At 41.2% G+C, this 69,973-nt stretch overlaps 1 protein-coding gene across 2 annotated transcripts; it reads left to right on the forward strand.

The window, feature by feature from the left end:
* The first annotated feature begins 29,295 nt into the window (after positions 1 to 29,295).
* LOC124776669 (microsomal glutathione S-transferase 3-like) lies at positions 29,296 to 47,625 on the forward strand. Of its 2 annotated transcripts, none has more exons than XM_047251771.1 (5): positions 29,296 to 29,446; positions 30,123 to 30,240; positions 32,319 to 32,416; positions 43,375 to 43,505; positions 47,386 to 47,625. In XM_047251771.1, the coding sequence occupies exons 1-5, from the start codon at positions 29,439 to 29,441 to the stop codon at positions 47,484 to 47,486; spliced, it is 456 nt and encodes a 151-aa protein (XP_047107727.1). In that variant the 5' UTR covers positions 29,296 to 29,438; the 3' UTR covers positions 47,487 to 47,625. The 2 variants fall into 2 exon arrangements, with proteins under 2 accessions (XP_047107727.1, XP_047107728.1); XM_047251772.1 differs by having other exon boundaries at positions 29,364 to 29,520.
* Positions 47,626 to 69,973: the final 22,348 nt, after the last annotated feature.

The following is a 69,973-nucleotide window of genomic DNA, read 5'->3' on the forward strand; positions in this document are numbered from 1 at the left end:
AAAATAGAACGGGTCAGCAATTTAATAACCCACAAAAATAATAAAACAGCAAGGAATTTACACCGAAGAATATTTTCACGGTTGAGCTACATAGGGTGTTTCAGCAGGAATGTTTCACTTACAAAGATTGAAGAACCAGTATTTAATGAAGAGGCTACCTCACAGCTGTCACGGCAGGTGTACTCAGAGATTAAAAAATTACGTCAGCATCCGGCCTTTCGTTGTCTTAAAAATATCATGACTATGCGCATAACATGTGGTCACTACTGAGATTATCAAATGCACAAGAGATAAGTCTTGTTTACGCCCACTACTCGCATGATATTGAGTTATATCTTGACGATATCAGAGCTGAGTTGCTCATTACGCAAGAGGCATTAACGTAGTCACTGTCCGGAATCAGCGCACTTTACTGAACATCATGAGGGAGAAAGTTGTACATATATTAGTGGAGGAGAAAAGAACTTGCCGACTCCCGTATACGAACAGAAGAGAAATACCAACCATTACTAGCTAGATAGCCGTAAGATGTTAAACTCGAAAGATCGTAATGGAGACGCAGGGAAACCTTGTAGTCTGACAGTGGTATTCGAGACCTGACCAACTGTACAGAAAGCCAACTGACACATGCCAAAGCAGTGTGTAGCGAGATTTCCGTTACACGAAGACAATGTAGCGATGAGTGTGGAAGACATAATGTTTTTGAATGACCGCTATATTTGTTGACAGGCTTTATTGTTGCCCGTCACCCCACACTAAGATTGTAAAACAGCCTGTGCTACTGCTATACATGTTGTTTCAGGAGAAATATTATATATTTCATGAGATGGAAATACAGAGCGAATTAAAAACATTTCATATCGCTAGCTCGTGTTCCATTTGTAGCAAAGATAGAGACACCGCTCCTGTAGAACGTAACCCACACAAATACTCGCAGAAGGTATTAACCAAAGGCAAATGATTAAGTGCTAAGTCAATTTTCATCAGTTCCATCTCCGACTTCCATAAAATTTCAAACTCTATTGACAACACGGCGTGTGTTTCTTCTGAGGTCGCCATGGTGTTCTTTGATGAGGTCAGTACTATTCATAAACCGAAAGATCAATTCGTCTCTTGTGTTTACGTTGTAGATTACGTCTTTCAACCAGCCCCACAGGCAAAAATTTAAAGGGACAAGGTCGGAGGATCTTCGTGGACAAGATACATCCCGACCGTTTCTGTCGATCCATCTTCCGGGGAATATTTAGGTTTCGAAGATGATGTTCCACCTGACGATTGCAACGTGCACTGCTCCCATCATGTAGGAAGAACATACCTGTGCTTGTAGCCAAATGAACCTCTTCCAATAATGCTGGAGGCTCATTTTCAAGGTAGATAACGGGGACATGTAAGACGATACGGTAACGCAACAGGTACAAGCAACTGATTTTCTATCAAATCACACCACATATTTACAAAAAAGTGTCCTTTACAACGTGTGTGCATAAAGGCATGTGGGCTTTGGTCGGACCACCGATGTAAGCTACGACCGTTATTGTTATGCCGTCAGGAGTGAAAGTAGCTTCGTCAATAAACATTATTACTAGGGTTACCAGGCGATTTGTGACTAGCGAAAGGCAAAATTCCAGTCGGCTACCCACATCTTCCTCTCCAAGGTTCTGAAACCGATGTAACTGGTAGCCGGCATAAACGAAAATAGTAAACAAAATGTAATTTTCAAGTGAAGTTATATGACTAGTACTGAAAAATATACATGGCCTTTCATGTTAAAACTAATGATGTGTGTATATCCTGTTACTGACTCGTTCCACGTCATTATAATAACAAATTGTTCAAGTGATCAGTGGCATATGTAACAAACCTAGAAAATTTGTTTCAGCTGTGGGCCCCATTGCAGCCAAATAATTTCCTTAAGTAGTGTCTAAGTCGAATTTGACGTTAATACCTTGCCTGCTAGGATGGTGCTACAGCTTTGGCGTGTGTTTGAAGCTTGGAACGCACAGAGACGGGGACGGGTAGAAAATCTGACTAGCTGTGACGAGATCTTACAGCGTGCCGTCCCCGACAACCAGGATCCGTGTTCAAGCCCCAGCGTGGGACGCACCATTAATCCGTGAGAAATGCTTTTTGCTCGATGTTCGCTTCATACACACCTCACGTATCAGGCAGTTTGATTTAAAAGCATTTAGTTCCAAGAAATGCAAAGTGTATTGCCTCCACAAAGTTTTGTTTCTTTTAAACTGTTTGTGAAGGTCTGCGACTGAAATACAATAATTCAGGCAGGTAAAAAACGATACTCCTACACCCAATATTATAACTGTTTTGTTTATTCGCATGACCTGCTTCGAAATTTTGAAGCACAATATCAAATGTTACGTGGATCGTTATGTATGATACCCAGCAGCAGTATATAACTTTTTTCTAACTTTTGACTTTCCGGCATAATTATGGTTCAAATGGCTCAAATGGGTCTGAGCACTATGGAACTTAACTTCTGAGGTCATTAGTCCCCTAGAACTTAGTACTACTTAAACCTAACTAACCTAAGGACATCACACACATTCATGGCCGAGGCAGGATTCGAACCTGCGACCGTAGCGGTCGAGTGGTTCCAGACTGTAGCGCCTAGAACCGCTCGGCCACTCCGGCCGGCCATAACTATGATCGTAAAAATTGACTGAGATTAAAAACCACATTACCATTCAACTACATACACAAAAAGTAGCTGTGGAAGTAACTTTAAGTTTCTTTCTGTGTTACCTAAGTCACAAATAAAACATTATCTTAGAGGGTAGCCTGGAGTAACATCGTCGCTGTGTGTGTGACAGAGTACTTAGGATCAGTTCATCAGAATGACGTCAAAACTTGCTGGCACTACTTATCGTAGGTATAACGAACCTGCTTTATTATTATGCATTTAAAATTGTTAACGTTGCCGTTGTTGTGTTCTTCAGTCCGAAGACTCGTTGATACAACCCTCCAAGCTAGTCGTCTATTCTCTGCAAGTCTCTTTCGTCATCTGTAGGTATGGAAATCTATAGGGCGTGGACAAAAATATAGAAACACCAAAAACACAACACATTACCATGCCTAATACGGTGTAGGAAAAAAGGTTTGAGTTGAAAACAGCTTCCAGCCGCCTGGGAATGGATAAATACAGGTCCTGTATGCCTTTCAAGGGAGTCCAGTGTTCCTGCGAAACAGCGGCAGGTTCAGGTAACAATGTTGGAGGTGGACAGCGATCACGCACCCTTCTCTCCAAAGTAGACGTCAAACGCTCAATGATACTTAGACCTGGTGACGTGGCCAGGGGAGATGCGACGATTCATCCTCGTACTCACGACAGATCTGGACGATGCGAGCTGCGACAACAGGGACCCTGTCATCTTGGAGCATGGCTAGTTAATTAGTTAGTTAGTTACGTGTTCCATTGATCAATAGCACGGAAAACCTTTATGATGTGGAACGTGTAAAATGCACAAGAAATGCGCACAGGAAACAAGTTTTTTGTTTTTCTTTTTTCTTTTTTTGTTTACATTATAGTGTTATACCTAAATATTTCTATTATCTATCCCATTCTCTTAAATGGCACAAAATACATATATTATATCTCCAGATTTATTTGCTCATATTCAAGAATTCATCTATGGTATAGAAGGAGTTGTCAAGGGGGTATGATTTCAATTTGTTTTTGAAACTATTACTGCTGTCTGTCAGACATTTTATTTCATCTGGTAATTTATCAAAAAGTTTTATAGCAGCATATTTTACCCCTTTCTGTGCCAAAGATAGGTTAAGTAAAGGATAGTGTAGGTCTTTCTTTCTTTCTTTTTTTTTTTTATTGTAATCATGAATGTCGCTGTTGATTTTAAACTGGTCCATGTTGTTGAGAAAAAATTTCATTACTGAGTAAATGTACTGTGAAGCAGTTGTTAAGAATTCCTAACCTTTTAAACAGATGCCTACAAGATGTGCGACTATGAACCCCACACATTATTCTAACTACTTTCTTTTGAGCAGTGAATACCTTTTGCCTAAGTGTTGAGTTGCCCCAGAATATTATTCCTTATGACATCAGAGAGTGGAAGTATGCAAAGTATGTTAGCCTACTAATTTCTACATCCACAAAATTGGCATTTATTCTGATTGCAAAAGTTGCTGAACCTAGTCGCTTTAGGAGATCCAAAATATGAATTTTCCTATTAAGATTCTCATCTATATGTACACCCAAAAACTTAGTAGGCTCTACCCTGGCTACTAACTTCTTTTGATGTGTTATGTTTATTGAAGGAATTATACTTTTTGCAGCAGAAAATTGGATGTACTGTGTTTTTTCAAAGTTCAGAGCAAGCCCATTCGCAGAAAACCAACTAATAATTTTTCCGAAGACCTTATTTGTATAATTTTCTATCGGACTTTCTTTTACTGAATTAATAATTATGCTTGTATCATCAGCAAACAGTGTCAGTCCAGCATCTTGTTTCACATAAGAAAGGAAGTCATTTACATATATCAAGAACAGGAGGGGACCCATGATCGAACCTTGTGGAACACCTAATGTAATTTCACCCCAGTTAGATGAAGTGGCAAACTCCTTTTAATCACTTGAAGCATATAAAGAGACTTTTTGCTTCCTGTTCTGTACATATGACTTAAACCACTCATATGCATCACCATTGTGGAACAAACATTATACCACGGGGTGAATCTGGTCAGCCAAAATGGTCATATGATTCTTGTCAGTAATGTGACCTTGCAGGGTAACCATGAGGCCCATACAATAGCATGATACGACTGCACACATCAACACCGTATACTCGTCATGTTTTACTCCTGGCAGAAAGCAGTCTGCACAGTAGGCTTAGTAAGGCGTACGCCAGATGTAAACTCGGCCGGAAGTTGGAAAACAGTGTGAAGCAAGACTCGTCCGCCCAAGTGACCTTCTCCCACTTTCTCATAGTCAGGTTCAATGGCTTCGACACCACGTTTTCCTGTTATGGGCATTTGCATCACTTGTGAGTGGTTTTGGAATTCCTGCTTGCCCTGCAGTTCCCTGCTTATGGAGCTCCCTTCGTGTTGTTTTGGTGATGACAGGGTACGACATTCAGTTCTGCAGTGAATTTTGCATCTGTCGGCCATTTGTTTCCCGTCACAGTCCTTTTTAACGACCGTCTGTCAAGATCACTCAACACACGCTTTCGTACGCGTTGCGAGTTAGTAGATAATGTTTTTCCGCTTTCCCTATACGCAGTGACATTTTCCATAGGGAATTTCCCATAAAATGAGAATCTGGATAGCGATCATGATGTACACAAATTTTATTTAAAACGCTTGACAGAACTTTTAATAGAATTACCGGTTTTCTGCTATGCAAGAGCCGTCTTCAGAAACTACATTAAAAGTAAAAGAAAATACATTATTAGCTACTATATTAAGACATTAAAACCAAAAGGCAGAACTTATAACAAAAACGAGATATACCTCTCATTCTGCTGCACTCCAACGAATCATAACATGTAAAAACGACACGAGCCAAAGCTGCCATGCATGTTTCAACCAGTTACACAGGGTGATTTTTTCAACCGTGTACAATCTCTAGGGATTGATCGATGAGAGGATACGGAACGAAAATTACGGTCTAATGAATTTACGTCCGGAAATGCATGGTTTCCACTCTACAGACAATTTATTCAATCATACATTGCTACAGAGACTGCGGTCTAAGACGCGCTGTACCATGCAGCCAGAATTACAGTAAGCGTTGAAAATGGTTTCCATGTGCCTCAAGGCATGCGTGTACGTGCCGTAGCATGTTCTGCCTCACACGTTCACATCTGCCACGCAGCATCCGAACGGTGTCAAAGGCAGGATGAATACGCTGCTTCAGTGTCTCCATATCTGCAATGGACTCTGCACCTCTACTTTTGAGATGGCCCCATAACCAGAAATCGCACGGGTTGAGATCCGGTGAACAAGCAGGCCATGCTATTGAATCCCCGGAGGCAAAGTCACACGCAAGAAGCACTGGTATTTCCGGCCTGTTAGGCAAAGTGGAAGGAAGACTGGTTCCAAAATGCTGTCGCCAGTTATCCCGGCCCACACATTCCGGCTGCGCCGATGCTGATGTTTCGCTGTCAGCTGTCGCTGTCAGCATACCATGGGGGTTTAGCATACTATTCCACAGATTAGTTATGCTTCCACTCCGCATAAAGGTGGCCTCCTCTGTGAACAGGATGGATGACACAAATCCCGGAATCGTGGTTGCCTGGTGAAGGAAGCTGTGACAAAACTGCTCCCGATGTGGAAAGTCTGACGCTAGTAAACCCCGTACACGCTGTAAGTGATAAGCGTAGCAACGATTATCGTGGAGAGTGTTCCGTATGGTCGCCTGGCTTACGCTGTTCTGGCGGGCCAACTACCTGGTACTGACACGGTGGTCGCCTTCCACAGCTTTAATCACATTTTTCTCCAAGTCTGACGTCCGAACATTTCGGGTACGTCCTTTATGATTTCCTACTTCTTGACACGACCCTGTCCCAGACAAACGGCGGAATACTGTTGCAAACATTAAATGCTGTGGTTGTTGTCGGCGGGAATAGGTCTTGTGATACAACCTTGTTGCCCGCCGCCCGTTGATATTTGCGTTTCCGTGAGTAAACATCATGTCGGCAAGCTCTCGATCCGAATATGGAACCATTGTGTACAACGCTGTATCACATCCTCTACAAGGTGAGTCAGCAAGAGAAGTGAATGGGACACAACATTACAAATTACTATGGTAGGAGAGGGCATGACGTATGAGGAACAGTACCATCCTCTAGGAGGAAACCATGCATACTATAACTGCGGTTACATGGTTCAGCGCGTATTAGACCACAGTCTCTGTAACGAAGTATGACTGAATAAATGGTCTCTAGCATGTAAATCACGCATTTTCGGACATAAGTTCATTTTAGACCTTTTCTGTTCCGTATCCTCTCATCGACCAATCTCTAGAGTTTGTGTACGGCGGAAAAAATCACCCTGTTTATATGATGTCCTAATGTAGTAGTTAGTAACGTATTTTCTCTTATTTCTGCTGTTGTTTCTACTGATGGTTATTGCACAGCTAAAATTAATTTTCTTCAAAAATTTTGCTATCAAAACAGTTAAATGAAAATAATTAGCGATTTCCCAACGTTCGAATTCACTTGCTCCGTCATTTGCAACGTAGTGTTCTGACACTTGCAACGTATTGCAGGGAGCAGGAGGGGGGGGGGGTGGTTTGTGAATTCTGCCACCCTTAGTTCATTTGCCAGTGAGGTTGTCGCATCCTAGGTTCTAACACACGGTTCTTGTAAACACAGGCATGTGTATCTGCCCTGTGCGGAAAGTCAGCGTTCTAGCTCGAGTGCGCTCGGCGGTGACGGGTCGCGGCACTCACGCGACGACTCGTTCGGCGGGCGCTGGAGACTGCGGACGGAGCGCACAGGCACGTAGCACACGAGGCAGCAGAAGAAGCCGGCGCGCACGCACCTCCACACGCTGACGATCGGACATGGCCGGACGCAGGAAGGGCAGCAAGATTGCGGCCGCGCTGGAACTCCTGGTCGATGCTATCGGCAACGACCGCGGACGCAGACGGCGCCACAAGAGGAAACAGCGCACTGAGCAGCAATGCTTCAAGTGCCAAAGGATGGGGCACATTGCAAAAGTGTGCAGGGGCACATTAGCGTGTCTGAAGTGTGCTGAGGCACACGACACAAGCAACTGCACCAAGCCCCGCGACGCGGCTGCCAAGTGCGTGAATTGCGGCGGTGCCCACGCCGCAAACTCACGCAGCTGCGCCTACGTGCGGGGCTACAGAAGCAAGATGGCCGCCCCACGCCCTGCAGAGGTACGTGGCGTCGAGACGGACGCCCCCCCCCCCCCCGTTCCCGCGGGGGTGGTGGGTCGTGCCATCGCGAAGCCGCCACGGACGACGCACTGGCCGCCTTCCACACCGCCCTCGCGGCCGAGAGGGCCGCCATGAGGGAGGAACTCGTGGCTGTTCACCGCCAGCTGCAACAGCTGCGTGAGGAGCTGCAGGTCCTGAGGAAGACGGCTACCCCCACCGCCAGCTCCACTGCGAGTCGGCCAGCGGGGGTTGACGCCTCCACCCAGACGGAGCCACCAGCGCCGCCAGTCGACGTGACGGGCGGAGCGGAGGCACCCATGGACATTGAAGTGGAGCAGCCTGCTCTCCCTCCCGACGGGGAGGTCGAGCCGCGGGCACACGACGAGGAGACGCACACTGAGACACCCCCACTTGCTGCGGCGGAGACTGAATGCCTGCCGCTCCCTACGGAGCACAGCGTTCAGCCTGTGCTGCAGAAGGTCGCCGCGTCTCTTCGTGACGGGACATACACGCACCTGGACAACCCCTACCCATTTACTCCACCCGACAGGATGAAACCGGCCCTTCCTCACCAGCCTTACGGACCAGTGAGGAACAACAAGGCTCTTAGAGGACTGGTATCGAGGAAGGACCTGACCATCATCAAACAACACCCTGTCTTCACGCCCGCGGACTGGGAACACATCTTTGAGGTCTCAGCCCGGGGCGCGGCAGCTGGGGAAGTGCGTCCGAAAATCCAACAGCATCCAGCATACCAGCAATTCCTGGAGCTCGGGAAGAACAACACCGAGGAGGGAATGAACCGATTCATTGAACAAAATCCAGACTTCATACGCATATTATGCCGTCAAGACAATCCGTAAAATTCCAACGGATACGATGATGCCAGAAGACCTACCAGCAATCGAATACTTCGCCAGTCTAAAACTAGCGAAGTAGCCAGAGGCCCATCCCAACGAGAGGCCACACTGACGACAACAGAGCTGTCAAAGGAGGAACAGCAGCACCGCTGCTTAGCCTCCACCATCTCCGGACAGAGGAAGTCCGTGATTTAGACGACTGCGACTGGGTCGCTAACTCTGAACTAACCTTCCGAGGTAAGCGAGATATTTCTGGCAACGGCATAAGTCACTAAACAGTGAATTCACTAGTGGTTGGGGCCACAAAGATCACAGTCATCACTCAGCTTTCGTCGCAGGAGGCGAATGCTGGCATCGTACTACAGGGTTCGACACTTAATCGATCAGTGAGTGCTACGAATTGCGTTTATTATTATTGTTTGGGCTTTGAGAGCGCGACAACGCTGGCATCGAATGTTGGCGATATTGTTGCCACCATGGCTCTCATATTTTCTGTGGCATTCCGCTTATTGCATGAAGCGAACTGACCAATTTGAGCTCAACAGGCCACTTTCACGTACTAGCAAGTATATGAGCAAGCTTGAACGTCAGAATGGTCTCATGCTATTAGCTCTATTGAAGCCAACCAGTGGATATATGAGTCACGCCAAACATCCAACACAGTAAAAACTTTCGCACTTAATGGCAACTGGTTCCTAGGGAAAAGTTGTGCTCACCTTCGTGCGGAAGGTGCAATTTTTTTTTAGAGTTTGGGTACGAATGAAGGAAAAACGTCATAACAACAAAAGTGGGTTTGTGAGAAAAAAGGCTATGCAAGACATGGAGATGGTGCAAACTATTTTTAAGCAATTTATACAGCGTGTTTCCGTAAGAGCGCGCAAAAATTTAATAGGACATAGAAGATATTCCACTGAACAATTTGAGGTATGGAACCTGGGGTCAGAGAAGCCAGCTTAAGGAGATAGTAGAAATAAAATCAAATTAACGTGTAATTTTTATTTGTATGGTATGGAACTGGGGACCTAGAACCGACGGAGAGGCTTCGTCCCCGCCATAGCCCTCAGTGGTTCACAACCCCACATCAGGTTACAGCAGTCCACTCACCCCACCGCCGCCCCACACCGAACCCAGGGTTATTGTGCGGTTCGGCGCCTAGTGGACCCCCCGGGAATGTCTTACACTAGACGAGAGTAACCTCGAATGTTTGCGTGGTAGAGTAATAATGGTGTACGCGTACGTGGAGATAGTGTTTGCATAGCAATCGCCAACATAGTGTAACTGCGGCAGAATACTGGGAACCAGACTGCATTCGCCGAGGCAGATGGAAAACCGCCTTAAAAACCATCCATAGACTGGCCGGCACACCGGACCTCGACACAAATCCGCCGGGCGGATTCGTGCCAGGGACCGGCACCCCTTCCTGTCCGGAGTGCGTTAGACCCCACGGCTAACCGGGCGGGCATAATTTTTATTTACTTTAGTTACAGTTAACTGCAAATACTATCACTGGCACAATGATCGAGAGAAATTAACTCTTATTGTGGCGAATGGTGCCAGTTAGGAAACCGTTCCCTGTACAGCCTTTCAGCAGCGAGAATGTTACAACGTACTCCCCCATACAAAAGTTGCATGTCAGTGAGTTCTGCGAAACTGTACCGGTACTACTCCATCGTATTGTGCTATACGTCCCTGAATAGCACTGAGTACTGAATGGGTCTGTCGTTGGTTCATAGCACGTTATGTCATGGGACTATGTAAATGCTATACAACAGAGCCATCTTATGGACAAGTAAAATAAACAAAATCTGCATCATGACTTCCTAGTAATCAGGAAATAAAGAATGTACACTTAAATAAACAGCACAGTGTAAACTTGCACGCATGATGGCTGTTAATAAGCTGGAAAACAGTAATGCTAGACAAATCAGTAGACAAGTTTACTTCCATATCTCCTTAAGCTGGCTTCTCTGGCCTCAGGTTCCGTATCTTAAATTGTTCAGTGGAGTATTCTCTATGTCCTGTTATATTTTTGCACGCTCTTACGCACAACCTGTGTGTAAGGGTAAGCCAAATGAAAACGAGTCCGATGGAAAACAAGGAAATAAACTGTTTGTTATTTCAAAAGTAATCACCATAACTTTTAATACACTTATTCTATTGTGAGACAAGACGGCCAGTGCCTTCACGGAGAGATGTTTGCTGTGGTCTACCAAACCGTACTCGGGCGTGAACCTCTTCGTCCGATGCAGATCGACGGGCACGAATGTCTTTCATCAGTCGTCCAAACATATGAAAACCGCACAGGGAGAGATCGGGGCTGTAAGGGGAATGTCTACTAGCGCTTCCCAGCGAACTTTTGCAGTGCAGTCGAAACAACCGTGGCATCATATCGGCGGGAATTATCCAGCAAGAGCATGATGCCGTCCCTCAACCCACTGCTCACTGACTTTCTGGAACACAACGCCACAATTAACGCACAGCGGTACGTGGACGTTATACAAAAATTCAAGCGCGCCATCAGGTCCAAACGCCGACGAATGTTGGCGGACGGCATCATTCTACGGCAGGATAATGCCCGCACAGACATTGCCAAGGTTGTTTCGACTAAGCTGCACAAGTTTTACTGGGAAGCCAGCACACATCCACCATACAGTCCCGATCTCTCCCCATGCGATTTCCATATTTTTTGAGCCCAGAAGAAAGACATTCGTTGCCGTCGGTTCGCTTCGGACGACTAGGTGCACTCCTGTCATGGTTCCGTAGGCCACTACAAAAAAATTTTCCATGAAGGCATTGACCATCTTGCCTCGCAATGGGATAGGTACCGGGTGATCAAAAAGTCAGTATAAATTTGAAAATCACGGAATAATGTAGATAGAGAGGTACAAATTGACACACATGCTTGGAATGACATGGGGTTTTATTAGAACCAAAAAATACGAAAGTTCAAAAAATGTCCGACAGATGGCGCTTCATCTGATTAGAATAGCAATAATCAGCATAACAAAGTAAGACAAAGCAAAGATGATATTCTCTAGAGGAAATGCTCAATATGTCCATCATCATTCCTTAACAATAGCTGTAGTCCAGGAATAATGTTGTGAACAGCACTGTAAAGCGTGTCCGGAGTTATGGTGAGGCATTGGCATCGGATGTTGTCTTTCAGCATTCCTAGAGATGTCGGTCGATCACGATACACTTGCGACTTCAGGTAACCCCAATGCCAATAATCGCGCGGACTGAGGTCTGGGGACCTGGGAGGCCAAGCGTGACGAAAATTGGCGGCTGAGCACACGACCATCACCAAACGACGCGCGCACGAGATCTTTCACGCGTCTAGCAATATGGGGTGGTTCTAATAAAACCCCATGTCATTCCAAGGATGTGTGCCAATTTTTACTTCTCTACCTTGGTTTATTAAGTTTTCAAGTTTATACTGACTTTTTGATCACCCGGTATATCAACTGTTATGGCAATTGCTTTTGCAATAATCAACAGTTTACATACCTTTTTTCCTATCTGCTTCGTTTTCACGCCTTTTTTTGGTATCAGTTAACGCGCATGCGTGATCTGATATATCACATATCAACAAACGTCCAGCGTGGTCTACTACAAGCTGTTCCGTCTATAGATTAGTTGCCCCATTCCCCATCCCCCCCTCCCCCCCCCCCCAACCCTGTGTGAACTGCAGGCCCAGAGGCATCGAGGTGGCTCACCACTGCACGTAATCTCTCTCTCGGTGGCATTCCGCGCATGCGCTATTGGATTCAGGCCTGCAAGTATGCAGATTATTCGCCTCGCTCGATATCTTCACTTTCCAGTGTCTCAACAACACGGGATGTTCTCTACTTGGCCCGTGGCAAGGCCGTAAAGTCGAATATACATGGTGACCCCAAAGTCCATTAATGTTTGCAAATTCAATACTTCTCAGAACAATGTAGTAAGAGCGATAAAAACATAGTTAGCACTAATGCCACCACATAGTTTCTTTTAAATATAATGAATTTCACAATCGATAGTGTGGTAAGGAAATTACACTTCAAAGATAATAAAAAGCCATTATTATTGATGTAAAACTAGTGCAAAGTAGTTAAAAAGAAAGAATATTGTCACATTTAAAACAATTTAACATTTCTCACAAATCTTTCACGCATAGAACTAACCCTATACAGTCAATCATGTTGGCTTATTTTCATATTTTGCACTGGAGTGGATATTTTCACAAACCTTTCTGAGACTCAAATTAGGAAGCCTATACATGATTTGGAATTCCTTAGAGTTATGATTTGCATTGACGCATCTGCCTGAAGCAGTTTTGTCTCTGTTGTCAAGAATTTCTTGGGTAACCACAACGCATATGATTATGAGGAACTAGTGCAAAACATGCTCAGAAACTTCAAAAGCTTGGGAGCTAATAAGAGCATTAAGATTCACTACCTCCACAGCCATCTTGATAGATATCCGGACAATCTTGGTGACTACAGCTAGGAGCAAGGTGAAAGATTCCATTAAGATTTTGAGGTGATGGAAGTACGATATCAAGGTAGATGGGACAAGCACATGATGGCAGACTACTGCTGGAATCTTCTGCGTGACCGTCCTGACGATCAAGACAATAGAAAATCACACAAGTGGAGTTTTTCCATATGATAATTGTAATGTTTTTAAAAGACTGTCCGTTTTTCCTTTTTCCTTCTATTACATGCTGAATCAACAATTAAACTGCATTTTTGCGATCCTTCTCATATGTTTTTCTCATTTTCATTTGATTGGGTACACAACGTATCTCAATTAATATTTGGAATATTTATTTGTTTGTTTATCTACAAATTGTATGTTACCACAGTAAATAGAGCCAATCAAGCAAAACGATTGACACATTCGAATTCAGGACCATAAAGTTACCCTAGATTCACTGTCAGTTAATGGGCAACAACATCAGTGTTGACCAGTGTAGTTTAATATTCCAAAGAGAGCAGGTGCCGACAGGTGTGAATATTATCGAAGTTTAATAAGTCATGGGTGCAAAATACTATCACCAATTCTTTACAGAAGAATAGAAAAACTGGTGGAAGCCGACCTCGGAGAAGACCAGTTTGGATTACGGAGAAATGCAGGAACACGTGAGACAATACTGATCATACGACTTCTTTTGGATCATGGGTTAATGACAGGAAAACCTACGTTTATAGCATTTGTAGACTTAGAGAAAGCGTTTGACAATTTTGGCTGGAATACTCTTTTAGAAATTCTGAGAGAAGCAAGCGGTAAAATGCAGGGAGTGAAAGTCTTTTTACAACTTGTATAGAAACCAGACGACAGCCGTAAGGGTCGATGGGCATGAAAGGGAAGCAGTGGTTGGGAAGGGAGTTAAGCAGGGTTATTCCCTATGTTACTGAATCTGTACATTGGGCAAACAATGAAGGTAACAAAAGAAAAACTTGAAGCAGGAATTAAAGTCCAGGGAGACGAAATAAAAACTTCATGGTTTGCAGATGATATTTTAATTCTGTCAGAGACGGCAAAGGACTTGGAAGAGCAGTTGAATGGGGTGGACATTGTCTTGAAAGGAGGATGTAAGATGAACATCAACGAAAGCAAAACGAAAATAATGGAATGTAGTAAAATTAGCTTTTTTGAAAGTATTTTTATGGAGTGTAGTCATGTGTGGAAGTGAAAAATGGATGATAAACAGTTTAGACAAAATGAGACTAGAAGCTTTGAAATGTGATGCTACAGAAGAATGCTGAATATTAGGTGAGTACATTACGTAAATAATGAGGGAGTACTGAACAGAATTGGGGAGCAAAGAATTTGTAGCACAACCTGATTAGAAGAAGAGATGTGTTGGTAGGATACATTCTGAGACATGTAAGGATTACCAGTGTAGTATTGATTGGAGGATTTCAGTGTGTGTGTGTGGAGGGGGGGAGGGGGAGGCGTATAAATCGTATAGGGAGACCAAGAGATGAATACAATAAACACATCCAGAAGGATGTAGGTGGAAGTAATTACTTGGAAACGAAGAGCTTGCACAGGATTGAGTAACATGGAGAGCTGATCAAACCAGTCTTCGGACTGAAGACCACAAGAACAAGAACTTCAGTTTAACATTGTGAGGAACAAAATAAAATTAAAAAAGTTTTCGTTTCCGCAGAAATCAAACCCAGATCCACACATTACTTGTCTGTGCTTCACACCACTCGCCCACAGGGCTATCATGCCAACGGGTCTCCAAACGGACCCCACACTCTACGCTTGCACAATGCACTATACACAATTTCAAAGAAACGTTTTGACCTAATACTGTGAGAAACGTAGTGCCAGAAGGGATGACGTTACATCAGAGCATGCGCAGTTGAAAACAAAGCTGCGTCGCTTCCCTAAGTTGATCGTAACACGACATTCGTTTCTAGTCATCGTGGAGACAGCGCTACAAAACATGGTTTCGTCCATTTTATTCGCATACCAGCATGCGATCGAAGAGAACTGGCGTAATTTTAGTGTGATTTCAAGCTCACATGCCAAGCAAAATGGCACATTTTTAGAGCGATATTTACAGTTTGGTATGGCACATTAGCACATGATAACCGGCTGCCAATGACAATATCTTTGCCACTTGCTCATGTGCTACAGCCTCTGGATATCTTTGTGTTCCCTGTTCATTGTTGTTTTTCTGTTGAAAATGTTTTCAAAATAAAACGGCAGGCCGTTCTTGTTACAGTGCATCGAAACGTATAAACCATTAGCTGTACTTTTGGATGTTAGGTATATGATTACAAACACAAAAATGCTAAGAATCAACTATATGACTTGTTACTCAGAAAATACAGGAAAAAATATCCTACAGCCACAAAGAAAGATGCTTTAAAAACTGATTGATTGCACAGATATATATGTGTATACACATCGCTTAACGAAATATAATCCTCAAAGTTTGTCGAAAGTTACCATATTTGATATACATGTAAATGAGTTGATCAGTTTTCTGATATACCGTGCCAGAAGAACTAAATTTTATAGGTGACACAAAAACTTATTATATTCCAGATAAGTGATGGTTAGCATTCAGTATTTGTTTCAGGTAGATAACTTTGTTACCTAAAGCCAGCTAACGAACGTAAGCAAGAGCTACTCAGCCTCGCGGCTGCTCTAGCGCCTGACGGCAGGCAAGCCCCACCTAAGGCGTACCGAAGAGGTTGCCTATGTCGCAGGTGCTAGAACAGCCGCATGGCTGAACTAATTCGGAGTTTCCGACAGGCATATTTTTAATGTGCTCAACAAAGGTGCTTGGGTGGCACTGTGGGTGTTACCGAATAGGGAGGTCTCAAAGGAACCCTTTGCCGTCGTTCTATTAATGTTGCAACCCCCCCCCCCCTTCCTCTTCCCGCATCTCCCGTGATAACACCACAGGAGGGCGGAAAAAGCATGAACACTCTTTGCTGATTCGGATCAAGTTCAAATTTGGTCGAATACTTCTGAACAGTCCCTAGTGGTTCCACCTTGTACACACAGTGGGCGTACTGCATTCCAAAGGGACCAGATCACGCTCAATGGGGCTGCAGACCCACGTCGTCCTTAGACTATGTCTGAAACGCCCAGGAAGGGCAGCAGTGTCGAACGTCGTCAAGAACGTCGTGCTGTTGCTCATCGCACTGCCGACTGTCGTTTTCGACCGTGTAACGTGTAGGAATCGACGCCCAAACGGAAGGGATGGTTTCATTAACGCCCTTTACGCCACCCCCTAAGGCCGTGTCTTGATGAAATGTTCTCCTCGGCCACCCTTAAATAATCTCGTGACTCCAATGTGAGGCGTCAAAAGAAGAGGTGAAATATGGGTAAGAGGGGGTGTGACGACTTTCCCATCGTGTGAAACGTCCACAGCGGCGTTGGGCAGAACTGTGGTGAAATTTGGTGCCAATGTGACATCATTAACCCACTTCACATGCCACGTGAACATCCGAGCTGTGGCCTTTTTTCCACTTGTGTCGACATCTCACTGTTTGAAGTGTTGCCGAGCCCGAGGATGATGTCGCGGGCGCCACGCTTTTGGAGCATTACAGAGGAAAGTTGTAGGCACCTTTGAGTCAAATTTCAAACTTATGTGTCGCAATGGGACATAATTTCGGGTTTTCTTGTGCAGTGTTCATATTGCGCAACTTTAAACATTTGACATTATAGGTGTGCCTTCGTCCCTTTAATACTTTCGGGACGCGAGGCCTGTATACGTGGCCCGCTTGTCGAGTCAACACACCCAGCGCTGTATCTAGGGACTGGCTTGGAGTGTCGACACGGGACTGGGCGGATCCTGACAAAAGGGTAATTGTTCTGGCTAATTTCAGGTGGGGATCGTCGAAGCTTTCTTGCTATATGTCATCACAGCAAAGAAAAGAGGTGAGACACCAAAGAGTCATTTGCAGTTTCGGAAGAGTCTCGTCAAGGAGCTTGTGGGCGACGTCAGGGCTCAATTAACACATCGAGGAAGAGGCCACGCTCTGAGCATGGTGACCTACACAGCATGGAAGGCCTGTACCATGCTATCGCAAGAACAGACACCGGAAAACAGGGTGACTGAGTCGTTTGCAGTGATCGCTTCAAGCCAGGAGGGCGGAAACGGCCCCCTTTTTTTTTGTGGAACTTGTCCGTCCAACCCTTCTCTTCATGTGCCTGAGTGCTTCAACATGTGTCACAAAGTAGCAAAGTACCGAAAGGACTTGTAAAATATGTTTACCTACCGAAAAATCGATATGCCAAAGTTGTAAAGTTTGTTTTAAGTAAATTTTATGAAATTGTATAGTTTATTGACATCAATTAAATTTTTCATCCCTCAAAATTGACTTTTTATTTTTCTTCCCACGGACGTCCCATAAGAGATAAAATTGTATTTTATATGTCATTTTAAAGCTAAAACTTTAAAGAATAAGACACAACTAATTTTAATATGTCTAATTCAATGCTTTACCTCTCAACTAAAAAAAGTAACAAAAAATCAAATTTTTCATTTTTTTCTATTTTAACACCACCACTAGGTGTAAAAGTGCGCGATAAGGAATAATGAAAATAGCATGCCCGTAAAGAGTGTGTTTTAAGCTTCATTTACAAAAAAATTACACCGATAAGTCAAACACTGTAGATTTTATAAGCGATGTAAGAAAACTAAGGGATATGGAACCCGCACAGCGCCGCTGAATTGCTCCGCTTTGGGGAAACGCGCTCCGTCCCGAAAGGGTTAAACAACCTTAGCCACAACTGGTTTGCTCTCAAAAGATTATCTTCATTATGAAGGCTCAAGCTAAAAGCTTTTACACTTATCAGCCAAAACGTTATCACCACTGTTCACCGCGACGTTGCATATCGCCTGTGGCGTTGCAGGCACGTGACGCGGTAACTAAATTATGCAAGCGGATCAGACACTGGGGTGGGGGGGGGGGGGGAGGGGGGCGATTACCCTAGCTAAGATACAAGCTGCAAATGGGGAAATCCATTGAGATAAGCGACTTTGACAAAGGGCAGATTACTATTACGCAGAACCCGTGAACGAACTGGTCGAATGTGCACTTGCTACTGTCGTGAGCATCTACGGAAAGAGGTAGAAGGACAGTGAAACTATCACTACGGCTAAATGATTGAACGCCCACGACTCTTCACAGGACGTCGGTTCCGGAGGCTTGCCTGTGCTATAAAATGGGATAGATGGTGATCTGTGGCATCTCTGCCGAAAGAGCACAATGCTGGTGCACGCGCAAGTGTTCGGAGCGCACTGCTCATCGTACATTGTTGAACATGGAGCACCGCAGCAGACCACCCCTACGTGTTCAACACGTTGACCCAACGATGGCATCAATTACGATTGCGCTGGGCACGGGACTATGGGGGTTCGACCGCCGATTCGGCCCTTCGGGTGAATCACCTTTTTGCTGCACTAGGTCGATGGTCGTCTCCATGAACGCCGTCATCGAGGTGAACGGCGGCTCGAACATGCAGAGCGCATAATCGCCCGCGTCTCGGGAGCGAGAACCGTGCTATAGTGGCTAGAGGAGCATTATAGTGAACTCACGTTCGTATTTCAGCGACCAAATTCGCCTGATGTAAATACCATGGAACCCATCTGAGTTGCTATCGGGCGCCATCACCGCATATGCAAATCAGCGGCTCGTTATTTACGCGAGCTACATGACCTGTGGTTAGACATCTAATGCCACATACCTCCACAAACTGCAGAATCAGTGATGTATTTCGTCCCAAAGACGGACAAACAAGCAGGTGGTCCTAATGTTTTGGCTCATCAGTGTAAATTCACCTATTCGTCAATCAGATTCATGTCATCGATCTCGACATTAATCTCATTGAGGGATACAAGTGTTTGTTCAACATCACTCCACGCAGTACTTTCTGTGATGTTAGATAAAGTGATCCAGTCCAGTCCTCAAATGATTTTTCGCATTTTTTCTATACAGAACTGCGTTTCGTTGTGCAAATCCATACAGTGATTTTTGAACTCGGTTTTGATGTTTGACTCTGCTTGCTCAGAATAGTTTGCACCTTTACAGGCATATAGAGTTTTCATTTATTCTGTCTTCTAATTTTTTTCCAAAGAAGCCAATTTGTCTCTAGTTTCGGTAAGAGAGTTATATTTGTCCAGTTTTTCAAATGAGCCATGGGAAACGTGCATCAATGAGTAACTGAGAAAGAAATATGCTTCTGATAGTCTACTTAAGCTTTCAAAATAAGCCTTCAATGGCTTGTACAAATTTTAATGTTGTTCTATGGCGGAAAGAGGCTAAGCCAGCAGTAGTCAAACTGCGAATTTTTAGACAACATAGTTGTATGGAGATAAACAGCGATTAATTTATTTATAATCAATTACTCAAAATGACAGTCACAATCGCATTGTTTATTTTGCCGCCAACCGGTTTCAACCCGCGATGGGGTCATCTTCAGGGCAATTTACACCATTTGGTCGCTCGCTGGAGTCGTTACCTTGCTTGTGCACGGTTGATAACTATCGCCAACAGTGTTACCAACCGTGCACAAGCAGGGTGACGACTCCTAGAGAGCGACCAAATGGTGTAAATTGCCCTGAAGATGACCCCATCGCGGGTTGAAACCGGTTGGCGGGAAAATAAAGAATGCGATTATGACTGTCATTTTGAATGATTGAGTCAAACTGCGGCTCGGGCCGCGCATACGGCCCTAGTGAAGTGTTCATGCGGCTCTCAGCCGTATTTTATAATAACGTGCGTCTATGGTTGGAATCAGCAACGACGGTGGTCGAGTTCAGGCTTGTTCTGCGTATCTACGTCACGCATTCTCCGACAGCCAATGAGTTTTCAGTAGTGCTCTGAGCGCTCTGCTGTAAGTGCCGTAGCTAATGCGAGCGTTAAACTTGATAACAGCGAGTCGTTTAGTGAATTTCGATTCCATTTGTTGCGAGCTGTCATCGCTGATTGTGGTGGTAAGTGATAAATTCTGCATAAACAAGCGAGAGACATAATTTGCAGGGTATACACTTTCTTCAAGCAGAAAGCACGCATATGTGCGTACCGCAACTGTCGCTTGGAATCGTCAACAATGCAGTCTCCTTCCATACCTCTACGTGCGCGAACCGCCATCGTTCGTGGATCGGATTATAGCAACCAACAGCCGAATCCAAAACGTCGACTAACGTTAAGTGCTTCTTAAAACTCTCGTCTCCGTGCTTGATAGCAAACAAAAGTACTTAAAGAGGGAATAATGTTTTAAGATGTGATTAATTTTAATTGACGCTGGTGAATTTGGCCGTGAGCTAAGCAAAGTTGGCCGCTTACCTCAGAGGCAGAGGCTTAAATAGTGTGGTCATTGCGGTTTTAGAAAGACTGGGGGTAGGGGTGGATATTTTATTGTTTGCCTTCCAGTACTGACAACTCATGGGGTTGCAATTCGTACCGATCAGCTGGTATTGTATGAGTTTCGAACGCAAATAACATGGATTCCTGAATGCGCATTATAAACGCATCTGGTACATATTTGTAGCAAAGGATATGAAGCCAAATTCAGGATGTTACGATACATTGCAATGAGTAGAGGAAAAATTACATTCAAAACATTTAGTCAACATTCTCGTATCTCATAATATATTTAAAAATAAGTACAATTATTGTTTTTAATCAATTAATCATCGCTCACATAGACAACACAGCAAAACTTAGTCTGGTAATTAGTGTCATAACTTCAGGGTTGCCGAGGATGGCAGCAATCTAAAATGCAGAACAGACGACATGAAGTATTCCAAATTGTGCCGATTTTCAGCAATTAGTACTTGGGGGCCGGCGATCAACTTATCGTGCCCTTCTGTAACTTGTCCATTGGGGCCGTATACACACTGAAGTGCCAAAGAAACTAGTATAGAGATACATATTCAAATACAGAGATATTTAAACAGACAGAGTACGGTGCTGCGGTCGGCAGCGCCTATGGAAATGAAATGAGCGTATGGCATCGTTGACCAGGACGCCCCATCCGGGGAAGTTCGGCCGCTAAGCACATGTCTTATTTCAGTCGACACCACATTGAGCGACTTGCGCGCCGGTGATGAGGATGAAATGATGACGAGAGCAACACAACAACCAGTCCAACAGCGGAGAAAATCTCCAAACCGGCCGGGAATCGAACCCAAGAACGCTTGCATGGCACGCTAGCACGTTACCACCCAGATAAGCAGGCGGACGGCAACACCTATATAAGACAACGAGTGTCTGGCGTAGTTGCTAAATCGGTTACTGCTGCTGCAATGGCATGTTTGAACCTAGTGCTATAATCGGCGCACGAGCGATGGGACACAGCATCTCCGAACAGTGATGAAGTGGAAATTTTCCCGTTGACCATTTCACGAGTGTACCGTGAATGTCAGGAATCCGGTAAAATATCAGATCTCCAACATCGCTGCGGCCGGAAAAAGATCCTACAACAACGGGGACCAACGACGACTGAAGAGAATTGTTCAACGTGACAGAAGTGCAATCCTTCCGCAAATCGCTACAAATTTCAACGCTGGGCCATTAACAAGTGTCAGCGTGTGAACCCTTCAACGAAACATCATCGATATGGAGTTTCGGAACCGAAGGCCCACTCGCGTACCCTTGATGACTGAACGACACAAAGCTTTACGTCTCGCCTGGGCCCTTCAACACCGACATTGGACTGTTGATGACTGGGAACATGTTGCCTGGTCGGACGAGTCTCGTTTCAAATTGTATCTAGCAGATGACCGTGTACGGGTATGGAGACAACTTCATGAATTCATGGACCCTACGTGTCAGCAGAGGACTGTTCCAACTGGTGGAGGCTCTGTAATGGTGTGGGGCGTGTGCAGTTGAAGTGATGTAGGACCCCTGATACGTCTAGATACGACTGTGACAAGTGAACATGTACATAAGCATCCTGTCTGATCACCTCTACCCACTGTGCATTCCGACGGACTTGGACAAATCCAGCAGGACCTGCGACACCCCACACTTCCAGAATTGTTACAGGGTGGCTCCAGTAACATTCTTCTGAGTTTCGACACTTCCGCTAGCCACCAGACTCCCCAGACATGACCATTATTGAGCATATCTGGGATGCCCTGCAACGTACTGTTCAGAAGAGAGCTCCACCCCCTTGTACTTTTACGGATTTGTGGACAGCTCTGCATGATTCATGGAGTCAGTTCCCTCCAGCACTACTTCAGACGTTAGTCGCGTCCTTGCCACGTCGTGTTGTGGCACTTCTGCATGCTCGCGAGGTCCCTACACGATATTAAGCAAGTGTACCAGTTTCTTTGGCTCTTCAAGTATATAGCAAATGCAATGCATATCTAGGCTACTTATTAATAGTAAGTTCAATACATATGCAACCCGAGGTGACAGCCGGCCGCTGTGACCGTGCGGTTCTAGTCGCTTGAGTCCGGAACCGCGCTGCTGCTACGGTCGCATATTCGAATGCTGCCTCGGGCATGGATGTGTGTGATGTCCTTAGGTTAGTTAGGTTTGAGTAGTTCTAAGTCTAGGGGACTGATGACCTCAGATGTTAACTCCCATAGTGCTTAGAGCCATCTGAACCCGAGGTGCCACGTCACGGTGTCAGTACTGACGACCACTAGGCTAAGCCATCGTGTTTTTGGCTGAAATAATAGCTGTTTGTATTCTGTTTCAGCTGTGGCGCAGGGTTTGTGTGCGGACTGTGTAAATGAGAAAAAGTTGGAATATTTTCAACATCATAGACTCTACGTCGATAGGCAGTAGGTCACAGCCATGAAGCACAGCGTTATGAAGTATATGGGCGGAACCTCCAGCACCAATAATATTCGGATTAATTTCCCTTTTCAGGTTATGGACGACATTACTTGATACAGCTCTATTCTCCCACCAAAGTTTGTGTTCCAGTTCTCATTGGAAAAGTCTATTTACTTTGTCAGAAGATAACGCTTCCAAGTTGTTTTAGAATAATCTCAGTAAATACATCGGATGTCTCATTTTCAGTACCGGTACCGCACTTTGGGTTTTAAGGAGCTTTGATATCACGTTATTTTGACGAACATACTGAATGACAAGAGGGAATAATTTAGTGCTCCCGTAACTATTAGTATGTCAGCCCCTCGTGGTCTCGCGGTAGCGTTCTCGCTTCTCGCTTCCCCAGCACGGGGTCCCGTGTTCGATTCCCGGCGGGGTCAGGAATTTTTCCTGCCTCGAGATGACTGGGTGTTATTGTGTCGTCTTCATCATTATCATTCATCCCCATTACGGTCGGAGGAAGGCAATGGCAAACCACCTCCACTAGGACCTTGCCTAGTAAGGCGGCGCGGTTCTCCCGCGTCGCTCCCCTACGCTCTGTAAAGAAGTATGGGACTCATCATCATCATCAATTATTAGTATGGGCATGAATGGCGCATCTTCAAGGTAACTTTTCACTGAGACAACCCACAAATGTCTTAACACATACTTCACAATAGCTATAGCTTTCATGCAATTGCATGCTACTTTTTTCTTTGCTGTATTTGACTCTGGAAACATTACTCTGTTTAGGGAACCATCGCAATCCAAAGACTTGAAAAACATGGTGTGAGAAACTGTGTGGTAAACCAATGTACCTTCGCCTGGACGAATCAGATTTTCTTCTCAACCAGGTCTGGCCTTTTCAAGGAATTTGACAACGTTCGAGCCACTAAGCCTACTGTTTCGAATTATCTTTACGCCTTTTCGTGTTTAAGAGGTCAATTATGTCAGAACCACTCTTATGTGTTATCGAAATGGCTATTGAACAAATTGTGCCGACTTCCTACTTTTAACACTGCAAATCACTGATAAATTTGTATTTATGTGTTGGTACTTTGCATCAGAAAACCAGCAACAAACTTTTATTGGGGTTTTAGATCGGTTAACAGGGTAATTATTAGCATGTGTGCAATTAAAAGAATTAGGTGAAAGACACAAGAAAAACTATGACGACTTAAAAAATATACCTACATAAATGATACAAACTTACGTAAGTCAGTGTACCACAGTATCGAGGTATTACATTTGCAGTACGGACGTGTAGTGTAAATCGTACACTTGGCGCAATACGCTGGCCTGCGCACAACTGATTTGACAGACGGCCCGGCGGCACCGTGCTTGCAATTGTCGACGGCTTCTCGTTGTTTTCAATAAAGAAGAATGAAAAACTTTGAAAAAAAGCCGGTGAAATCATTTTTGAAAATAATAAATACATTAATTAGAAAACAGTTATGCAACTTTTGAGTGATGTTCGGAATTATCTATGGCAAACGGGATGGCGACTGAGAGTTTAAAGTTCGATGTTTAACTTAAAAGAGTATTCGTCTGGTGGATTACGTAGACCGCGCAGTCTGCTGTAGCGTTGCATGTGTAATGTGTAAAAAGGCTCCAGCAATTTTTTTCTGCAGAGAATCCCTCAAACATCAGGAAAGAGAATGCGCATTCTCCATCGACACTTCTTCATTTGCTGTAGATGATTTCGAGCATCATTCAAAGCACGTCACTCTATTTTATTTCACAAAAAATTTGATCGTCCTTTTTTCAGTTTTTTTATTTTCTAGTTTTGCTCAGAAAGCTGTTCTCGAAATTTCCTAAATTTAGTACTTGTTTCGAAGGAAACCATTTTACAAAACAAGTACCACACCAACACACCTTTTTGTACGCAAAATAGCTATGCTGGAAAAATGAACTTTTGGACACCTCATTTGTTTTCCTATAGTCTTCTGTTCTTGAAATGTCCCGAATTTAATACTTGGTGTGAAGGAAGCCATGTTGACACTTAAATATCACACCAGTTCGACTCTTGAATTATTTGTCCTTTTATTTTGCAAACTGTTTTCACCTTTCTCTTCAAACTGAAATTTATAATATTTACAGTATTTTAAGTAATTTTCTTTGCATAGACTCAAATAAAGGTCATCCTTAACAAGCATTTTAATTTCTCCTTCAATTTAAGAAACACTCCCTTTCCGCACTGTTGTACTAATTAGAGGCAAAACACATGATACATCTAATAACAAATCCAACAATAGAACATTTGTTTCTCAGTGAAAGGTTATTATAAAGCCCTGCCAATTTAAAACGATCTGCACTTAAGGATTCACAGCTTTCAGATTCAAAGTTTAGGAGCTCCATGATACAACGAAAATCTTTCAGTACTGCTGACAAAGTATCCCTCTCACTAGAAATCCAACGAATATGAAACAACATTTGACTTTCAGATAACCCGTGATGCCTATAGCTGTTTCAGTGTTTTTAAGTTTTGCAGCTGAAAATGTGGTTACCTGAAAATTTTATTAAGTTTATCTAACCAGCATTCAAAGTTATGAACATCATTTACGACACTAAAAACGTTTACGGGAGCAAGCTCCATTCTGAGAGCCATACAATGTACAGTAATCGCGTGTGGTGATACGTTTCTCATAATTTTAGCAGCAAAACCTGCTGCCGCTCCATCGGAACAAAATCCTACAGGCTTTCCTTTAAGCATTTCCACACCTATGCTGTTTTCTGAGAGAACCTGGATAGTTTCTACTTCAAGGGACTTTGCGTCAGCATTTTTCACTATTTTATAGAAACAGCAGCGTGCGTTATTTTATTCGTTGACTTACGTAACATATAAAAGCAATATTTTTCAGAAAACCTATAGGCTGACTCATCCACAGAAACGGAAAAAAAGTTGATCAATTTCGATTTAAAAGTAACTGTTCCGCTTTTAAATTAGTCATCGTCTTATCGGTGTGAAGATATATTCCCGTACCTACGACATTCGCAATTTGTTGCTACATAAGTTCTGGTTCTCTTTTTGCGGCCATATAAACTAATCGTATCACCGTTGCATCTAATTTTTCCTTCCGATTTTTTAAACGTGGCTCACGAGTATTTACTGTACATGTTTCTATGATCTGCTTTTTGCATCTTTTTCGTGCTGCACACAATCCGAATTTTCATATATGCCGTAATTTTTTTATTCTTCTTTGCTATACGGTCTTTTGAGCAACAAAAATCACTAGATGACGTTCTCATTGTTTTACATACTTGCTGAGGATGCTTAACGGAAGTACTGCACGACGTCACTGCCTCGTCTTTTTTTATTAGTAGTAGTAAACATTGATCATGATCGATTTTTCTGCCAGGAAGTTGAAAAGTAATTTCCTATCGCACTGTCATTCTTTGCTGATGTACGTTGAGCTTCGTTGTGGCTTAAGACTTCATTCTCATTACAAGATAAATACCCTACCTCAGAGATAGCTTCATCAGTTCTAAGTAATTTACTCATGATTTCGTGCATATTTTCACTTGCTAAACCTTGTGGTGTCACCGAATGTACTGATGGTGTATTAGTATTAGTATTAACATTATCACATTTATAGATATGAGTAATTAATTCACATTTTTACGTTCATTGAGTCCGTTTTCAGTGTCTGTTCCTCTGTTTCAATAGAGAGGCTGACAACAATCGTTTAAAATTTCAACTGCTGCCAATGCGGAGTTGCAAAGCGTTTAATCTCAACCGCCATTCTGTACAACTTTAAGGTACCTTCACACCGAAAACCAACTCCAACAAACAAAAACATACAACGTATGTTTGGCAAACTTCCCACTGTTGTGAGTTTGGCAAACTTACAACTGTTGAAAAATGTTGGCAACAGTTTCAAACTCTTGTAAACACACGTTCGGCGGTTTTATTTTTTGTAACAGAAAAAGCAATGTAAATGGATTCTAATTGTGCAGATTAACAATTTGTTATGGTGGGAGATGAGGCTTTTGCTCTTTCAGAGTACATGGTGTAACCATACGCAGGGTGGCAAGAAAAAGACAGCCAGGAAAGAATTTTTAATTACTGAGTATCTCGCGCTAGAAAAAGTGTGGATAATTTTTTTTTAATATTATAAACAGTTTTTCGCTGTCTTGGAGCAACTGCGCGCTTAAGACGTGAAAAAGCAACATTCGTGGCTTCTGCAACTGTGTCTTTGCACAGTTTTCTTAGAAGAAATAAAGAAAGTGCCACAGTTTACTCCCCACCTGGCAGTTTTGATGTGGGAGATCCAGAAACAGGCAGGGTTTCGGATGGCAGTTGGAGGATGCCTCCGCAAAATAAATGTCTTCAGAGAAAGGGAGACAACGCAGGAAGAACCGCAAAGAATATTAGGGGTGAATTTGCAATGTACTTTGTATCGGATGTAGGTAAAGTGAAATGGCAAGAGGAATATGAATAAACAAATATTGAGTGAAAAGACAAATGTAATTAAAAATTTACGAACAAAACCCTTATAGCTTTAATTATTAACAATGTAAGCCATTAATTCGCAAACTATTTTATATCAGATTTTGACAAAATGATATGACAAGAGAAATAGATAAATTTCCGTGAAAATACAGTTGTAATTACAAAATTTCCGACCAACAGTCCTAAGGTTTCAGTTATTGCAATAAATGACATTTTACTTAGGATTGTAAATATTTTTCTCCGTGGCTTCTTCAACGCCTCCCAAATAGTTTATATGCTCGTAAAATATCCATTTCGGAATGAAGATCTCGGTTCTCCCAAACCCACTTCTAGTTTTGACCATTTTACAATACTCACGATTATACTGAGTTTTCGTATTTGTCCATTTCGTTTCACACTCCAAAAGCAGTACACCAATTTTGTGAGAAACTTTTTTCAACACAGCAGACGACACGGAAAATGCGCATGCTCAAGTCACACTACTCTGCCATGTTTTTACACACTGACCATAAACTGCAAACTCTAGAGAAAATTTCCCTCGAGTAGTTGTACAAACTCGCGACTTCAAACAACAGTTGAAAACTAAGTCAAACTTCGAGTTGAAAACAGTTGTCAACCGAGTTTGTTGGAGTTGGATTTCAGAGTGAAGGTACCCTTACCAGAGCGAATTCAGTATTTCCAGTCAATTGTTAGTGATATTTTAAAAGTTTGATTGGTACCCATAAATTTCAATGCATTATTATCATTTATATAATGAAAAATTTTTTTTGGAATATAAATATTTTAGTAGTGTGTGTTTTGCTGTTTGTCCCGTTATCATAAACCATCTCCTCCCGGAATATTTTAGTGGGGTTGAAATTCTTGGGATAAAATTACTGGGCGGGGGGGGGGGGGGGGGCAGCGGTATTGTTGTCTTACGATTGTTAGGTACACCAAACGGAAAAGGCGGAGCAACCAAAGAAGGGGTGAGATGTCCACCAGAAAGTTCTACACATCTACAGCAATCTAGCAGACGTATACTAGTTCGGAGACATACTTGTTGACAAGAAATTTAGACATATTTACTGTCCTTCAAAATAACCCCATATAACTGGAATATTACCAAAATGGATTACATGTTCACTCACTCCCTGAATGGAAATTTTATCTCATACAGTGTATTGGTCGGTTTACACATCTGGCACATAAAGCATTTCACTTCTAATACACTAACCCATAAGTGATAACATTAAAGTAACGGTAGAACTTTTATGTCAGTTTTCAGTGGCAAACAAAACGGCAATAATGCAATGAAAATGCGAAATTAAGTATCGCTTTATTTGACATTTAGGCTATTGCTGCATCTGAAGCAGACCATGATAGTGCAGTTGTTGCTATCAGTACAAACAAAATTTGATGCATTTTGTTGGCAATGAGATGGGCACGAGCCTTCCAGTAAAGAATGGGAGGATGTTAATTGAAACGTATTATGAATCTATAACTGCCTGGGTTTTCATCTGCTTTGATCAGAAAATATGTGTACCCACAGTCGGAGATACTGTAATCGCTGTTACTCGTGACTGAAAAAGCCTGTAGTCTCGACAACGCATCATGACTTTCACGAGAACGATTATGCTTGTCATTGTTGCTCATCGCAATTTACGAACTAGCAGTTTGTGCTGCCAACAGCAGCAACGTAATTTTTTTTTAACAAGTTGAGGTTTAGACATGAGGTTAATATGTTGGCCAAACTATTTACTATACTGTGATGTGGAATGGGCTCAACAGCAAGATACATTGCTGCCTATTATAACACCGTAGTCTGTGACAACTGAAAAAAGGATTAATGTATCCACGTTGTTAGGTTGGCAATGCTTGCTTGCAGGTTTTGTGGTTACGTAATACGGAGAATAGAAGATACGTGCCGGCGACGCTGTGATAGAGAGAGATATAAAAGTGGAAGTTGAACATTTGGGATTACTATGGCTACGTGAGTATAGTAGTGCCGGCGGTTCTTTCGTAGTGTTTTACGTAGGTCTTGATCATCAGTACTACATTTTGAAGGTATAAGTTATTTGAACAACGGTTTCGCCTTTTGGGATTGTCGTTACTTGTTATTATCTCAGAGCTGAAAATAGGCGTATTAATTTCTGTACGTACTGTTCCTTAACATTAATTTTACATCGCATCGACAATTATTTTTCTGACTGTTTTGCTATTCCTCTTGTATATTTCATTTTATAAATGGCTATTTTCGACAGTATTTGTTGTCACTTTCACAGTTCAGGTCGCCACCCAACCTTTTGCGTAATGTAAACTGTTAATCAATAAACTCACGGGCGCGTCGTTTCATGCAGGTTTCACATTCTTTTTAAATGAACTATAACGACATTTTTTGAGAATCTCAATTATTACTTTTCCAAAGTTGTGAACTTCTCGAAATTTCGTCGCCAATCAAAATGAAATACATTATATCTAATTGTAAGGACCCTTCAGATATGGCAAAAAAGTGTATATTTCATGGTATTTGTTAACATACACAGAACTTCGCAGAAATATGCAATGTGTAAATGTTTTAGAAATATGCAATGTGTAAATGTTTTAGAAATATGCAATGTGTAAATGTTTTAGTATTCCATACTTACACTTTAGTGATTTGCTTTCAGCTCATTCAGTTTACCAATTAAGGAAGAGATGATTACCCTTCAGGTCCCATCACAGTACGGCTACTGCGTTCTCGTTGCAGTGGGCTCAATCTTTGTACTTATGTGGAAGGGGATCAAGGTTTGTTATAGCACTTAAGCACACACTTTAACATCTTTCTTCTACAAATACAAACAGGGCAGCATGATTTAATACAGCAGTTTCGTGAAATATGAGCTATCATTGATCATATGTTGTTATATATTTGCTGAGCAACAAGAACAAATTTCAACTATGTACAGTTTAACTTGTAAAGAAATATATAGACTTGCTTGTTTGCTATCTGTGGATGTTGTCTTATACAACAGTTTAATACATGAATGTCAAAGGTGTAATAGTTTTTGTTACATTAAGAGATGTTCCTGTGGTGAGCTGTAACTTAAAAGGCCCAAAATCCTTGCTTGTATAGGCAAGAAACTGAGTGATTATCTTTGCACATAATCATTGTGGAACATACACTTTAAGTAACTCACTGGTTAAATTCCTATTTTTAGATGTACAAATGAATGAAAAAAATTGTATACTTACAAGATGCAATAGACATAAATTAAGCTGTGTGGAGGGGGATTTGAATGTTACTTCTCCAGAATATGCTATTCTAAAGAGGTATTTCCTACAATTTGGATACTAGCTGCTGTGGCATGGACATATTTAAGTGAACCAGTTTTAAAAAGACTGTGCCATGCACTCCAAACAATAGGTGTGGCACACTTAGTAAGGGGGTCATTTTGCTTTATGACAGAGCCCATCCACACATGCGGCCAATTGAAATCCAGAGCTGATCGGATCATCTGGCTGATCTAGTGTCCAGTAACTACCATGCATTATTGCATTTAAAGAAGCATCTGGGTGGTCAGTGCCACAACAACGATGAAGATCTAAAACAACCCTGTTGCAATGGTTGTCAGGCGGCAGATTTCTATGAGGATGGTATTCAAAAGTTAACTGTATAATATAAGTGCCTAAGTATTGCTGGGAATTATGTAGAAAAGTGGGTTAAAGTGCAGGTGTTCATGGAAAAAATAAAATTGCTACAAAAAGTTTGCTTGATTTATTTCTGTTTCAAAATATTACTTCATTTCCTTAAAACAAGTGCCTCGTACTTCTCTTGGCAGCAAGTTGTTACGGCTCTTCAATTTGCAATTTTGTTTGTCGCTTAAAATGGGTATTTTGAAGACAGTAAATGTGCTTTCTCATGTAATATTGAATTAATATCCTATGATGTCAGATTATTAAGAAAAGGATACATTGTTGGGCAATAAAAAGTGTTTATTAATCCTGTCTCCCTTCAGCACATGAAACTGGCAAGGCAGTAATTACAGTGTACATACTGTGAAGTATGCTCTCCCAACAGTAAAGTGAAATGCCAGTCAGTGAGAGAAAGCTGCAATGTATTTGCAATGCAGTCTACTCTCATGATACTGGGTTCTGTTACTTAAGAAGTCTTTGAGCCACTCGTATACCTGGGAACATATTCTGAGGTATGCTTGTACCTTTGTTAGCAGTCAACAGTGTGTTGTTGTATCTAATGCTTTACAGAAACCTGGGAATATGGAATCCACAGGTTGCCCTTCATCCCTGGTTTACATGATCCCATGAGAGAAAAGGACAAGCTGAGCTTCATATGAGCAGTGCAGACTAAAACTACTGATTTGTGGACAGAAGCTTTCTCCCACTCCAGGAAATTTATTATATTCAAACAGAGAATATGTTCAATGATTCTGCATCCATCATACTGGCACTAAATGATGTCAGTAAGAACTGCACCTGAAGTGGCATGCGAGATACAGACCGAAAGTGAAAGCTATTGTAATTTAAAAATTACGGTTATTACAATCTACATCTCAACATAAATAGTATCTCTCCATTAAATAGTCATGTTGGTTTTGGATGTACTGAACTTTTGAGCGAAAGCTGTACCAGATAACAATTCTGTCAAACTTAATTTCCTGCTTTCATTACTCATGGTTCCCTTTCTTGACTCTAGATTCTTGGTGTCTCTTAGATATAAAGTAGTGACATAAGGCTGCATGTGTTATTTTAATGTGTAGATAGTAAATTAAATACTTTTTTTCAACTTCTTAATTTCACTGTGTGATTATGTCCTGTGTGATTATTTCCAAAAGTTATCATATGTGTTGTCCATCCTTAATTTCTAGGTTGGGGCTGCACGAAAGAAGTACAACATACCGTATCCAACAATGTATAGCAAAGACAATGATCAGTTCAACTGCATTCAGAGAGCACACCAAAATACGTATGTATTCAAGTTCTGTAATCTCTCTTTCTCTTTGTGTGTGTGTGTGTGTGTGTGTGTGTGTGTGTGTGTGTGAGAGAGAGAGAGAGAGAGAGAGAGAGAGAGAGAGAGAGAGAGAGAGAGAGAGAGAGAGAGATATCATTAATATAAATGCTGCCTCATTGAATGTGAGTGTATTTTGTGTATTAAATATCAGATTACGTTTTTGAAGCACAGTCAGTATATCCCTTTTTTGAAATTGTTTGTTTCTGGTATTCTTTGTTCTGTACTCCAGATTTATTTCACATTTCACTAAACATTTATACTGTCAAATTTTACAAAAGTTTTATGAATTTAGTCACATACACTCTTCATGTACGCTAGATGCGTGGCTTTCAGACATCGGGCACAGTGCAATTTAACTTACAAGTCTTTGTGCAGAGGACAAACAGCATAGGGCCTGGGCTTTGTGCAGAAGGCACCACATTGTTGCCGTTTTCAATTCCCGCCATTTCAGCAGCTTTCTTTCTAAGATGTTTAGGCAAGGAGTGAATGGCTACTCTCTTGCGCACTATGAGTTTTACTAATGCTTTTCACACCTCACAAAAAAAACATACTCCAGGAAATCCTCTTTATTACTTGCATATATGATAAAGGTGTTAATGCCAGCAATGTTAATCATTCAGTAAAACAGGGCAGTGGCTAGTGTGTGGTTTACCTTGAGCATGAATAATAGTGTACATTTCTTCAATTAAGTCTACTCCTGTTTTGGTCGTACACATTATTACAATTTCTGGTTTCTTATCATCCACAGTATTAGTGCCAATGACATCGTGATGCAAAGACGGAAGGAGGATAATGTTTTTTCCTTTCTTTGGCATATATGAAACTATACCATCCTTTCTGAATTGCAAGAGGCTGCATTTTGATTCTCAAACTCTCATGAAAACAAACTCTTTAGGTACCTCCATCTTATTCTTTCTAAGAGTTCCTACTCCTGTCAGTTTCTTCTTCGGGGTTACATAGCCAGTGGGGTGGGGCAAAACCAATTGTCGAGTGTCACTTTTCATCCTGTCCCTTCGATATGCTGTACAGTTCTGTTTACTATCTCCTTAGGTGAGTTTGACAATGCAAAGCGACCCTGTGTTTTCTTTTTTTTTTTTTTTCTAGCATCATTTTCATCTGCAGAGTATACCGTGTTCTTGCATAGTGCAAGGTGAAACTCTTCAATCCATATTTTGCTGATTGCTTGATTTGATTTGATCAGGAGAGCATAGACAAAACTGGTCAAGTCCGATGCTGCCTGCACCGAAACAGAATTTGTTGTGGAGTATCATTCCCTGTGTCTCCAGTAAAGTCACCCAGTGCCCTTAACAGTGCGGGGAGACCCTTTACCAGTGCTTTGCTAGACACAATTTCTTCAGGTCTGGTTGATTGGAATATTCTGTGTGTTTTACCAATGCCTCGTATTTCAAGATCAAATGTGATGCGGTTTCCTTGCCCACTCCACACATCCTACATTTGGGGTCTTCTTCAATATCCCCTTTGTATGTAGGTGTTTTTTGAAGTTCCCATAGCCTGTCCATAGTCCAATCATAAGTTTCATTTCTCTCCTGTTCAAGCCCAGGATTGAGAGACTTTTGGACCTTAGCCCAATATTCTACATGCTGGCTCCTTGTCCGATCTCATAGTTTTATTTTGATCATCACCTTGGTGACTGTCAGGACAGGTTCCGGTCCAATAAATGGTGTCATCGCCCCTATCCTGAACAAACAATCGGCTTGCTCATTACCACTAATCCCTGAGTGACCAGAGATCCACAACAGGTTTACGCTAATGCTTTCCCTTAGTTCCACAAGGACTTTGTGGTATTCTGCCACGTTCTTTGATTTTGTTGCAGAGGCTGCCATTGCTTTCAGGGCTGCTTGTCTGTCTGAATAAATGAAAATGCTATGACCTCTGTAGCACCTCTGCAAATTCTCCTTCATGCACACCCTGATAGTAGATATTTCTACTTGAAACACAGTGGCCATCTTCCCTAGAGAGATTGCACTCTCCAGCCTTGGCTGCACTTCGTAGCCCCAACACCTTGGTCTGTTTTCAAACTGTCACTGAACTAGACTATGTCCCCAGTATGGTGTCGAAATTTTTTTTCTCCCAGAGCTCTCTACTTCCAGTTACTACATTGAAAGGCTTGTTGAAGCAGCTGGGGGTTATTATATAGTCTGCCGGTATTTCCCCAACCATACCTATGCCTACCTGATTCAATATTTTAGTGTGAGATCCTGGATACCCCATTGAGTTCCATTTTTTGCCGGTTTTTAACATGTGTGTTCCAGCTCCTGTCTCCATTTTTACCCACAGTTGTAATGGGGACATGTCTAGTACGGTTACCATCCGAGTAGTACGGTTACCATCCCAGCAGTGGGTGTGCTGCTAATTCTGCGTGTAATAGCTGAGCAGACCAAGCTCTTTAGCAAGCTCCTTAGCAGTTACCTGCTGTTCTACCTTTTTCCACCACACTGTAGCCTCATAAGTGATCATAGGTCTTACTGCCGTGGTGTAGGGGCTTAAGCCCCAGTTTTTACCACAAGCTCTCCTGGTACTCATTAAGAGTACCTTTCACCTTGAAAGAGGTGTTCCTTATTTGAGGGGTCCATGATAAGTTTCTCATCCAGGGTTACCCCTAGATATTTCACTATCCCCTTCACTGGTAGAGTTTCATCTAGGAGCTTGAGATTCCAATTTGTGTGTTGGATCTACTTCCTCATAGATAGTACTACAACAGTCTTCTTAGGACTGACCCTTAGATCATGTTTCCTGCAATTTTGCACAATGCTCAATGCTCCTCGCACCATAGCTTGTTGACTGTACTTGAAAATTTGCCAAGTATTACTATGATAAGATCCTGCGTATCACTGGCAAAAGTGCTGTGTAGAGTTTAATTCTACAATGAGTTCATTCACCACAAGGTTCCACAGTAAAGGGGACAGGACCCCTTCTGGTGGACATCCTCTAGTGGTGTTGATTAACATTTTTTCTTGATTCTACCACTAAGAATGTCTCTAATCCACCTGCAAATGGTAGTCTCCAAACCATGGGTTCGAAGGTCGTGTTGCTAAAAGCCCCTTCGATGTCCAAGAAGATGCTGAGGGCTATTTCATGAAGGTGCAGCACTTTCTCCACCTTCCCAACAAGTTGGTGGACTGCAGTTGCACACAGTTTTCCTGTTTTGTATGCATGTTGGTTTATGTGTAGAGCGACCCTAGTTAACCTCCTCTCCCTAACATGCATGTTGACCAGTTTTTCTAATGTTTTAAGAAGAAAGGAGGACAGACTGATTGGTCTCATATCCTTGGTCTTGGTATGGCAAGTTCTCCCTGGCTTTTGAATGTAGACAACCTTCACTGCCCTCCAGACGTAAGGAATGATCCCTGCTGCTAGGCTAACCCTAAATAACCTGCGTAGGAATCTTATTAAGTTCGCTCCTGCTTATTGCAGGAGCGCTGGAAAAATTCCTTCTGGGCCAGGTGACTTGAACGATTGGAATGTTCCCACTGCCCATTGGATTTTACTGTGGTCAACACATTCTCTGGCAGATTCCCAGTTCTCCCTGCGAATGCCTGAAAACCGATATCTCACAGGGATCTCTTCCTGGTTTACGTTGTCAGAGTACATTGAGGAAAATGAGTCTTGAGGAGGAGTTTCTGCAGTTTATGTGCTGTCCTTGTATACTCCCTTCCCCCTTTTCCTTAAAGTTCCTCCAGGATTAGTTGGTATTTTAGTGAGGATTTCGTGAAGTGTGGCCCGAACAGCCGTACCCTCTACCTCCTCGCAGAATACCTTCCAGGACGCCTGCTTTGTTTGCTTAATTGCAAGATTGTATTTGACAAGGGCCTCGCAATATTCTGCCCATTGTTCTTTCCTTCTCGCAAGGTTAAACAGTCCTCGTACCTGTTTCTTCTGTGATTCCAGTTTGTTGTTCCACCAAGATACATTCCTATTCATACACTTCTTGGTCATTGAGCAGTTGTAATGGTATGAGGTCATGATGACAGAGGTCACTGCCTCTGCTACCTCCTCAGACTCTTCTGGGTTCCTTATTGAAGTACTGACTTCCGATAGGCTTGTGTCGAGGTCCCTCCTATAAGCCTTCCAGTCCATTTTCTGGGGATTCATATAGGACATAGTCTGTCTAATGCCCATTTCAACCTCGAACTTAATATACATGTGGTCTGATGAGGATGGCTGTAAAGCCACATGCCATTGTTTGACATAACTGCCCATCAAAGAGGAACCGAGGGTAATGTCAATTACCTCTTCCCTTCTTATATTCCTAAATGTTGGTTCCTTGGCCCTATTGAGGATCTCTTAAGTTATTAGCAAGAAGAAATTCTTGAATGTACCCACCACCTCTACTGTTGGTGTCGGTGCTGCCCCACACTAAGTTGTGGGCATTAGCATCGCATCCAACCAATAGTTGGTTGCCCTGTTGTGCATAGGCTTCTGTCAGTCTCCTCACCTCCTGAGGAGGAGGATCACTGTCCTCGTAAGGAAGGTATGCCGAGGCCATTACAAACTCCCTCATGATACCTTCCTCACGTTGCCGCATCCTGATGGTCACTAAGTCTGTAGGACAAAAGTCCGCCATTGGCATGAAGGGGATTCCATTTTTTCACATAAATGTACATTGTGCTGACTTGCTTACTTGGTATATACTGATGGAAACTGCATTTGCCTCTAAATGCAACCAGTTGTTCATCCTTCATCATACATTCAAACATCGAATAAATATTAAACATAACTCCGTCTTGTGGTTATTGAGAGTGGGACAATGGCTGGTCAATGAATCATAAAAGTATTATTCCAGCAGTCATTATTTTTATAGCTTTGTATGTAGGCTATCAGTATTTTTATAGCTTTTTATTTAGGCTATCAGTTTAGACTCCTCAGTAGTCATCATTAGGCCCTGTAGTATGAATGACAAAAAGCATCCAGTCGTACAAGTACTATATTTACCTGACTACAAGAGGACCCTGAAAATTCCAAACTGTTTTGTTGGCAAAGTATCTGCCTAAAATTTTTGCATTATACCTAGTCCAAACTGAGGCCATTTATTGACTGCCTACATTTTGATAATACAAGGAGAAACAACAAAAAGAAATGGTTTATATTAACTGAAACGGCTGAAAGCAAGGGGAAACTACAGCCGTAATTTTTCCCGAGGGCATGCAGCTTTACTTGAGTGGAATACTCTGTTTCAAATTCTGAAGGTGGCAGGGGTAAAATACAGGGAGCGAAAGGCTATTTACAATTTGTACAGAAAGCAGATGGCAGTTATAAGAGTAGAGGGGTATGAAAGGGAAGCAGTCGTTGGGAAGGGAGTGAGACAGGGTTGTAGCATATTCCCGATGTTATTCAATATATATATTGAGCAAGCAATAAAGGAAACAAAAGAAAAATTTGGAGTAGGTATTAAAATCCATGGAGAAGAAATAAAAACTTTGAGGTTCGCTGATGACATTGTAATTCTGTCAGAGACAGCAAAGAACTTGGAAGAGCAGTTGAACGGAATGGACAGTGTCTTGAAAAGAGGGTATAAGATGAACATCAACAAAAGCAAAACGAGGATAATGGAATGTAGTCGAATTACGTCGGGTGATGCTGAGGGACTTAGATTAGGAAATGAGGCACTTAAAGTAGTAAAGGAGTTTTGCTATTTGGGAAGCAAAATAACTGATGATGGTCGAAGTAGAGAGGATATAAAATGTAGACTGGCAATGGGAAGGAAGGCGTTTCGGAAGAAGAAAAATTTGTTAACATCGAGTATAGATTTAAATGTCAGGAAGTCGTTTCTGAAAGTATTTGTATGGAGTGTAGCCATGTATGGAAGTGAAATGTTGACGATAAATAGTTTAGACAAGAAGAGAATAGAAGCTTTCGAAATGTGGTGCTACAGAAGAATGCTGACGATTAGATGGGTAGATCACATAACTAATGAGGAGGTATTGAATAGAATTGGGGAGAAGAGGAGCTTGTGGCACAACTTGACTAGAAGAAGGGATCGGTTGGTAGGACATGTTCTGAGACATCGAGGTATCACCAATTTAGTATTGGAGGGCAGCGTGGAGGGTAAAAATCGTAGAGGGAGACCACGAGATGAATACACTAAGCAGATTCAGAAGGATGTAGGCTGCAGTGGGTACTGGGAGATGAAGAAGCTTGCACAGGATAGAGTAGCATGGAGAGCTGCATCAAACCAGTCTCAGGACTGAAGACCACAACAACAACATGCAGTATAGATTTCCTTGGTTGGCAGCATGACGAAATTTGCTGCTTGCTCACCACTCCGCTCCACACACTCATGCTAGTTTCCAGCAAAGTTGGTGTCACAGGTCTCCCCTCCAACCTTCCATAGTGCTGTGCTCAAGCAGATTTGGAACACCCAACTGCAGTATCTTGTAGAGTGAAAGTCATATATAACAGTGGCAACCTATAAGTAAATAAGATTACGATTCGGTCCAATTCTCAAACTTCTGCTCGTCCTGTGATGTCTGTTGGCACTGTCTCCATGATGGATGTAGCCACTGTGATTTATTCTCGCTGTAACAACGACAGTCTGTTTAATATGATTAGTTTCGGTTCTAGACATTTAATTATGGATTAATTTTCTTTTTTCATCGTATGTCACCATCTCATTCTAAAGCTGATTAAAAGTGGTAACGCTTTTACGTGGTATTCTGATACATGAAAAGTGACCAAATTTTTCATTTACTACCCACTTGGTTAATAATTACTTTCTCTAATAACCAAATAAAATATTAATTTGTGTATGGAATTGGAAAATTTTTTTGAAGGACAAAATTTTAGCCTTTCAATATTACCTTTACTCAAAAAGCACTGCAAATGTTTATATATGGTATCCATATGTGTACGGGAACTTTAATTGCAAACGAGCTTTGTAAGATGAATGCTATGTCCTCTTGTGTTTCATAAATGTGTGTGATTTTAAGCTGAGCAATAGATTGTTGTGGTAGGTAGTTCATAGTTTCTCCTGCAACTCTTGCACTAGCACTGTGTGAATCAAAAGACACGTGATTGTTCGAGCAATACTGCATCGAGTGCTTCAATGTATCAGGAACTCTCGAGCCTGTTTGAGCATGAGTACTGTTTGCCCAACCCCGAAATCTTCAAAATAAATCTGCATGTGACATCAATAGCCAGAGCTTCATCTGTAAATGTAAAACAACCCCTATATCAGTCTACTAAGCAACATAAAAATGTTGACTTCCGCAACAGTAGTTTAAGCTGCGAGTATAAGATGACCCTGTATTTTTCAACTGAAGAGTTTTGGAAAAACCTTATCTTATAATCGTATAAATATGGTATGTAACAGGGAACAAATATTTGTCCCTAGTTTCCGTAGAAGACTTCACGAGCAATGTGTGCTCCTCACATGTGTAACATTAGCTGTTACATGTGGGTTCCCTGTTATATACTTTTTGTCATTCATACTACAGGGTCTGAAGTGACTCTATTGAGGAGACAAAACTGGTAGTCTAAATAAAAAGCTAATGGCTGTTGGAATACTATTTCTACATTTCAGTTCGACAGAAATAACTCTTTTAACACTTGTCTGAATTCAGCTAGGCGAGCAAACACTGTGGTCTGTCTCAAATGTTGTTGAATCCCGAACAGTGCAACAAGAAACAAAAGTGGCGCAAACTCATTGTTGCACGAAATCTTTTTGTAATTCATAATTTCTATTCCATAAATTTTCTAAATTTTCGTGGCCGGCTCGGTGATGCCTTACTAATGTCAATTGACTAAGGAGAGACTTGATTCTTTCCACATTGTTTGATTTGGCATCATGGTCTCTTGTGAAATCGATGCAGTGTCGTGTATGCAAATGTTTGTGCACCATGTGATTGTTCTCATTATGACATCATTTATGAATACATATCACGAAACAGTCCATGGGAGGTTTTACAGCTTTTGCAACAGCTTTCACACCAGGAAAGTGAATTTAAAAGATCTACACTTAAGTTCTAACATTGTGACTAACAGTTCTTCATTCGCTTAGTAGCCTTATCATTTCCAACAAAGAAGACACGGGTGATGTGGTTATCTGCTGTACTTACATGTGATTCTATGTTATCTTCATGCTCTGTTTCCATGTGGCTGTTGAGAGAGAGAGAGCCTAATTGCTGCCCATTTCCTCTCCTTCAGAAGATTGTCATCTGATATAAATTGTAGAAGCTTTCACTCTCTTTTGAGTTCTACTTCATAAGGATCCATTGCTGAGTTAACTACATGGAGTGACAACAGACATGCAGTTGTTACGGAATACAGCTGTAAGCTTTCTCAGTGCACAGTAACATAGAGAGTAGTTGCACAGTGTGTTGACAACACCCTTGCGTATTTTCTTGGAACGCTGGCTGCCTTAATCGATTCTATTTTTACACTTGGCTCACACATTACTTCCTAGAAAGGTACCAAAGATTGTGAAAGTACACTACTATCCATTATGTAATAATACGTCAGTAGTAATGACTAGGGTCTTCTGAACAACCTGCGTGACACCTATAGGGTTAATACAACACACCCACCAATTTAATATATTCATAAGAATCGTGGAGCAAGGTTTTTATTACTTGGCTAAAATAAATTAGTATAGTAGGAAGTTTTTCTAGGAGTCATGCTAAACACAATTTACTTGTTCCTTTTGTAAACAATATATAATTCCTAGCCATTACAATTTCCTTCTGAATAAGATAATTTTATAATTGTCGAAACCTAGTTCAAGGATCCTAATAAACCTGTGTTATGCAACACGTGGGCTGATTTTTCGTCCTTCCAGGACACGGTAAACAGCTTGGACACCAGTTTTAGAAATCATTAATTTCATTGCTGACTCGTTTCCCATGTTTCAGTAATTGTTGATCCTATTTGTGCCTTCTCGAAATCCTGGTGCATCTCCTATATGCAGAATCGAACTTACAATATTTCTGTGTATTTGTTTTAAATACTTCACACGCCAATCAAAGATGTGTTGTGAGTAGTGTAATAAATTTTTCTTGTGTTATGGCAATTACTGGTGAAACATTTACAGAAAAGAGATTGTTGTTAATGTAATGTTCATAAAGAAGTAGAGGGTGAATCATTATTAATGGTGTAAATGTGTACAGTTGAAAGTACACAATGCTGGAAGCAAAGAAGTCGCAGTAAATGCAGCTATGCAAATAAACAGTTTGCAAGATAATTGCATCTTTGTGGTTACTAGCCACTGCCAACATGATTCTGTGTAAACACTGCTTGCTGGTACGTGATGTGGTCTTTTTGAGATGTGAAGTTGTAAACAGAATCAAAGAGCCACTTGCACCACATGCTGTGAATGAGTGTCCATGTTGGTGATGTTTCTCATTGACTTTGTGGTTAGGGATACTAGGTGATCATCTTATTGGGCGGTACACATCATTAAACAAACCGAGTTATCAGAATTAACATCAGTTTCTGCAGCATCGTCTTTCAATATTGTTTGAGATGTTCTCGTAGAGCAGTGTCCGAGGATGTGTGACGATGGAGCACTGGCACATTTTGTTGCTATGGTGAGGTGACATCTACACCTAAAGAGCCGATATAGACAATGATGGATTGGGCGAGGAGGACCTGTACTGGGGCGTCAAAGATAACATTATGGGAACCTCGAGGATTTCTGTGTTTGGGCCACATTAAAGTGTGGTGCATGCCACTTTGGTTAACACAGTATGTACCGTAAGCTGGTGCATACCTATTTATACCTCAATGCAGAGTTTCCACCACCCTGTTCAGAAGAAAGCCTTTGAACACGTTGGTATCTAGAGCAAAAACTGTTTCTAATGAGGACCACTTGAAGTCCGAAATCAATCATCTGAAGTACGTGTTCCAAAAGAATGGTTAAGTGCAATATTTGTGACGTTCGCCTGCTTTATTTCTTCGTTTGTTGTCCTTGGTGTCTACGTACTGCATTGCTACACTGGCTGAAAAATGGGGTTTGGAAGTTCAACACTGACTACTTTAAATGATGTAGCCGTGAGGTGCACATTTGCGTTCCACAGTTCTTTACTTTCACTGTTCGCATATCTCACTGACTTACCAGGCATACAAATTAATTGCATCGGTAAAAGATGCCTATCATATGACATGTACTGTCACTAATGCTGTGTATGACACACCAGACGTGTTTTCTGGAGGAGGATTCGGTTGACTTGTCTCCTTGTCACCAAACGTTTGCGGTTCCAATTCGAGAACCACTTCCTTTTGGCTGCTGACAGAGGAGTTGTGCAGAATCAGCTGTCATTATAGGTCCCTTCCTTACACCTTGCTGTTGCAAACGAACGTTACACCATGACACAGATGCAAATTTGAATACAGCGGACAGTGGAAAAAAATCAGCATGAAAGAGGTTTGAACATGGCTAGCCTGCTTGGGAGTACAACAAAGTGATCACTTAACCACAACGCTGTTGCCCTTTCAGGCTCCTCTATATTACACTTCTTGTCTTTGGACTGTTCACCGTATCTACTTGGCTTTTTTTTTTCACAATTCAGTACACCTTCTTCCTATTTTTATGCTTGATCTGTGTTCAGATTTTCATGGGCTGTCCACTGGGCCCTCTTTCCACAAAATCTGAGGGGGGTGCAATGAGGAGTTTCCCTTGTGAGTAGCCATTTTATAATTAACACAAAGACATGAAACACTAAATTGAACAAACACCTTACTCGAATACATTTCACATGCCAGATTTTGGACTTCAGTCCACACACTACAATGTGTCTCCACAAATGTAATGTCCACATACATTCGGACAGACAGATCAGTAGATGTTAACCAGCCTTTGGTCCATGCTGGAATTTACCAGTTTTTTAACATTATCTGACACGTCGCTGTAGCACACCGATCTGTGTCATAACTCTGAATGTTAAAATCATTCTTTTCAGGCTGGAGAATTACCCACAGTTCCTAACTCTATTATTGCTGGGTGGTCTTGAACACCCTGTCATATCTGCAGCTGCAGGCTGTGTGTGGCTGGCCGGCCGCATTGCTTATGCAAAGGGTTATTACACTGGCAGTAAGTATTCCTTTTCTTCCTGCTCTTTACTTTTTATACATGATTGTAATGTGTAGGCATGTAATAGAATGGTAGTGTACATAGTTAAAATTTTTTGTGGAAGCGGAGATACCTTTCCTCATTGATCTTGATATGCTGTTCATAGCTTTTGTTGACTTTATTGTTCTACCGTAATGTATTTTGTGCTTCTATGTTTTAATGTATTAGTGCACTTCAGCTGTAATTTTCTTGACCTTCGTGTCCCATCCGGTAAGTTCCCCTCGAGTTGAGAAGATGTATGTCTTTACCTGTAATCTACCAAATTGCTTAATGGCTGTCATGGAGTGATTTAAGTGAAAAAAATTAATTTCAATAACAGTTGTATAAAAGGGGTTAAAAATTGGTGCTTAGAGAAATAACTAGCAATCGCAGAGAGTACAAACCATAACAGTAAGCAGTTAACGAATGCTGCATGCAAGAAGTAGAAATTTTTTTAACTCGGTGGATACAGACGTTGCATGAATATGTTGGCTACAAAGTTATTGGCAGCACATAGTGTAAATGTGAACTAATTTTGATTTTTGTTATACTTAGGTAATGAATGTCAATTAACTGCGGCAGTTGGATCACATACAGCTATCTTTCATTGATAAATGTTCCATGATAAAAATTATAAAAACTGAGATATTAGTTAAACATTAATCTTTTTTAAACAAATAACTCAAATTGTCATGATGATGTATTTCCCAAGATACAAACAATAATCGCGCTCTCTCTCTCTCTCTCTCTCTCTCTCTCTCTCTCTCTCTCTCTCTCTCTCTCTCCTCTCTCCCCCCCCCCCCCCCCCCCCCATGCCTGCTGGGAGGCAGTTTGGATGCAAGTGATGATGTGCTACTTCTGTTGTGATGTTTCTGTTATTGCCTTGAGAAGTGAAAAATTACGGAGAGACTTAGTGGATGGCCAAAACTTACAATCAGGGGGGCAAACTTCTGGCACTGTCAGCAGACACATTTAAGTGAAAAAACTGTTCCCAGCTCTTTTCAGTATTAGTTCCTTCTTCTTCTTCTTCTTCTTCTTTTTCTTCTTCAGGGAAGACAGATTACTGAGCTGAGGAACGTTAGAAAGGAGGATTAGTTCACGCAGACCCTAGGGTTTAGAGGGACCAACCTGTTGTGAGGACAAGATCTCAGTTACCCATTCTCTGACACTTCTTTCTGTTTCTCTACCATAAGTATTTCTTATCTTCCAGGGTTTTGTGATGATTCATATTGGTTGGAAAGTGTAGTGAGCAGGGTTGATATCATAGTAGTAGTTTTTTTTTTCTTCATTACACAATTATAGAAAAAAATACAACATTACAAGTTGGAGTTGATTTGGTGGTAGTGCAGAAAAAACAAGAGTAGTTACGGCATGCTGACTGCTGTAGTAATACAAACACCATGTTTCACAATCAACATGCGGCTGAAGGGTGATGCAGACTGCACCCCATCTGCCAGTTTGCATGCCAAGTATGCTTCCCTGATGCAGTCTATGCTATCATTCAGTCCATTGTTAATTGTGAAATGTGGGACTTGGGGATGGGTGGGTCTCAAATGGAACAAAATATGTGGATTACAGGCACAGGGATTGGACCTAAGCATCAAGCAAATTACTATGAGTGCTCCTCCTGACAAACATTATGTTGGGTCGTGTAAAAGCAAAACTCGAAGATGAGATTGGGCACACTGATCAGTTGCTTACTGGTGTGACTGGTACACAATCTTCATCATACAATTAATAAAATATTCCGGACTATTACGCCATGGTTGAAGAGTTTTAAAACTCTGATGTTTCGTCGCCATCTGCGGAGACATTTTCAAGGGGGATCGTAGCTTTGTTGAATGTTCGATTCACACCCTGTCTCACTACTGACTGCAACAAAATTCTGCTTCCGCGAGCTCCCGCACAGAAGTGGAATGTTGCTGTAGTCAGTAGCGAGCCAGGGTGTGAATCGGGCAGTCAACAAGGCTACGATCCCCCTTGAAAATGTCCTCCGCAGTTGGGAATGAAACATCGGGTTTTAAAGTGAAATCCCTTCAACCACTGCACAATAGCATGGAATATTCCATTAATTGTGACAGTTCCAGTGTGAAAGCTTACATTTTACAATCTTCGTCATAATCCTTGTAAGAAATATTTTGCACAGATATTAGCCAAGAACCATTGAGCATAACCAGGATTTTCTGCTTGATAATTATAATTTTGTCACATTATCTTCTTTACACTGAGTGCTTTCAAATGATGGAGGTGTTGCAAAATAACTTACAGGCAGTACAGACCAATATCCAATAAATTAGCTTGGACATCACCAGAGTAAGTTTAGTTATTCATGTGTTCATTGGATAATAATTGCAATCTCTTACTACGATGTGGAATGAGTCTGTTTTAAAATTGGAGAATACTTTCTCATTGAAAAATATGCTGACCATTTTTGTAATTGGCTTGAAGCTATATTTTTAAAACAATGATTTATACTTAACTGTTTTCGGTATATTCAGGGCATTTCAAAATGAAAATTAGCAATTACAAATGGCTTAAACTGTTGTGGAGAATGTGAAAGAGCTCACCTTTTTTTTACATCATTTTAGGTGTTCTATATGATGCCCTTGCTTACAGGGACAATATCTGAGTGATAAACCATTTCATGCCAAAATTCTGAAGCATTTGTAGAGTAATGGTGCATTTTCAGGTGTTCTGCCAAGTTGTTGATTCCATTTTATGCATGAAAGGAAGAACACCCGGAAGTACATCATTTATCAATAAATTGCACCAAAGAAAACCAGAGCTCTTACATGTGAGGAGTCACATTAGAAGTGTACATTTTGAGTTCTGAAATTGTTTTTGGCAGAGGTGGTACACACACAAGGTCTTTCACATTACCCATGAAAAGAAATCCATTGATGTCAGCTCTGGTCATATAAGTGGCCAAAGAGAGAACACAATATCGTCATATCCAGTACAGCAAATTCAGCAGTTGAGTTAAAATTTGCAAAACTCCATACTGGTACATCATACTGGTTTCATATGAATATTATTTTATCTTGTCTGTAAGTCTTATGAATGTATCACTGTACATTACAAAGTTAAAATTGTTTGTAACTGCTACATTTATTATGAATTGCCTTGTATTCAGAAAGTCTTCTATGGAGTAGAAAGTGTTGTCAAGCAGATAGAAACACACACACACACACACACACACACACACACACACACACTCTCTCTCTCTCTCTCTCTCTCTCTCTCTCTCTCTCTCTCTCTCTCTCTCTCTCTCTCTCTCTCTTTAGATAGTCTGTTGTTCAACTTGTTTACTTTCTTCTATATTGATTTAGAAATAATGGTATAAGCTGCTAATTAACAGAATTACATGCCGTGTGTGTGTGTTTTTTAATATTTTCATTGCTACACAAATTAATGATGTGAATACCTTTTTTTAAAAAATTCTGCCTATTCGTTCAAGTACTTAATAGAAAATAAATTGAAAGGTACACTAAATATTACACAATCCACTGTGTGTTGGATTGACAGATGTTAGGCAATCCTATTAATGGGGATACATTTTGAAAAGTATACCTGGTGTTGGGTTTAGCAGTTTTAGGTACTCTGAAGTATGTGCATAAAACATTACTTCATAATACAGTGTATTTTACAAAAGTTTTGTAGTGATGTCTACATTTTATTTGTTGCAAATTCAGCTATTGCTGTGTAACACAAGCCATAATCTTACCAGAATGGATATTGACCATGTGATGTTGCAAATGGTTGATGGTTTCATATGCAAGAACACAGAGCAAAAATAGTGTGTAATTTATGCATCATTTATAAAAAGGAAGCCATTTTTGCATGGTCCCATGTTATGTTCCAGATCCAGCAAAAAGACTGCAAGGTGGTTTCGCATACTTGGGACTTCTGGCATTGCTTGGAACATCAGTAAAGTTTTCTATGCGTCTTTTGGGAGTAATCTAATGATATTGCACAAGTTGGTAACACTTCCAATAGAGTACATAGACTGCATCATAAAGTATTTTGCCATTATTAATTTTTTGTGCTGAATGTTTGTGTAATTACAATTTATATTTTGCTAATAAACATATATAACTAACCATATTGTCGTTATTTTCTCTGTAATGAAACTGAAATGTTACATTCCTGATTTCCTTCAGCAAAGTAAGTTGAAAGGTATATTGAAGATTATAACCTACATGTGTTGGGCTGATGGATGTAAGGCAGTGCTAAATGGATTGTTTAGGTGCCAGAAACATTTCTTATGAAGATAGAATTTGAGAAGTATGCGTAGTTGTGGATTTCAATAGATCATGTTTCTGATGTACCTCTACATGTGCACTGCATAAGTTGCCTGAGAGGTACCCAAATCATTTGTCTCTACCTGTTCCACCTACATTCTTTAAGAAGAAAAGGTACTGGTAATGCTCTGTATTATCCCAGATTTCATTTTTCCCTTGTGGCCAATACATGAAATATAATTTGGAGGAAGCAATGTATTTCTTGATTTGTACCGAATTTTATATAAGTTTTTGCAAGACACAGCACATTTCTTATATCATTCCTAATTTGAGTTTATTCATTATTTTTGTATGGTTCCTATGCAACCTAAATAAACTCCTAATAGAATGCTCATATCTTCTTTGAATTTTTCTCCTTAACTAAAGAAAGGCCACAGGCTGACGAGTAATGTTCATGAATTGGTTGACTTTGAGTTTGTAAATTACCTTCACGAGGGAATTACAGTTTGACTGTTGCGGTAATTCTCAATCAAACATTTGCCTTGCCCATGGCTTGATTTATGAGATTGTTCCACCTTCCTTCCAGGTTTTCTGACTGGATTGAAGCAGCGCACCGCCATTTCCTCTCCTGTGGCAATCTCTTTTTCTCCTGAATGTTAAATTATGGAATTGTGTGGTAACTTGAAGATTCTGATGGTACATGATTAGCATGCTAACTGGTCACGTTGATCTTGGGGTCCTGAGATACAGAAGCACTAGAGTTTGGCTGAGATTAGTGTGACCATATGTCTGTCAAGGTTTTCGCACAGTTTGTATCTCACTAAGCTCCTCAGGCCAAGGCCATCTAATGTACCATGGGTATGATTCTTGGAACCCACTTTGAACCATTACAGAAGAGCAGTCCGGGAGGAAATTCAGATCTAGGATGTTTTGTAGATGAGAGCATTATAAAAAAATCAATATTAAAGGAGTATGAATACTTGTTTTAAAAAATAAACCAAAGATATTCCATGTAAACTGTGAAGGTTTATGCACCAACATGGTTATGTTTCAGGCCAACCTCTGTGATGTCACAAAACAGTTAAATGATATCAAACCTCACTATAGGAGATTTTAATGTGAAAGCAGCACAAAAACTGACAAATTAGTCAGTTGGTAAATTGTAGGGGTCAAAAATTATACCAGATTATCAATTTGAGTTTAGATTATGGCTCACCAAATGAATGTTGAGTAGGGGATTAGTTTGTAGAAAAGGATGATAACCAGTTTTATTATATTGTAAAATTCGGATTTTTAAGAATGGAAATTTTGATGGTGTTGTTTCCTTAAAAGTTCTTGTGCTCAATGACTTTTGTATGGTCTGACACAATATTGTGCAGTGAAAGATGTAGCGGAGTTTGAAGAAACTTTGAAAGGAAGTATCTCCTAATGTTAGTGGCATACATTGGCAGAAACCAAATCATTCTCCAACGATCCAAAGTGTTTCATTGTTAAATCAAGCCACAAAAGATCAAGTTTGAAATAGTACATTTGATAGATCATGACTGGGTTCATTTTTTCCTCCCCCACCCATTTTGCTCATGTCAAGCTAATGTACTGCCAATAAGCGTGAACATAATAAGTGTAAAAAGTATAAGGCAAACAGGTGATGAGAACAGAACAGGATAGGTTAGGTTAACATATGGATCCATGAATTGACAGACACCGTACTCCATACCTCGTGTTGCAGTTTTAAGGTAGAGAATATTTTATAACAATATGATGATGATGTGAAACTTGTTGAAAAAATATATGTAATAGTTAAGCACTATATTTTTGGCACATAGTGATAAGTTAATCAGCTGGGTAGTAGTGGCTGTTGCTGGTAGAACTTTTAGCCGCTATTCATTGAAGATTAGACATAGTCCAATCAACGTGAGGATATGGGTGACTTCATAAAATATGAGGATATGGTAACACTACGCAAATCATATGGTATGTGCACATAAGTAATAATGAGTACTGTGTGTATAAACATATGATGTAATTAATGTGTTATGTATTGGTTTCAGAGTAAGCGCTTGAAAATGACATCACTGCAGTCAGTTGATAGTGTGAAAATAAATGACTCTGATCATAACAAAACCACAGTGGGATATGGAATTGCACTTAAATTAAATGCCATCTGTTATGACTTGCTGTGGCAACACATCCTTTCCCAATATTGATGAATTCATTTTGTGAACATCTTTCAAAGTTCTTCAGTGTAGATCATTTTGGGGAGACAACGATTTAGATGGTGTGTCACTTCCTGGTACAGGTTCTAACGCCAGCTTTGGACAAAGGTGTAGCCTATATGGCACAATCAGGATGTTAACAAGGTGTACTGAGGTCTGCTCAGTTACCTTTAACTTGCTTAACACAGATGATTACTGTAGTTGTGATTAAACCTTTGTTTGTAGCTATAGAATAGTGCTGGACTTCTCACACAATCGATTTCCTTTTGGTGTTTATTAATCAGATGTGCCACATTCTCCAATCTTTTTTGAGCTGTCCAAAAATTGTTTAACCTAGTAACTATGTGTCTTAATTTTAATTCTAATGACACTCCTCGTATCTCTTAACTTTTTTGAAATAAATAATTGAAATTTTGTTGTTAGGTGTATTGATTAGTATCATTGATGGTGACTAGTTTCAGACTTGGGTCCATTCTCAAACCATCCTTTAAGAACAAAGTTATAGCAGATGTTATAATAGTTATACCAATGTGACAAGAATATTGATAGTAGTTCCTGTTATGACAGATTACAAGAAAGATCACATACCACCTTCATAAGTAATTTAAATGCAGTCAGTTAAGCATGTTTGGAACTACCACAGCAGAAAATCCAAATGGCCGTGCAGATAGGTTTAACATACAATAAGCACGTTGCAATGAACAGTAGGAAGAGAACTGACACTGGAAGACACCGGCAGTTGGCAAGTGATAGCGCCAGAGGCCACTAGTAGCTTGTGTTCAAAGGACAAAGATATTTACTATCTAATCCAAAAGTTCTAATATTGTAATGCTAATATCACAGATTACACGATGACAAAACAAAATTCTGGAACCACCTATTAATTGAAGTAGATCCAAATTCCATTGAAGTAATTACAGATTGTATGGAATATACTGCCACATATGGCATGATTTGCAAGTACATAGCCAGGTTGTGTTACAAATTGTCAACAGACAAAACAAAATTTACAAATATGTAATAGTAGTAACTGAAATGAGTCTGGTAACAAATAGAGGCTGCTGATAGTGGTGTGTATGAAAGACCAAAATGTTTATTCTTTAAACGATTCTTTCAATGTAATCCTTTTTCTCCAGTTCTTCACAACAATCAATTTCCATTGTAATACTAAGCACACTGTCCCTATGGAATGTTAACAATCTCACACCTTGTAGGTGAATATCCCTGGAAACCTGTCACTCGCACAAAATGGTCACACTTTCTTCCTTCTTGTTTATGTTTAGCCATTCATTATCACTAAGTTGTGTGACTTTTTCTAAGGTAATTAACTTTCGGGCACAGTTCCTTGGAACACCCCTGCTTCGTAATAACTGAAATTCACACTTGTTCTGATTGGAGGTGGACAATGTTACAAAGATTTGTTCACACAACTTTGTTTCCATACCAATTTCTTGACATTCTAATTGATCTGCTGAGAGTTTAGCATACAACTTTGTCAAACAGTCTAATAGTAAATACTCTTTCTCCGGCTGTGTATAAATGTATTTACCTGTTTGATCTCTTGCTGTAGTTGGGAGTGGCAGCATTGTGTATAAATTGAACTATTTGTTTGCTACTAGTGGAATGCTAATGACATATCCTAATACATTATCCATCATGAAAAAAAATCTTAAGTCTACTACTTTTAGAGGTGTGTATTCATATGCTTCTCATAAGGGTACAGGGACTGGTAGATCATTTTGAATTAACTTTAAATATTTTACTCTCTGGATCAGATTCATGATATGTTACGCTAGGATCCCCTTCTGTGGATGCACGATGGCTCTTACTCACTGCTCATACTTAATTCTCTAAATAGTTATGCTAATTGTATCATTTCATTGATGGCAGCAAACACGGTTATTCTCTTTAGTACTACATCTGTCATTGCTAGTGAAAAGTAATGAATTGCTCCAACTTATTTGTACTGTGCATCAAGATTTACTCATTAGTCACTGTATAATCTAATGTATGATTCAGCTCATATAACATTGCTCTTACTAAGACATTTTGTTCCATTGATATTTTTACCAGACTTCTCAATCATGCTTCCATTGTGTTGATGTGAGTTAAGATATGAAACGTCTGATTTGTGGAAATTTCCAAATAGTGTTTTACGGATTTCACCTACAAAATTGAAAACTCCTCTCCTGGATCTCAACTATGTTTGGTTAATTGCTGATCTTTGGTGTATTCAGATTTGGATATATTACTAGCAACCTCATTACATAGAAGGTTACATTCTGTTCTTCTCAAATTTAATTTACTTGATCTTTATCTGCACTGTTGGACAGCCTTGTTTCCTATTTGGGTCACTCTATAGGATTTCTCATCAACCGTTCTCAGGTTAACATACTTCAAAATTTTCCATGTGGCTTTAGTGTTCTGTACCTTGCCCTGATGACCGTACTAAATCCCAGGTGAGTCTTGTATTCTTTGGATCTCTTGATTTAGCAGTCAAACATCCACTTTGCAGGATCCGTGCCCATGAGTTCAGTTTCATTCAGAGCATTCCTTCTTGGCTCTGGAAAACAATTCTTCTTGCTACTATCTCCTTTTGATTTTTATTATCATTAACAATAAGGCTTCAACTGATTAACGTGTACTTTCATCTGCTTATTTTCAAGCATTTTAGTTGTCACATTGAATAGATCTACTGCAAGCACTTTCATGCCGCCGGAGGGAGTCATAGGACTGGGCTGTTGTGAGTGGTTGTATCTCCTCGCTAAACAGTTTTTGAATATTTATTTTTTCATAAAAATATTACAATTTAGAGATTTAAAAGACGATTAATTTTTCCAGAACAAAACTGTTACACACATGGACAAACAAATCAGCTTTGTTGCTACTCAACAAGAAGAATTTACTCAACAGCAATATGCTCACGTAACAGTATGAAATTCCGCTCCAGTGAAAACACATGAAATATCAGTGCTGCTTCATAATAAAAAAATTGATTTTAAATACGTACATATTAAAAGTTACATATAAAACCATTATGCAAGAAGCTCATTCTATTTCAATCTTTAAGAGAATTTTTATAATGAAAATATAGTGCAAATAAGAATCTCCTGTGACATGACAGTTAAGTAAGGAGTTGGTTGATTGTATAGAACATATGGAAAATCAGGTGACGTCAGATCCAGTTGCCAAAAGAATACACATCTGAAAAATGTAGGGACTCGAGAATAGACACATACAAAGTACAGTTTGAAGGCAATTACAGGTTTTAAAATTTGTGCTTATCGGGCTAGATTCACTCAGTATAAACAGCAGTGCACACCAGCATTGAAGACCTCCAACACAAGAGAACAACCTTGTCTAGTAACATCCTTGTACTGGCAATTCTGCTGTTCCATGTTCTACTTTGGTAACAGCCAGCCTAAGTGCCCTGAAGCAAACTGTACCCAGTCTCTCCCAATTGCAGATCTCTGGCCAACACCCTCTTCCTTGTTGCTGTCCACCATGGCAGCCACAGTGTACAGTTAAATCCAATGTCCCTGGTAGATACTTGCTCGCCATCCAGAACTGGACTCCTTGTACTGCTAGCTGTTCTGTGAAGGTTCGCTCGGTGGCGCCTGTGTTGCGATACAAGTGAGCTGCTCAACCAAGTATGCTGTGCAATAGCATGGGTTTTAACATTTGGTGACTATGTGACATCTTGTGACAGCACAACCTTTTATGGCCGGTGGAACAGTGTAACTGGTTTCTTGGAATATTTGATCATGGTCTCATCATATAAAAGAACCTTATTTCTTGCCCTCAATATTAATTGGTTTTCTGTCTTGTAGTGAGCCTTACTGATTTCCTTTGGCTCCTTTATCCTTTCTTCAGCTACTTGGTGTGCTTCTTTCATTCTAGGTCGCAACTGATACACAGAGTTATCATAATTACATGCAGCTGTTTTTTCTGTAGGATGACTGGTATGTTTACTTTTCTCCTAAACATTAATTCAAATGGTGTGCACCTAGTGCTGCTATGTGGGCTTGTATTAAATATAAAAATACTGTGTGGACCCATAGGTCCCAATTACTATGGTCCTCTTTTATGAAGTGTCATAAATATTTGACCAGTGTCCAATGTGTTTTTCAAGTGCCCTATTTGTCTGTGGTTAAATGCTGTGGTCTGTATCTCTGGATCCTTGATAATTTATATACCCTCTTGAACAATTTTCTCAAAAATTTCAACCACTGGTTGGTCAATAGCACTGATGGATTACCATACCATATCATAATTTCTTGTACAAATTCCTGTGCCACTGTCTCGGCATCTTCTCTATCGATTGGTACTGTTACGGTGAGCTTGCTCAGGTCATCTTGGAATGTCAAGATGTATTGATTGCCAGTTGTTATTGTACCTAATGGTCCTACAAATTAATGTTATATTTTTCAAATACTGTTTTGACCGTCTCTGTAATTACTAGAGGCATCTTTGTCTTGCTCTGCCTAAAAGTATTCGTTTATCATTTTTCACACTTTCTTATGTATTCTTCTAAATCTCTTTTCATGCCTTACCACAGATTATAATTCTTTATTCAGTTCAGGTTCTATGCATCCCTTGATGAGCCACTTAACAGATTATCTTCCATGTCCTTCATGTTTCTGGCCTTTTCCTCTGTGCTAATTTCCCCAGTTTCTTCTTCCTTTTTTTTTGTTTCCATGAGTCACCCTTGTGTGTCCCCTGCTTTCACTTGTATCCTCTACATCATCAGATTGTATGCGACTTAGATGCATCTGCACCTGCATTGAGCTTTCTGGGTTTGTACACAATGACATAAGAATACTCCTAGTTTCAACCTCCATTTCCCTAACCTCAGTGATAGATCTTTCACACTGAAAATCCAAGTCAGTGGCTTCTGATCTGTTATAGTAAAGTCTCCCAATTATATATAGCCTGAACTGCTTTGTGGCCGATACTATTGCTAAGCACTCTTAACAGCATTGACGAAGAGTTTCTTTCAGCTTTATTCAATGACTGAGAAGCATAGACGATTGGCAAATAAGTGCCTGTCTTCCCTTATGGCAGAACTTTTCCCAAAGGTTTTCTGAAGGCATCCATATTATCTGTAAATGGTTTCACAAAATCTGGGTAGCTCGATATGAGAGGATTTCCTAATGTCTCTCTGTTCCTCAAAGGCAGCTTGTTGCTGAGCTCCGCATTTGTATGGCATTTCAATCTTAGCAAATTTATGTAATGGATTCACATTTTGTATGGCATTTCGATCTTCAGCAAATTTATATAATGAATTCACAATCTTAATGAGCTCTGGTATAAACTGACGGTAATGTCCAGCAAGCCCTAAATAACCCTTTAACCCCTTCATGGATTTCAGAATTGAACAGTTCTTCACCTTCTCCACGTTATGCTTATCTGGCTCTACATCTTTAACAATTATTTTGTGTCTTAACATTATTGTCTCCTTTCTCAGGAATTCACACTTACCAGGTAATAATTTTAACCTATGTTCCCATAATCTATACAAGGTTTCCTGCAGCGAGTTATTCCTCCTTTAATGAAGTTTCGTAGGAGATCATGTTATCCAAATACACTAAACATTTTGCCCTTTGCAATCCTGCCAAAGGAACATTCATTAGTGAGAAACGAACTTAGTGCATTCTTAAGCCCCATTGGTATACAGGTAGTTCACTAACGTTGTCTTTTCTGTATCTGCGGGTTCCATTAAAATCTGGTATTGTCCACTGGCCAAATCTAAAATGGAGAAATAGTAAGCTTTCCCTAGTTGGTCCAAAGTCTTACTTGGGGTGGGAAAGGCTTCCCCCTTATAAAATTTCATTCAGCTTCCCATAGTCTGTTGTGAATCTGTATCTCATTATTCCACTGGCATCTTTTTTTTAAAATTTTTTTTTTATTTTTATTTTATTTTTTATTTCCTGTACTAGCAACTCGGTTACATTCTATGGACATTGACTTTCAGCAGTTGTATCCCAAGTAACCATTTTCTCAATTTGCTCGTGTAATACTGCACTTATGGTATTCTATATGGACATTCATTCACGAAATTCTCTTTGCATTCTGGCAATCTTGGTAGTGTATACCTTACTGTTTCTGTGTATGACAAGTTGTCACCTAAGTAAAACACATTGTAATATGCACTACAGAGGTTTTCCAGTTAGTTTTGCTCTTCTTTATTAAAATTGTCAGTTCAAATCACTTACCCAACTTTTGCAGTGCAATTTCTGTACAAATACGTACTGTTTGTGCCTTCCTGCATGGCCTATATTGGTATCACTTTCTCTATCAGTTCACTTAATACTTTTATTGTGCTCAGATCACACTCGGCCTCACTCATATTCAATACACTAAGAATACATTTTTCTTGCTCTATTTGTACCATAGATTCGGATTTATATGCACCTGATATGATTTCTTGTTTGAGAATAATCATCTTTCTTTCGTTACTGGGATTTGGCAGTGTTTCTACAAGTATTCGTAATATCTTTTCTTCCCTAGGACTTATTCTAATGTCCCTTTCTGATGCCATGCTACCTTGCCTTAAAGATAACTCATCACTTTTTGTCTCATGATTTGTCTTTGATTTGCATATCTTACTTTTTCCTTTGCCATCATATGACACAGACTGTTTCATTTTATCTCTATTTAATGTGGAACTTACCCTCCTGTTTGTAGGTCCTTCCTGCCATCTGCTGTTCCCATTCATTTCCAGCTCCTTTGCAGTCTGACTCATGGAATGCCTCAAAATAAGCCTCCTGTCATGTCTATTAATGCATTTTGCCTTAGCTGTGGTGACCTCCTGACCCATGGGCTTCCTACCAACTTGCGACTTTGACCCTGTAATCTAATTGCCTTCTCACCATAGTTAATCACGAACTTTTGCCTCCTCAGAAAGTAGCATTCTACTGGACGATCCTCTTTGTATTATATGGAACTTGTGCTTCACTGGCACTTTCCCTGTTGTTAGTAACTGCAGATTTGCGGTTCCCAATGCATCTACTATACCCTGTGAACCCCTTCAGTCTACATATATCTTCCCTGCTAATTACTATTTCTTTTGTGCTCTCTTCTTTTGTAACACTTATATGTGCCCCAGTATCTTCTGATACTCCTAATTGGTTTTCATCAGTAAAGTGGACACACACACACACACACACACACACACACACACACACACACACACACACAAAAGCAAGCTCGCCTCATGCACACAAAACCACCAGCTCCACTATCTCAGGCCGGAATGCAACATCACGAGAGGGGGGGGGGGGGGTGCAAGCAGTAATCTGGAGGGGGGTGGAGAATGGGAATGGGATGGGGTAGTAGTGTACGGTGGGGAGAGAGAGAGAGAGAGAGAGAGAGAGAGAGAGACAAACAATATCTGGTGGAGTGTGCAGGGACTAGACTGCCGATAGGCGCAGCATCAGGAGAGATTGTGGGGCTGGGGGGGGGGGGCGGAGGGGAGGGGAGTGGGGAAAGAAAAAAAAATAGAAGTGCAGGGAAAGACAGGCAGATGCGTTGGCTGAGGACTGCAAATAAACTGGGTTGGAGACAAGAATAGGGAGAGAGGGGGTGGAAACTATTGGGTCTAGGGCGTGGGGACAATATGTTACTGTAGGTTGAGGCCGGAATAATTATGGGAGTGGAGAATGTGTTGTAAGGATAACTCCCATATGTGCAGTTCAGAAAAGCTGGTGGTGGAGGAAAGGATCCAGATGGCTCAGGTAGTGAAGCAGCCATTGAAATCAAAACTGCTATGTTCATCTGCATGTTGTGCCACAGTTTGGTGATGGCTGTTCATCCTGGTGGACAACTGGCTGGTAGTCATACCAATATAAAAAGCTTTGCAGTGATTGCAGCAGAGCTGGTAAATGACATGGCTGTTTTGACCGGTGGCCCAGTCCTGATGAGGTAGGACAAATGATTGACAGGGCTGGAATAGGAAGGGCTGGGTGGCTGGATTGGGTAGGTTTTGCACCTGGGCCTTCCACAGGAATATGATCCTTCTGGAAAGGGGTTTGGACTGGGAGTGACATAGGGATGGACTAGGATGTTGTGGAGATTGAGTGGGCCACGGAACACCACTTTAGGAGGGCTGGGAAGTACGAGGCATGTTTTTTAAGTAAGTACCGTTTTGAAATTAAAAAAAGACGTGCTAAGATATCTCAATAATTTTATTTTTACGTGAAAGCCTGTACCTTAATCTATTTTTCTGCATAATTTCTGTCAATATTGATGCACGTCACAACATTGTACCAGTTTTTGAATACCCTCCTCACAGAAGTCTGCCGCCTGACTTGTTAACCACTGCATCACCACTGTCTTGACTTCGTCATCGTCTTGAAGACGCTGACCACCCAGTTGTTTCTTCAAGTGCAGGAACATATGGTAGTCACTGGGTGCAAGATCGGGGCTGTACAGAGGATGATCTATAGTTTCCCATTGAAAAGATGTGACGAGATTTTTGGTCTGATTCGCCACATGCAGGCAGGCATTGTCTTGACGCAAAACAGTGCCCTTGCTCAACTTCCATGGACTGTTGCTTTGATTCTGGTGTGACTTAGGCCACCCATGTTTCATCGCCCGTAACAATTTGGCTTAAGAAATCATCACCGTCATTGTGGTACCGCTAAAGGAAAGTCAATGCACTGCCTAAACGTTTGGTTTTGTGCACATCTGTCAACATTTTCAGTACCCAACGTGCGAACAATTTTCGGTAATTCAAGTGCTCAGTCACAATGCCACACAAAACACTATGAGAAACATTACAAAAGTCATCCGGCAAGGAGGAAATCGTAAAGCGTCTGTTTTCTCTCACATTATTGTCCACTTTCTGCACCAAACTTTCATTAATGACCGAAGGACGTCCACTCTGTTGTTCATCATGCACATTTGTGCAGTCATCTTTAAATGCTCTTACCCACTTTCTTATCATTCTATCACTTGTAATGTTTTCTCTGTAAACTCCACCGATCTAACAATGAATATCGATTGCTTTTAGGTCTTTAGTATTAAGAAATCTTATAACAGCCTGTTCTTCGCAGTTGGCGGGACTCACGATTATCGGAGGCATCTTAAACACTCAGTACACAACGTAAACAAGGAAGAATCATACTGTAATGGCCTCAGTGTGTAGATTAAGGTACAGACTTTCATGTAAAAATAAAATTATTGAGCTATCTTAGCACGCCTTTTTTAATTTCAAAACTGTACTTACTTAAAAAACGTGCCTCGTATTTTGGGTTGGATGTCCCTCATTTCAGAGCACAAAGATAGGTTATAAAAGGTCTGACAAAGGATATGCTTCAGTTGTTCCATTCTGGGGTGGTACTGGGTGATGAAGGGAACACTCCTTTGTGGCTGGTTTTTGGAGGTGGTTGGAGGATTGGGATTGTGAGGGGAAATTGCACAGGAGATCTGTTTGCGGACTAGGTCTGGATGAGACCCTCAGCATACTGCACAAGAGAGTTTTGTCACTGCAGATATGCTGTCCCTGAGTGGCCAGGCTATTTGGGAGGTATTTTTTGATGTGAAAGGAATGACAGCTGTCAAAATGAAGGTACTGTTGGTGATTGATGGGTTTAATGTGGACGGGCAGGAGAAGGTTAACATTTAGGAAGATGGCATGGTGAATTGAGGAGGACCACATTAAGTGAATGGGAGAGAAGGTGTCGAGGTTGTGAAGGAACAAAGATAAGATGTCTTGGCCCTGGGTCCAGATTATGAAAATATCATCAGTGAACCTGAACCAGACTAAGGGTTTGGTGTTTTGAGAGGCTAGAAAGTTCCCCTCTAGATGGCTCATAGAAAGGTTAGCATAGGAGGGTGCTATGTGAGTGCCCATGGCTGTGCTGCGAATTTGTTTATATACCTCCCCTTCAAATGAGAAGTAGTTATGAGTCAGGATAAAGTTAGTAAGGTGTATGAGGAATGAGGAGGAATGAGGAAGAAGGTTTGGAGTCTGAAGGACATTGGGAAAGGTAGAGTTCAACAGCAGTAAGACCATGGGGAAAAAATATAAAGAAAATGTAACATATCTACTAAGGAGACTGCCTATACTACGCTTGTCCGTCCTCTTTTAGAGTACTGCTGCACGGTGTGGGATCCTTACCAGGTAGGACTGAAAGAGTACATCGAAAAAGTTCAAAGAAGGGCAGCACGTTTTGTATTATCGCGAAATATGGGAGAGAGTGTTACAGAAATGATACAGCTGGACACCATTAAAAGAAAGGCGTTTTTTGTTGCAACGGAATCTTCTCACAAAATTCCAATCGCCAACTTTCTCCTCCGAGTGCGAAAATATTTTGTTGATGCTGAACTACATAGGGAGAAACGATCACCACGATAAAATAAGGTAACATACGAGATTGGATTAATAGAGAATTGTGACGATGGTTTGATGAACCCTCTGCCAGGCACTTAAATGTGATTTGCAGAGTACCCATGTAGATGTAGATGAGGAATGTTTGTGTATAGGGAGGTGGCATCAACAGTGACAAGTAAGGTTCCAGGAGGTAAAGGGGTGGAGATGGTGGAGAGTCAGTGAAGGAAGTGGTTGGTGTCTTTGATGTGGGAGGCTAGATCACGGGCAATTGGTTGGAGATGTTGGTCATTAAGTGCCAAAATTCTCTCAGTGAGGGCACATTAACTAGCCACAGTGGGGTGTCCAGGACTGTTGGGTTTGTGGACTACAGAAATGTTAAACAAAAAATTAAGTAGTATTGTTATGTTTTTAAAATTCTAAGAAGTTTCTGTAGTATTGATACTTTGCACTCGTACATAGCATGTTAAGATATGGCATCATATTTTACGGAATACCAATCTGGTGAAATACACACTTATGCTGCAAAAGAGAGTAATAAGAACAAGGAAATGGGTGATAAGCAGAGAGTCGTGTAAAATTTTTTTCGAATAACTAAAAATCATGACCCTACCATGTATCTATATTTGTGAAAATATGTTTTCTGAAGGTGCACCATGGATGTCCTGTGTTAAACAGTGAAGTCTGCAATTACAATATGAGAAATGGAGACAATTTTCATAGAGAATTTCATGCAAAACTTATGTATCAAAAGGTACTCTTTATCAACATAAAATTCTGTTTAGTGAGCTTTCAAAAGAAGTTAAAAGAGTATCAAAATTCCACATATTAAAAAAGAAATCAAACAAATGTTAATTAGCAAGAGTTTTTGTAGTATCAAGGAATACTTGAATCATCGGCATGAAAAATAGGGCAGCTTATTTCCTTCATCATAGTGACCTGAAGTGCTCATTTGAAAAATAAATTGTATTACTTTATTACTCTAATTTTCTATATCATGACTGCTGTTATGTGTATTGTTTTATGTTATATATATTAGAATATTTTATCAGCCAGGATATAACTGTGAATCTTTTATGCCCTGTTATCTATGTAAGATCATCTATGACAAATCAGATATCATTTTATAACGATGAGATACAAGGTTGCCAAATAAATAAATAAAAACAGCACACAAAGCCAATTTGTGTGGCAGACATGCCAGGCAACGCCTTACACTGCAGCTAGAAAGCGGTATTTAAAAGATGTATACTTTTTCAGTAGTTTATTGTTTGTAGCATGAATCGTTCGAATGAATGCACCTTGCTGCCCTACCCTCTGCCCACATTGTCCCTGTATGCTCCCGCAAGTAGTACTTTACTGTCCTCACCCCTACCCTGCTCTCCCTCCCCCTCCTTACCCCCACCACCCAGTTGCTTCTCCTATCATGCACTGCTGTTTGCAGAGATTTTTTGTGTGAGTGTGTGTGTGTGTGTGTGTGTGTGTGTGTGTGTGTGTGTGTGTGTGCATGTGTGTGCGTGTGCGTGTGTCAGAGAGAGATTTCGTCTATACTGATGAAGGGCTGTTTGGCTGAAAGCTTTGTTTGATAGTCTTTTTGTTGTGCATATTTTCTACTCACATCTCTGCTATATGGTGAGTAGCAAATATCCTTTTCATAATATTGTCATTAATTAATATGTTGAGTTTGTGGATACAAACAGTTGAAAATGGATTGTGTTCTCCTTACTTATAGTAGTAAGGCATTGATGGGCTGCACTAAAGAATGTTTCATACTCTTGCAGCAGAATTTCAAAAAATATTTTGAAGTGAGGGTTGAAGATTTTGACTGGATTTGTGAATTCAAAAAATCTTCAGAATAATTTAAATTTAGGATTACAAGAGGAACTGTCACATTTGAAAGACAGAACATTGAAATAAAACTTATTTGGAGTGCTTGTGGATACATTTAGGTTGTCAAAAACAGTGAATACCAAGCTACGTCTGAGATGGCGACTAATGTGTTAGTATCGTTTTCAAGTACATATTTCTGTGCACTGGGCTTGTCAATGCAGACTGAAATTAAAACATGAAAGAGAAAGAGATTGAAATCCACTGAATGAAGAAACGAGCTTGCTTCGACAACAATTCTGCCATGAACAAGCCATGTGTGTGCAGCTAAGTGGACTCAAGTATCACACTGAAGGTAGGACTAGAATATTTAGTTTAAACTTTGCATTAGAAATATCTATTCTTTACAGAGAATTAAAGTTAATAAGTTGTTAATAAATGCTTGAGTCTATTTCCATTTTATAATAAAAATAATGATATCATCTGAGTGACGTTTCGAAATGAAAGAGTCGACATGAACCTGCTTCATTATTTCATTTCACTGCACTTAAAAAAGGAACAACCCATCCCTCTTGTAGAAAGCGAGATCATCAAAGTAGACAACCTATGCTCTTTTACATTTCCCCATCTTTATCTGGTTGAGAGAACATCGATTGTGGTGTGTGTTGAGTGCATCTAGCAGGTGAGAGACGGGTGGAGGACACGTTTGCTGGTTCTCTAGACATCAGAAACGCCTTAGTTAACTTTGCAAATTATAAGGATGATTTGGAATCTGTTATATCACCGACATTGTTATTCGCAAGTGGAAATATCAGTTTCCTCTATTTTTTCGATGTTTCGCATAAAGGTCTTCACAGACGGAATAAGTTTCTAGTTACTCAGTGATTTACAGCACATTCCACCTTGCTGAAGTTTTGGGTTTCTAGAGAAATAATTTCCAGTCTATATCTTCCGAATTATACTGTGTGAGCGATATTGCTGTGTGCTTGATATCGTGAAGTATAGCGAAAATGGCATGATATTCAGGCACACCAAGTGAAATTACATATGTTCTTGCAATCACAGAGTCTGGAGACTGGTGTAGCCAGCATGTCGGGACCAGAAACAGTAACGCTTTTGTGGCGAGGGGGGCCAACTCCGAATTTGTAGAACAGCTCTGAGAGTGACTTTGGTCCACTGAGGGCACTCTAGTAATGCATCGGGAGTGGATTACCGCCTGACCTCACGGGAAATATCTATTGCAGTGAGGTGTATACCTACGGTGCATTTGCTTATTCTGTCTGTCTTCGTGGTAAATGTACAATGTCTGGCAGTCAATAGCTATATGAATGATGTAAAAGAAGCGATTTTGTATGCCGTAGGATTCGAATTGTATGTATACTACATCGACATGGTACACGGTGATATATTGCTGGGTTGGAGATTGGTTTCACACTATAATATTCAAGCTCCTGTCTTTCCGTATTTGATGATCTGTAGACCACTTTGCAGGGTTTAATTGCCAGTACAATATGGCGAGCTACACAAAATAGTTTTTTGCTGCTGAAAGTCTTGTCTGCAGAAAAAAGGCAGATAGTGCTTCCACTCTGGCAGCATCAGTAATTTGGTGGGTAAATTCACTAAGAGCCAATCAGAATGTTCCATTCATTCACAAGACATCCTGTGTGCTGGGGGCATAGGAGTCTCTACAAACTGATTCGAACAAGATGGAGGAAAGGAATCTACAGGGAGTTCTGAGAAAGCAAGTGTTCACAGACAAGTTGAAGCAGATCATCCATCTCTAGTGGGGATGCTGTCACTCATCCACCACTGTGGCATTATGATATCTCCAGACCAGTAGCTCTAGGATCCAGAAAATTCCCGCCATTTTTATCTTCTGTAGGACAGTGCTTCGAATTCTGTTTGCGTAATTGTTATGATTCCCCCCCCCCCCCCACCTGTGTTTAGACAGTGCTCTCTTTCCAAACAACAAGAATGATTTTATGATTAACGGTGTTTTCGTGAGCGTGCACATACATGATGAAGGCTTTTAGTGGTGAGAACGTTTAATGTTTCTGAGACGTATGTTGACAGCAGGACGAACATTTCGCTTGGATGCATCAGTGCAGCTCGCATGTCCCATTACGATCGCTAGGAACAATGCACACTGTGCTGTTCTGGTAAGCATTGGAACAGATTTGTATAGCACAATCTGTGATGTCGGTATCATAGGTAGAGAAGTTTAGCACCAGCGGCCCAGAGGATGAGTTGTCACTTATTGAGACAGACATGTGACATCTGTATAACATTGCAAACCTTTTAGCTGTTATGCAAACATCTCCCTTGGCACTGGACCTGCACTGCAGCTATGCATCATTGCGTCACCAGTGGTGCCTGGGTGAACACTTATTTCGACAGGAATTTCTCAAGTGTCAAGTATGAAAGGGATGCTGCCGCCCCCCCCCCCCCCCCCCCCATGCTTGAGGAACCCGAACTGTCTCCTGTGCGTAGCTCAGCAGCTGATGGCTGCATCGTCACTTCATGGGGGCCGCCGGTGCATCTCGACTGCTGGGAGCGTGTGTGGTAGCGTCCTGTGCGGTGCAGTGGACTGGGTGCGGCGGGCGGGCAGTACGTGTGGTGCATGTAGCGTCCCCTTATTGCTACGCGTTATGTATTTACTTCTGCCAAATCATATGAAGTACGTGCACCAAACAAGATATAATGCTGACCAACTCCTATGGCTTGGGCGTAATCCTGTTTTGGTTGAAAACAATTTAATTTAATATTTGTTAGTTCATCTGCCTTTAAGTGTATTTACACTGATGAGCCAAAACTTATGAGCACCTACTTAATACCTTGTTTGTTCGTCTTTGGAACGAAATACATCACTGATTCTTCGTATCAGGAATCCGACAGTTTGTTGGTAGGTTTGTGGAGGAATGTGGCATTAGATGTCTAGGCACAGATCATGTAATTCACGTAAATAAGGGGCTTCTGATTTGCGTAATCGGTGATGCCGCCAGACGGGGACCCAGACGGGTTCCATAGGATTTACATCAGGCGAATTTGGCTGCCGTGACATCAATCCTCAAGCCACCGTAGCATGGCTCTGGCTCCGAAACACAGACTGCAGGAAGATGACATTGCCGTCGGGGAAGACATCAAGAGTGAAGGGATGCAGCTGGTTCGCAGCTGTCAGCCTGTCTTCGATTACTACCAAAGGTTCCATGCAAGACCAGAAGAATGTCTCTCAGAGCATAATACTGCTCCCACCAGCCTGCGTCCGTGGTACGCTACACGTTTGGGGCCACCGTTCACCTCGATGATGGCGTTTGTGGAGACGACCATCGACCTGGTGTGGCAAAAATATGAGTCACGTAGAGTCGACAAGTTTCCATTGACCGAAGATCGAATCGCGATGGTCCTGTGCCCACTGCAATCATAACAGACGATGTCGTTCGGTCAACATGTGAACAAGGACCAGTGGTCTGCTGCGAAGTTGCATGTTCAAATGTATGATGAAAGGTATGCTCCGAAACACTTGTACGTGCACCAGCATGTGCTCTTTAAGCAAGAATGCCACAGACCACCACCTACCCTACTTTACAAAACAGACAAGCCTCTGAACCCCATGTTCTGTGAAGAGTCGTTGACGTCCAATCATTTGGCGCCTAGTGGTAGTTTCACTGTATTTCTACCTCTTTCCGTAGATGCTCACTACAGTAGCACATGGACGTTCGACCAGCTTCGCCGTTTTCGAGGTACTCGTTCACAGGCTTTGCGTAGTAATAATCAGCCCTTTGCCAAAGTCGCTGATCTCAGTGGATTTCCCCAGTTGCAGTCCATATCTTCACTAAGGTTATATCCATTCGTCTCTACTGTGTTTACGCACATTTTATAGCAGGTCACGTGAACACAACGTCATCATGTGGCATCCAACCTCGCGTTGGGCAGTGGTTATAATGTTCTGGCTTATCAGTGTATGACTGTTCACTTCTGTACAGATACTTGCAGCTGTATGCTCACTCTAAAGTGTGGAAGTGATTTAATGGGTGAAAGTGATTTAATTACTGTAACGTTTGTCTGTTTCCATGTTTAAATGTGTTGATGTCTATGGTCCCTGCATATATGTTTATAACTCTTAAACTTTCTGTTACCTTCCTTGTAACTGATGATGCCCTAGACACGAATAAAAAAAGTATATTCAGTCGCGATCTTCGGAAATAACTCCTCTTTTACACAGTGTTTCCCAGTAGCTTATGGACCCAACAATAAGTGCAGTAATTGTAACTGAAACAGTTTGAAAGTTCGTTGTATTTCATGTCATTTTTGACGAAGACGTTCGTCCTGTGTGTAGATATTTCTAAAATAAACACCAGTTAATCGATTTACTCTGAATATCATTTCAGTAACTAATTGTTCTCATGTGATTTCAATGCAGATTAACCAAGGCCATCAGCCATGCATACACATGAAGGAAATTGTGGTGATTAAGTGGTGCTTATTTTCTTCTCAAATCACAGATAGGTATCGATCAGCCTACATGTCATGAGAGATATCACTTAATTTTTCCTTTAATCATTGAATATCTTTGACTCCCACTGGCAGCATATATAGTTACGCGCGTTATAATAGACATATTTCACTTTGCCTATTTGTTACTGCATTATTGGTAACATTGGGAACTCCGCCTTTATGCTTAACCAGAAACTTATCAGTTATAAGTATTTATAACGTTTCTGTAATTTATTGTCACTGGAAGGGATTGCGAACACGGGGCGATAGTCTTTGAAAGTTTTTGAAAGTCCCTTCGAAGGTTATTTAATTATTTTCTTGACGTTTTCGTCCACAGTACAATGAATTTCTACTAGGAAATCGTGAAGGGTATCTAAGCACTCAATTTGATTGGAATTTAAACTATTACCCAAACCGTAAGTTTTTTAAAAGACGATTCGATACTATCTTGCACAGTTCAAAGATTTGTGTTGGGTCCTTGTCGTAATAAATTCAGGCCGTTCATTTTTAAGAAAATGTCTGCCAAATAAGACACAGCCTGATATCAGACTTTGCCGTAGGAAAGGTGTAGCTGGTGAGAAAAAAAAAAGCTTCATACAATATGAGCACAATTCTACCGCGACATAACCACCTAACTTCCTTCTTTGTCAGTAAAAATCTTAAGTGCTTGCTGTTTCCTCATACAGTATTACAAAAATTCGAGAACTGGTACGTTGGCCTTTAATGACATTAACTATTTTCACTGCATCATGAGATACAGCGTTTTTCCACAAGACATAACTATACAGCGATTTAACAGTTACAATGAACGGAGGATTTTTGAGGAAACATGTTGTTCCTGACATTAAAGTAATCAGTTAATCTCTGTATATAAAAGGGAATGTCCTGACTGACTCATCATCGCCCAGTTCAAACCACTAGAGATAGAAACTTGAAATTTGGGGAGGGTGTTGATCTTATACTGTAGGGATCGTTTTGTAAGGGATTGTTCGAAACTTCACCCCTACGGGAGTGAAGCTGTGGGATGAGAGGATTTTTGAAAATGTTTCATAGTAAGGCAATTTCGAAGCTAGAAAGACGAAAACAGATTTTGGGTTTTCAGGGAGAAAATAAAAAATACGTGTTTCAGCATTTTCGAAAATTCAGCCTCTAAGCAGTGAGTGAAAGTTTTTTGAAAAGTACATCTATGAAACGGTGTAACCTCCCAACAGATAAATTCCGTAACCTCGCAATAAAAAACTGGCTAACCTCCCAATAAAAATGTGACTTATATACAACCTTTAAAAAGAAATCTCGTAATGTAACCTTTCAATAATTAACTGACTATGAATCTAAACTGGTAAATCTGGACGTCAGCAGTGCTGCGTCATGGCCCTGAAAAATCATTCTGAATAAACTGAAAATTGACAAACCGCCTATTGGCTTCTGTCTCGGGTTCTTCGGCCGACGTTCATCTAATGATTTTTCTGACGTTTCGCCAGCACGAGTGGCTGGCATTGTCAAAGCTTCACCCTCCATTGCCGATGGTGAACTGGAGCCGAGCTCGCGGGCGCAGACTATATGTACCTGGCGCGCCAACGTCCGAGGGCTTCTCCGCGGTCATTTCCGGTGCGGTTCTCCTCTTGCTACCTGCGACGGTCGTTCGCTGCAGTACGGGAAGCCAGGATCCGTTGACCTTAAGGCTTTCCTCTTTCTTGTTCAAACTGTTCGCGTGTTTTTGTATTTCTACAGCTTCTCTGAACAAGCGCGTGTGATAATGCTTCTCTACAGCCCGAACTTCCGTGTCGGCGAATTTTATTACGTGGTCGGTCTCATTCAGTGCGTGCTCTGCCACGGCCGATTTCTCCACCTGCCCCAACCTGCAATGTCGCTTATGCTTTTTGATCCTGGTGTTGATGGATCGCCCAGTCATTCCGACATAAACTTTTCCGCATGTGCATGGTATACGGTATATTCCCGACATTGCAAGTGGGTCTCTTTTCTCCTTCGCCGATCTAAGACACTCTTTGATCTTCCTTGTCGGTTTGAAAATCGTCTTTACGCCATGTTTGCGCAATATACGGCCGATTCTGTCCGTCACTCTGGGAATGTATGGCAGAAAGGCCGTACCCGACATTTCTTTTTCTGGTTCCTTACTTCGCCGAGTGTTTGGCTCTGTTACACTTCTAACATAATTTGTGGAGTACCCATTGCTCCTCAGGACAGTTTCCAGGTGTTGCATTTTTCGTTTGAGGTGTTGCGGCTCACATATTCGTCCTGCTCTCGTTACGAGCGTACTAATCATGCCTCTTTTCTGGCTCGGGTGGTGGTTTGACAGTTCGTGAAGGTATCGGTCCGTGTGTGTCGGTTTTCGATACACGCTGTGTCCCAGGGTTTCGCCGTCCCTTGTGACCAGCACATCTAGAAATGGCAGTTTCTTGTCCTTTTCTACTTCCATGGTAAATGTTATGTTGGCATGGAGGCTGTTCAAGTGTCTTAGGAAGTCACCGAGCTGTTCTTCACCATGGCTCCACACCACGAAAGTATCATCGACGTACCTGTAGCACACCTTAGGTTTGCAAGTCGCCGAGTCCAGTGCGTGTGCTTCGAATTGTTCCATGAAGAAGTTGGCCACCGCTGGACTGAGAGGACTACCCATGGCGACACCTTCCAGCTGTTCGTAGAAATCGCCATTCCACGTGAAATAGCTCGTGGTGAGACATGCATGGAAGAGCTTTCTGATGTCCTGCGGGAAAATGGAACCGATGTGCTCCAGAGCGTCACTGAGTGGTACTTTCGTAAATAACGAAACAACATCAAAGCTGACCAAGATGTCGTTTGGTGCAAGTTTGTTTCTTCAGCTTCTCAATGAAATGTCCTGAGTCCTTAATGTATGTGTCGGTCTTCCCCACGAGTGGCTGGAGCAGAGAGGCCAAGTGTTTTGCCAGGTTATATGTCGGTGATCCAGGGGCGCTAACGATCGGTCTCAGCGGTACGTTGTTCTTAAGGATCTTAGGTAATCCATAGAGCCGAGGTGGTAGGGCTTCTGTGTTGCGCAGGTTTCTCTGTATGCAGTGGGTACTCCACAAATTATATTAGAAGTGTAACAGAGCCAAACACTCGGCGAAGTAAGGAACCAGAAAAAGAAATGTCGGGTACGGCCTTTCTGCCATACGTTCCCAGAGTGACGGACAGAATCGGCCGTATATTGCGCAAACATGGCGTAAAGACGATTTTCAAACCGACAAGGAAGATCAAAGAGTGTCTTAGATCGGCGAAGGAGAAAAGAGACCCACTTGCAATGTCGGGAATATACCGTATACCATGCACATGCGGAAAAGTTTATGTCGGAATGACTGG

Source organism: Schistocerca piceifrons, chromosome 2, assembly GCF_021461385.2.
Source record: "Schistocerca piceifrons isolate TAMUIC-IGC-003096 chromosome 2, iqSchPice1.1, whole genome shotgun sequence".
Lineage (NCBI taxonomy): Eukaryota > Metazoa > Arthropoda > Insecta > Orthoptera > Acrididae > Schistocerca > Schistocerca piceifrons.

What these genes read in the sequence shown, in the direction of transcription:
- LOC124776669 (XM_047251771.1), top strand. An exon ending in CAGAGAGCACACCAAAATAC is followed by an intron (nt 32,417 to 43,374) that starts GTATGTATTCAA and finishes CATTCTTTTCAG; the next exon opens with GCTGGAGAATTACCCACAGT. An exon ending in AAAGGGTTATTACACTGGCA is followed by an intron (nt 43,506 to 47,385) that starts GTAAGTATTCCT and finishes GTTATGTTCCAG; the next exon opens with ATCCAGCAAAAAGACTGCAA.